The 72089-nt window shown below is 47.9% G+C and overlaps 1 protein-coding gene across 1 annotated transcript; it reads left to right on the top strand.

Annotated features, from left to right (window-relative positions):
- Positions 1–35356: 35356 nt before the first annotated feature.
- MMP9 (matrix metallopeptidase 9) lies at positions 35357–60352 on the top strand. Its single transcript, XM_075347524.1, has 13 exons — positions 35357–35605; positions 35811–36043; positions 37197–37345; positions 38511–38639; positions 45724–45897; positions 46638–46811; positions 46975–47148; positions 48417–48572; positions 49177–49396; positions 49506–49639; positions 50963–51113; positions 59169–59272; positions 59867–60352. The coding sequence occupies exons 1-13, from the start codon at positions 35471–35473 to the stop codon at positions 59974–59976; spliced, it is 2043 nt and encodes a 680-aa protein (XP_075203639.1). The 5' UTR covers positions 35357–35470; the 3' UTR covers positions 59977–60352.
- The last annotated feature ends 11737 nt before the right edge of the window (positions 60353–72089 follow it).

Raw genomic sequence — 72089 nt, 5'->3', positions numbered from 1 at the left:
GCCAATGGCCGCCGATATTACATCTTCGGCCATGGCTGGATTGTTGATTTGTGAAATATTACAAATGCTATGTTTGAAGGTGAAAGTGCGACGCACTTTTAACAAATCAGAATGATCTTTGCTGCAGAAATGAGATCGCGCCATGACGCAAATGCTGTGTCAAGGGGTCGTGGTATCACACACTGCGAGCGCACATACAATTATAAAAAATCAAAAAAGAGATGTCGTTTGAAGGTTTCGGGGACGCACAAACGTCCCCGTTTAAAAACCCCAGATGAAAATATATAAGGCTTCATATTCATAATTTGTGTGTTTTTTTTTTTTATTGCATTGGTACATGGAAATCAAAATTGTACAAGAGCCCTAAATGATGTATTCATCATACAGCTGGACGCCAAATTGAGGAAGTAAATAAACCTTTGCAGGGTTTTACCTAAAGAAAAGCAATGTTGAAGTTAAAAGTGAACATTTTACTTTTAAACCCAAAAACAAATTTTAGTCATACCATTGAGCATTTCTACTATGGTATCAAGATAAAATTCAACATAAAATATATTGTGCAATTTCTTCTTAGTGCACCCATATGTAATATGTGGTGGAAATCAACTGGTTTGGCACATATTTTGGCACGCTGTTGTTCGCTACGCTCACTCTCAATGTGCGATCCGGAGCAGGAGGCCCAATGATAGCGGTGATGACACCCGGTGCCGGGCCGGACTAGTCTGGGGGTCGTAAGTGGTTGCCGGAGTCATGGCTTCAGTGGGGGTGATTGTAGTTTATATTCGTGACGCCACCTTAATCCGCCGCTGCTGTATGGGGCCTCCGGGGGTGATGTAACGGCAGCAATGGTGGTACTGCTCCCCACAGTAGCCCTTAATAGTGAATGAATGACAAACAAATCTTGTGGAAAGTTAAAACAACTGTTTATTAAAGTAATCATTTTGCAAAAATGACATTTTAGTATAAATGTGATGAACATAACAATACAAGTAACCATATATTTTAAAATTAGTATAAATGTGATGAACATAATACAAGTAACCATATATTTTAAAATTAAGAAGGGAAGTTTCTAAAACAAATCAATACAAGAAAATAAAACTCAGCATAATAAATGTGCTCAATACAAGTTTATCTAATGCTGCCACGTAATTGCACCAGGACCATTAAAATATTGGCAGTACTTTTCTCGACAGGCCTTCGCATCATCGGTATTTCTGCCGGGCGCCAATGGTTGAAGTCCTGCGATTGCGGGATCTTCAGAATGCCATTCGCCAAGCACCACTTCGCCATTTAAGTCATCAGAGTCTACAAAGCCTGTTGGACAGTACGTAATAGCATCTCGCCGTCGAAGAAAGTTGTGAAGGGCGCAACAGGCCAAAACAACTGCGTCTATTGATGGTAGACTCAGGTTAATTGGTGTGTGGAAAACGCGGAAGCGATTTGCCATTATCCCAAAGGCATTTTCCACAACCCTGCGTGCCCTTGATAATCTGTAATTGAACCTTTGTCTTTCCGCCGTTAGACTTTTCTGTGGGAATGGTTTCATGAGATTGGGATGAAGTGGGAAGGCTTCATCGCCCACAAATACAAAGTTAAGGTTTGCGGTAGTGTCAGAGTTGGGGGGCAAATGCAGTTCACCATTTTGCAAACGTTCACCAAAGCCTGTGTGTTCTAAAACCCCACCGTCAGAAACCCGGCCATTCATGCCAACATCAACAGCAATAAATTCGTAATTGGCATTCACAAGGGCCATTAGGATGATGCTGAAATAGCCCTTATAGTTATAAAAATAGGAGCCGCTGTTCAGTGGTTGAGTGATCCGCACATGTTTCCCGTCCAAAGCACCACCACAGTTTGGGAACTGCCAAAGGTGTTCAAAATCGGTGGCAATCTTCTGCCATTCCTCCACAGTTTTGGGGAACTCAATGTAGTTACGCAGACTGTGGAAAATTGCTCTACATGTCTCCGGAATAAGAACGCTGAGCAGGGACCTTGAAATTGCAGAAGAAAAATGTAAGTCTTGCAGGGAGCGTCCGGTGGCCAGGAAACGCAGCGTGACTGCCAATCTTTCATCTGCCGGGATGGCAGCACGCATCGCTGTATTCTTGCGCTGAATAATTGGCGTAACTCTTTCGAGTAAAAGGCTAAATGATTCTTCTGACATCCGCAGAAAATTGCGGAAATCCTGAGGATTATTTTCCTGCAGCTCTCTTAGCAGTTGCATGTGGGAGTATTTGTACCTCTTCTGCAGCCACTCTCTGGTCCACATGCGGCGCTTTCGTTTGGAACGCCTCTGTTCCACTTCACGTAGCCGACCGGCCTCAAACATCAATGCAGCACCCAGCACAACACGCTGCATGTCGTTCATGTTGTCCACACTGCAAAAAAACATGTAAAGATGAGAAAAGTTGCTATAAACCAATCACATTTTTTGGGGGGGTGTAAAAGAGACACTAAAATGGCCGCCCCCATAGAAGTGCACCACTTCTAACTGTGTCAGAGAAACAAATGGCGGCTGTAACTGTGTCAGAGAAACAAAATGGCGGCTGTAACTGTGTCAGAGAAACAAAATGGCGGCTGTAACTGTGTCAGAGAAACAAAATGGCGGCTGTAACTGTGTCAGAGAAACAAAATGGCGGCTGTAACTGTGTCAGAGAAACAAAATGGCGGCTGTAACTGTGTCAGAGAAACAAAATGGCGGATGTAACTGTGTCAGAGAAACAAAATGGCGGCTGTAACTGTGTCAGAGAAACAAAATGGCGGCTGTAACTGTGTCAGAGAAACAAAATGGCGGCTGTAACTGTGTCAGAGAAACAAAATGGCGGCTGTAGCAGAGAGACAAAATAACCAGCAATACTAGATAAGGACACATAAAAGGACGATGGACGCACAAAAGGCAATATGTATACAGATAACAACCAACCACTTTCATGATCCGCAAAAATAATTACTATCTATAAACACAAATACTTTCCATACTATAACAAAAACATGGAACAAGTAACATAGACTTTACGAAAATGACTTACCACGTCCAGAAAATGCAGCCGTCTATGCTATCTATTAATAATCGCAGTTTCGATCCTCACAGCGACACGCTCGGGAACGAATGAGGGATATACAAGTGCAGATGCGGCTTTGATCCGAAAACCAAGCAAGCGGGAACAAAGCACGAATGAATCTGTAATACAGCGACACGCTCGGGAACGAATGAGGGAAGATGCAGCTTTGATCCGAAAACCAAGCAAGCGGGAACAAAGCACGAATGAATCTGGGTGTAGTCACAGGTTTGCTCCTAGAAGACTCAAAAGGGAACAAAGCATGAAGCGATACCCAATCAGAGCGCAATAGTGTTCTCATTGCTAACCAATCGTTGCAGAGAGGGGGCGCGGAAATGGCGACGTAACTACACACTATTGTTCTCAGCGCCAACCAATGGGCGCAGAAGGGGCGTGGAAACGGGGACGCAACAACACGCCTTCGTGCATCTCATCTAGGTCGTCAACGAAATCGTAAATAGGGTGTCAAACATACAGATTCATGCAGCCCAGCAGGACTCCAACGAGCCAAAAATGGCCCAAGCTGTTCGGCATCGATCAGCGATTTCGCAGCAGGGGGTGAATCGTTGGTACGTGTCAAACATGACGAGATCGCAATTGAAGTCGTTCTTGCATCACAGAAACTGTGACGTAGTAACGATCTCGTTGTACGATCTCGTTATGTGTGAAGTGGCCTTTAATATTTTTGGAAGTTGGAGTGTTTTTTTTTTAGATTTGGCTATCTTAGGAGGATATCTGTTTGTGCAGGTAACTATTACTGTGCAGAATTATTAGGCAACTTAATTAAAAACAAATATATTCCCATCTCACTTGTTTATTTTCACCAGGTAAACCAATATAACTGCACAAAATTTAGAAATAAACATTTCTGACATGCAAAAACAAAACAAAAAAATTAATGACCAATATAGCCACCTTTCTTTATGGTGACACTCAACAGATTACCATCCATAGATTCTGTCAGTTGCTTGATCTGTTTACGATCAACATTGCGTGCAGCAGCCACTACAGTCTCCCAGACACTATTCCAAGAGATGTACTGTTTTCCCTCCCTGTAGATCTTACATTTTATGAGGGACCATAGGTTCTCTATGGGGTTCAGATCAGGTGAACAAGGGGGCCATGTCATTATTTTTTCATCTTTTAGGCCTTTACTGGCCAGCCACGCTGTGGAGTAGTTGGATGCATGTGATGGAGCATCGTCCTGCATGAAAATCATGTTTTTCTAGAACAATACCGACTTCTTCCTGTACCACTGGTTGAAGAAGTTGTCTTCCATAAACTGGTAGTAGGTCTGGGAGGTGAGCTTCACTCCATCCTCAACCTGAAAAGGTCCCACAAGTTCATCTTTGATGATACCAGCCCATACCAGTACCCCACCTCCACCTTGCTGACGTTTGAGTCGGAGTGGAGCTCTCTGCCCTTTACTGATCCAGCCTCTGGAAAATCCATCTGTGCCATCAAGAGTACGTTTTCAATTTATGGATATGGATTAAATAGTGCTCAGTGAGATATTCAGAGCTTGAGCTTTTTTTTTATAACCTAATCTTGATTTACTCTTCTTCACAACTTTTTCCCTGACCTGTCTGGTGTGGGCCTTGGTTTTCATGGTGTTGTTTGATCTCTAATGTTTCAAATAAACCTCTGAGACCTTCATGGTACAGCTGTAGTTATGTAGTTATGCTGAGAATAATTACACCCAGGTTGACTCAATTTACTAATTAGGTGACTACTGGAGGCAATTGGTCACTTAGGATTTTATTTAGGGGTACTGTAATGTCTTAATAGAAATACACGTCACAATTTTTAGATTTATATTTTTAAAATATTTACAAAATCAGGAATCATTTCCTCTACACTTTACAAACACTTGCTACTTTGTGTTAGTATATCACATAAAATACATTTTAGTTTGTGGGTTTAACGTTGAAAAAAATGTGAAAAGGTTCATGGGGTATGAATACTTCTTCAAGGCAGTGTGTATACATATATATGGGATTTCTTATTGTAAAGGTTATTTAATGACAGTCATTCATTATTCATTATTTGTCTTATTTCTGTTTTGTTATATATGTTTTTCTGTAAAGGAAAGTAGTCAAAGCAACCAGACAGTTTTCACCGCATAGCTATGTGAAAAGTTTCACGCCCGATGGCGTTTTTTCATTTCTGTAAAAGTTACAGTAGATATGTTTGATTGATTAGATTGTCAGTGTGAGGGTTGGAAAGGTTTTCCCTTTCCTGCTTTATTTTGTTGTTATGTAACTTGTTATAACTTGTGCTTGTGCTTATAGTTTTTAACTATGTCTAGTAGCATGGTTAGAGGAGGATATTTTAAAGGAATTTGTCATTGGAAAATGAACAGTTGTTTAAATCAGGTCTTTGTGCTAAATGTATTATTATTATTTTTGGCAATGTTTTTCCCCCACATCACAATATTTATCTAATATATAAAGCTGAGTGTATGTGTGTATGTGTGTGTGTATGTCCGTTAAAGGAATCTGCACCGTCGCATTTACAATCACGGAATTTTGCATAGCCGCCTCATTTGACTCAGGGAATGTCATAGACTATGTTTTGAGGGGAAAATTTAACCCCGTGCTTTACAGTTATTCACCAAAAATCCTGCTTAAATTAAAGTCAATGAGCTGGGCTCTATAGGTCAGAAATAGGAGCTCTGATTGATTGCTATAGGCAACTAAGGACAGTCTTAGTATAAGACAGCTAATATGATCTTGGTGGAGAGACGGATAGAGAGAGGGAAAGAGAGACAGAGAGAGACAGAGACAGACAGACAAACAGAGAGACAGACAGAGAAAAAGAGACAAACAGACAGAGAGATAGAGACAGACAGAGAGAGGCAGACAGGGAGAGAGACAGACAGAGAAAGACAGAGATGGATAGAGAGAGACAGAGAGAGAAATATAGAGACAGACAGAGATAGAGAGACAGACGGAGAGAGAGAAACAGACAGAGATCTAGAGAGAGAGGCAGACAGGGAGACAGACAGAGACAGAGAGAAAGACAGAGAGACAGAGACAGAGAGACGGATAGAGAGAGACAGAGAGAGAAACAGAGAGAGACAGAGAGAGAGAGGCAGACAGGGAGAGAGACAGATAGAGACAGACAGAGAGGGAGACAGACAGAGAGGGAGACAGACAGAGAGGAAGAGTGACAGAGTGGGAGAGAGGGAGAATGGGAGACAAACACAGAGGCACTTAGTTACAATCCCGGGCAACGCCGGGTACTACAGCTAGTTAAAAATAAAATTAGAAATCTTGCCATTTTCACATTCGCAACTGGGGTTTTTTAGACTCTAACTTCCTGTTGTTTCTGGAAATGAACTTTGGTTCAATAAATAAACTCAAACACTATCTTTTTGTTGGAAAACACCTAATGGGAATGTTCAGACGTTATTGTGAATGGAGGGGGAGCAGGGTCAGGTATGACAGCTCCTATTGTGAGTGGTAGATCCAGTGTTATCAGAAGGCTCTGTTATTATGTGTGTATGTGGTACGTGTTATTACCTGTGACCCCTGGGGTCCAGAGCGTCATATACCCCCTTGGTTTAATGCAGACCGTCCGTGGGCTGCCCGACCAACTCCGTTTTATTCTTCTTTTTATTTTAACTGTAAAACGGGAAAACGGGAAAACACTTACAATTATAATAACATTTGTACAAACTATGGTTACTGAAGGTCTTCCCTTAACGGGAGACATTTTACTTTAACGTTTCAAACTTTATTAAACGGGACACCTTCCCACCCAAATAACCTAGCCTTGATGCTGCCCCTAAGAAATGGGTAGCACCCCTTTTCCCCAGGAACATGGCAGATCACCCAGGTGGGAAAGGGTACGGTGCGGCGCACCCGATAGTTGTCAAGGGCTTCCCAGAGGATGGTCACCGGTCCCAGTGGTGACCGGACCCCAGCCTGCTCTGCTGCGGGTCCTACCTCCAATCTGCCTCTCCGGAAGCTAACGGAATGGGATGGCATGTTAAAGGGGGCAGATAGGGCAATATTTACAAGCCCAAAAGTTTTTGGGTGGCCGGGAAGTCCACGGCCTTGTCCATGAGCAGTCACTCACGCAACAGGGTAAAACGGGGGTTGCACACAAGTCCCAACGGGGACGGGTCCTTTTAATAACAACGGGAGGTCCGATGCCTACTTCTCTTCATGGGTCGGTGGTGTGGAGGCTCGGACGTGCAGCGGAGCACCCGCACGGGATTCACGGGTCTCACCGCAGCCGGGCCCGGCACCCTGCCTGGCCGGTGGGTCGGGGGAGGCTGGATCCTGCCGGGGCGCATTCTTCGAGGCGGGCCTTTCGTTCGCCCGCACCATGGCTGCCATCTCCTGTATCCCCTGCTTTCAACTCATAGCCTGCTGCATTGATTCGACCCGCACCTGGATGCAGAACTGTGCCAACCTGTAATCCAGCCACGCCGCCATCCCTGGCAGCCACGGGTCCTGGGACGTCTCTGCTTCCGTGTCTTGGGCGGGCGCCATTCCGGAGGCCCACGTGGGAACTGTAGCTTCCTCTTGTCTGCTGGTGGTCTTCTCCGTGGGTGGATCTCCTTGAGCCGGGACTGCGGCCTCCGTTGCCGGGGGAGGCGCCAGCGGGCCAGGTGGAGGGAGGCCAGCAGCCGCCGCGGGCAGCAGGGGAGACTGGATAGGGGCCGGGGGCAGACCGGGTCCCTCAGCCACAGTGGCCGGTCCCTCATGGACATAGGAGCGTGGGTCACCTACCCGCTCCTCAAGAATAGCCTCCACCTCGTACAACCGTGCGGCTGTAACCAGCTCCTCCACCTCGGCCGTCCACCGGGCCATCAGGCGACGTAGTTCCACCTGGCTGCGGCGACATGTCAGTGTCGCGGGCGGGGAGGAGGGTGTCAGCACACCGCGCTCACCCCTTCTGCTCGGGTCCGGCAGCTGCTCCTGGTGGCTCGAGCTGTGGGCCGGATCCCGGGGTTTCTCGAGCGACACTCCTCGCCCGTGAGTGAAAGGGGGTGTTTGTTGGGTGTGGGGATTGTTATAGTTCGTGACGCCACCCACGGTTGTGGTGATTGCACCACCGCTGCTCAGTGTGGGGGTCCCGGGGATGGTGATGCGGAGAAGCCAGGTGTTGTGTTGCCCCTCCGTGGGTAGGGGTTGGTGATCCCGGGGCCCGGTGATGAGATGTGAAGTGTAGGGCCTGGAGGGCGCAGGGACGCGGGGGCAGCGCTGTGCCTTGCGGCACTATGGTACTCACTCAGCCTGACACACGGACACAGTTTGTACGGTAAACCAACGGCTGGTAGGACGGTCCCACAGACGGCTGCACCTGCACTCCCGGTAGGTGACGGTGATGTCTCTCTTCCTTGCACCTGTGTTGACTGATGGTAGCGGTGGATTCCCTCCGGTTACCCGCTCCCCGGCTGCAATCTGGGCCGGAGGAGCTCTACACTTTGCCCGCAGGCGCTGGCCCTGAGAAACTGGTGCCGTGGCGGTGGCGGTGTCTCTCCAATACGGGTTGGGCTGTTGCCTTCAATCGGGACTTGGTTGTTGGGGGATCTGCGTCCCCGTCACTGACGGATTTGGCAAATCTGGCGACTCCTAGCCTTGCCGGGGTCCGAGAGGCCCCTGCCCTGGTGCTGACTGTCCTTCGGAACACTGCTCCAGACCACCGGGCACACAGCCAACGGGGTCCTTCCAGGAACTTCCAAACGGTCCCCCTCCAGACAGTCACCGCCGTTGCTGACCTTGCTGTTCTGGCCCTCACAAAGCTGGACCCTTCAGGCTGTCTTTCTCTTCTGTCACTTTACTTGCTTTTCCTCCTTTTCTACTTTCGCTTTCAGTTTCTAAACTCCTCCACTTTAGCTCCTCACACTTGCCCTGCCTGGGCTTTCTGCCTGGTTACTTCCTGCCTCCAGAGCTGTGAGCTCCTTGGTGGGCGGAGCCAACCGCCTGGCCCACCCCCTGGTGTGCATCATCAACCTCTGGAGGAAGGCAACAAGGATTTGTGGTTAGCTGTGATGTGCCTACCTGGAGTGTGGGGTGTGGTGGTGTTGTGACCTGTGTCCCCTGGCTTGCCCAGGGCGACACATTCCCCCTTAGCAAAATGCAGACCGTCCGTGGGCTGCCGTCCTACACCGGTTTTATTTTTCTGTAAAAAGGGGATAACAGGGTTAAGCAAAACATAAATAACATTTTTTATAACTCTTCCCAAGACGGGAGGCACATTTACTCAAACGTTGCAACGGTATACGGTCACGGTTTCCGCTCTCTCCCACCCAAGCAACCTGGCCCTGATGCTGCCCCTAAAACCCAGGCAGCACCCCTTGACCCACAGTCCAGCACAAGTCACCCGAGCGGGATCTGTCCTTCCCCTCCAGAGGGTGGCCACCGGTTCCTTTGGTGGCTGGGCCCTGGCCTGCTCTGCTCAGGGCCCTCCCTCCAACCTGCCTCTCCGGAGACGGTATTGCGGAAACGGTAACGGTACCCAACATATTTACAAGCCACTTAACGTTTGTGGTGCCCTGCAAGTTCACGGGCTTGTCCATGGATAGTTCCCATGCAAATAAACTTTAAACGGTCCCCACGGGGACAACGGTGCCGGCTCCAGCCGGTTGTAAATCAACAAACAAATCAGGTGACTTCTTCGGTAATTATTTCACTTATCATTTTTCAAACTTTTTAAACTTTTCAAACAAACAGCAACTTCAGTGATGGTCCCAACGGGGACGGTGCAACGGGCATCCGCTGCCCTACTCCGGTCCCTTTGCTGCTTCATCCGAGGGAGGGGATGCAGAGCTCACCTTGCTCTCCGGGCTGCCCTTCAGCTTTACATCCAGGGCAAACCACCCCCTCTCTCCGCAGTGCCGGGTGTAACGCACCATGTCCCCCGGTATAAGATTACGGCCAGGATGCTCCTCGGGCAGGTGGGCATTCACGTCCCGCCGGGCCACAAACACCTCGGCCTCCAGGCCCGGTTCGTATATGAATCCGTAGCCCCGGCGGATATCAAATCGCCTCACCTGTCCCTCGTAGAACGGGCCCTGGACACGGAAGGTCGCTTGCCGCAGGTTTTCTTTTTCCCGAATGGCTCGGGCCACCAGCTCGGCTTTCCTTCTCTCCCTCTCCGCGATCTCCAGGCCCAGCTTTGTCGGCTCCCTGTCCCAGTATGGTGCTGCTGCCAGCTCCTACGCACGGGTTGAGCCCCGCGGGACATCCAGCACGTTACCCACTGTCAGGAAGGTGGGTAGTGTATCCCGCGGTGTCATGGCCTTGGGCGCTGCCTTGCAGCAACAACCCGGCGCCACCTCAGCCGAGGTGTGGGGGATGGGCACAGGGGCTTTCCGCAGTTGGGCCTTCGGCTCGGAGCGGGTCATCGGCTCCGGCTCGGGAAGCTGCTCGGGGACTGTCTCTGGCACAATCTTCGGGGCCTTCCAAGGTAATGCCTCCGGTTTGTCACGGGCTCCGGCTACAGGTCGGTCCGCTGGGGCGGACGGGCTGGGTACTGCTACCGGTTGCGGTGGTAGCAGGCCTAGTGGCGGGGTCACGGCCTCCGGGACGGGTGGCGAGGGAGGCAACGGGGGGAGAGGGCTTGGACCGGGCCCCACAGCCGCGATGACCGGCCCTGCAAGGGCATCGGGACGTGGGTCACTCACCCTCCCTTTCTCCGCCTCCTCCTCGCGTCTCCGCACGGTGGCTACAACGTCTGCCATGTCGGCCTCCCACTCCTCCACGAGGAGCTGCATCTTCACCTGCAGCCGTTGGGAGAGCTGCGCGGTCCGGATCTCCACCCACGCCGCGGTTCCAGGCGCGGGGGGTACGGTGTCGCGGGACGGCATCCACATGGTGTCTTCACTGTTTGCTTCCAGGAACGGTATTCTCGCAAGGTCCTGGCGTCCCTGCTTTATAGCCGCAGCTACATGCGTCCAGCCGCCATCGCGTCCCCCTTAGCTCTTTCCGGCCCCTCCTCTCTCGGGGCGGAGTTTTGGCCTTCGCGCTTCTACTGCTCGAGAAGACGCTCGAGCGGGAACTTTTCGCGCCAAAGATGGCGGCTTCTGAAATTTTCCTGCCGGATGCCTCCAGCGGTAACAAGGCGCACCTCTACCTGACGGCAGAGCGGTAAGATCCTGTTCGTGACGCCAAGTTGTCGCGGGCGGGGAGGAGGGTGTCAGCACACCGCGCTCACCCCTTCTGCTCGGGTCCGGCAGCTGCTCCTGGTGGCTCGAGCTGTGGGCCGGATCCCGGGGTTTCTCGAGCGACACTCCTCGCCCGTGAGTGAAAGGGGGTGTTTGTTGGGTGTGGGGATTGTTATAGTTCGTGACGCCACCCACGATTGTGGTGATTGCACCACCGCTGCTCAGTGTGGGGGTCCCGGGGATGGTGATGCGGAGCAGCCAGGTGTTGTGTTGCCCCTCCGTGGGTAGGGGTTGGTGATCCCGGGGCCCGGTGATGAGATGTGAAGTGTAGGGCCTGGAGGGCGCAGGGACGCGGGGGCAGCGCTGTGCCTTGCGGCACTATGGTACTCACTCAGCCTGACACACGGACACAGTTTGTACGGTAAACCAACGGCTGGTAGGACGGTCCCACAGACGGCTGCACCTGCACTCCCGGTAGGTGACGGTGATGTCTCTCTTCCTTGCACCTGTGTTGACTGATGGTAGCGATGGATTCCCTCCGGTTACCCGCTCCCCGGCTGCAATCTGGGCCGGAGGAGCTCTACACTTTGCCCGCAGGCGCTGGCCCTGAGAAACTGGTGCCGTGGCGGTGTCGGTGTCTCTCCAATACGGGTTGGGCTGTTGCCTTCAATCGGGACTTGGTTGTTGGGGGATCTGCGTCCCCGTCACTGACGGATTTGGCAAATCTGGCGACTCCTAGCCTTGCCGGGGTCCGAGAGGCCCCTGCCCTGGTGCTGACTGTCCTTCGGAACACTGCTCCAGACCACCGGGCACACAGCCAACGGGGTCCTTCCAGGAACTTCCAAACGGTCCCCCTCCAGACAGTCACCGCCGTTGCTGACCTTGCTGTTCTGGCCCTCACAAAGCTGGACCCTTCAGGCTGTCTTTCTCTTCTGTCACTTTACTTGCTTTTCCTCCTTTTCTACTTTCGCTTTCAGTTTCTAAACTCCTCCACTTTAGCTCCTCACACTTGCCCTGCCTGGGCTTTCTGCCTGGTTACTTCCTGCCTCCAGAGCTGTGAGCTCCTTGGTGGGCGGAGCCAACCACCTGGCCCACCCCCTGGTGTGCATCATCAACCTCTGGAGGAAGGCAACAAGGATTTGTGGTTAGCTGTGATGTGCCTACCTGGAGTGTGGGGTGTGGTGGTGTTGTGACCTGTGTCCCCTGGCTTGCCCAGGGCGACACATCAGCATCGCCTGGGCTTCCAGCCACACCGATGTTCCGGGCGCGGGTTCCAAACCCTTGGGCTGCGCGGATGGGGCGGACATGTTGTTTCTGCACCAGTGGGGTCCAGGAACGGTACGGATACAGGGTCCTGGAGTCCCTGCCTTTTTATCTTCTCGGTTACATCAGGCAGCCTTCTCGCCCGCCTCCCCCTTGGTTTTCTCTTAGCACTCCTCCTTCAGGGGCGTGGCTTCACTTTCGCGCCTTCACTGCTCCAGGAAGATGACTCGAGAGGTAAACTTTCGCGCTAAGATGGCGGGACTTCAACTTTTTCGGCAGGACGCCGCTGACTGAACCTTCTAAGGCGCACTTTTCACATGTAAGTGGACTGTCCAAATCCTGTTCGTGACGCCAGAAGAGTCGATGTGTACCGCCCTGAGAGGGGCCCGGCCGCTTCTTCCGCTTGCTCGGGCCGAGCCGCTCAAGGTCCGGGCTCGGGTTGTCGGTGGCACGAGCGCCTCCGGACCAGGGGCCACGTCGCTCTGTTAGAGGGGAGAGGTAGTGAGGTGGTGGTGGTGGGACGGGGTGCGCAGCCGGTGAGGGACGCGCTGTCGTCTCACGGGTCGTGACGCCACCCACGGGATGCACCACCGCTGCGGCTGAGGCGATGGCGGGCTCGTCCAGGATCAGTGTTGCGGCCGCAGCCGAGATGGTAGCCCCCTCCGTGGGTAGGGGTGGTGTGTCCCGAGGCTTGGGGGACTGCAAGCACAGATGTTGTTGTCGGGGTGCAGGGTGCCGTGCCGCAGTCTAGTGTCGTGCCCGGATGGCACTGGTGTACTCACAATTAATTCACACTCAGAGTCACTGGTAAACCAAAGTTTGGATGTGGTCGGTTCCCGCGGCCGGCTGCTGATGTCCCCTGTGGGGTTGATAGTGGCCCTTTTCCCGTGCACCTCTGGTAGTTGTGTTTCGACTCCCCTGCCTGGGCAGTGGTAGCCCACTCCCCGGCGTTGAGCTGCCGGAGGAGCCCTCGGTGCCCGTAGGCGCTGGCCTGTCGGGTGTTTGGCCCTTGGCGGTGGCACTCACCCGGTCTCGGTGGGCTTTTGCCTTCTTTCGGGACTTTGGATGTGGATGAACCCGTGAGGTCCAGCCAGCAATCAGTCAATTTGCCTATACTTAGTTGCTTCTAAGCTAGGACGGGGTCTGAATACCCGGTTTCTGGTGCTCCGGTACACGGTTGACTCCCCGGTTCAGGACCGGCGGGCTCCAACCCAGGCCCGGTCCGTACTGTTCCGCCGGTTGCTGTACCAGTACTCCTGCAGGCGGTCACCACCGTCTGCCTGCCTGACGTTTCAAGGGGGACCAGGCTCCCACCCGGGTCCCTGATAGCTGCTCCACTACCACTCACTGTCACTCTCTAAACCATGGGTTCCCAATTCCAGTCCTCAAGGGCCGCCAACAGTGCATGTTTTCAGGATTTCCTTAGTATTGCACATGTGATAATTTAATCACCTGCACAGTTGATGATTCCAACACCCATGCAATGCTAAGGAAATTCTGAAAACATGCACTGTTGGCGGCCCTCGAGGACTGGAGTTGGGGAACCCTGCTCTAAACTGTTCTCCACTGCTCTGTTTGTGTTTCCTGCCTCAGGCCAGTAGTCTCCTCGGTGGGCGTGCCTTTCCGCCTGACTCCGCCCACCTGGTGTGCCCTACAGGCCCTGAGGGAGGCATCAGGTCTCCCTTTCGGGTGACGTGTGTGTGACTTCACAGGGGGTGGGGGCATGTGTGTATGTGGTAGGTATTATTACCTGTGACCCCTGGGGTCCAGGGCGTCACAATTACAATGCTGCCTCTCATAATAAGGAGTGCTGAAAAATCTTCCTAAAACAACAGGAAGTATAAGGGTATGTGCGCACGCTGCATTCTTGATTTAACAAAAAAATGCATCCTCTGGCAGATTTTGACAACTGTAAATACTGAATTTGACAAAACAAATGCATCCAAAACGCATGCGTTTTGAATGTATTTTGCATGTGTTTTGAATGTGTTTTGGATGCATTTTTGACAGTGCTGTCCCACGGCGATGCAGCTTTGCTACATCCCTGTTCTGTCACAGCAGCACCATGACTGGCCTCTGACAGCAGACAGAGACAGAGTCATGTGATGAAAATGAATTCTGGTGAACCTCTGACGTAAGTGCTGTGACACAGGTGTGGCGCCCCTGAGGCTTCTGTCGCCACAGGGTACTGAATCTCACTTAAGGTGCATTACTCATACGGGTAAGGAAGAGGTTAATCACTGGTGTTTCTCGCATTCACAAACCACACACAGTTAGGTGCTTTCCCACTGGAATTGGCCTAGGGTAGATGGGGGGTGGCTATCACGAGGCATGGGACTTTCCCGGTCACTAGGACAACCACCTGGAGGGTGGGCACCACTTGGGGAAAAGGGAAGCAGCATCTACACATTTAGTCAGTTAGCCCCGGGCACAGCTTGGGGTCAGGAGCACAGTCGGGACTTCGGTACATTCTTTTACCTCACACTTCTGGGAGCACCATAGCTTGGAGCAGGTAGCTCAGTCCGGGTTCTCTACAGCTATACGGGATTCCAGGGTCTCCGGAGAGAGAAACACCTGCAGCCCGTTCCATATTCCACACACTATTATTGGAGGGACCCCGACCAGAAAGGGCACATAGTGGGAACACCGGTGGTGACCTCTGAATTTTCTGGGATCGGCTGGGGCCCATCATGGCAGAGACTGGCACTCCAAGGGTGAAAAATGGACTGTGAGTAAAGAAACCTTAAACCGCAAGGACTGTGTCAGCCTGTCCTTGCCGGCACCTTCGCCCCGCGCTTCGGCGACATAGACTACAACCCCCACCATCACCCTCCCTGGGGCCCGCTCTACCTGTGGGGAGCAGAACTATCCCGGCTGCGATACCATCCACCCGAGAGGACAGCACTGGCAGCGGTGGCTAATCTCTGGCCACACTCCACAGGTAGCGTCAAGAGACAAATACAACCCCCATTATCCACCATCATCCCACCATTCCCATCCTCCATCCATCCCTTTTTGTGGACACCTCGGGATCACGAAACCGGGCAGGGCCACCCATGACATCTCCTGACCCTTCACCGGCCAGACGACAAGTATCCTCCCAGGCCCCATGGGGTGCTTTGCAGGCAGTAGTGCGGAGCCCACAGCTGTGAGGTCAGAAGTTCACCTGAGTTCATTTTCTATGCAAGGCTCTGTCTTTGTGTCACGGTCCTGAATTGCAGTCACCGGTGAAGAACTCACGTGCGACTGCAAATCACCTGAGTGAGGACACCGTTGATTGCGTGGCTCACTTCAGTCACTTGGGTGATTTGCTGTCACAGGTGGAGGACTCCAGCTGTGGCCGCGGGTAACGTGGGTGACGTCACCGCTGATTGTATGGTTCACTTCAATTCCTGCTTGGAGCTCACAGCAAGCAGTTATGCTCTATGGCCGCTCGCTGTAAGTGTCAGATATAGTAGTGCTGGAAGCATCGTGGCACCTCATGTGGATTACGTCGGACCTGGAGAGTTGTGTTGGAGTTAATAAAGTGGTGAAAGAGGATTTTTTTGGTCTTTAATTTCAAATAAAGGATTTTACCGTGTTTGTGTTTATTTACTTTTACTTACAGTAGTGATGGGGGTGTCTCATTGACGTCTGCCATCACTAAGCTAGGACTTAGTGGCAGCTATGGGCTGCCATTAACTCCTTATTACCCTGATTGCCACTGCACCAGGGCATTCGGGATGAGCCGGGTAAAGTCCCAGGACTTTCGCATCTAATTAATGCAATTCCGGGTGGCTGGTGGCTGATATTTTTAGACTAGGTGGATCCCAATAATGTGGGTCTCCCCAGTCTGAGAATACCAGCCCTCAGCTGTGTGGCATTATCTTGGCTCAAAATTGGGGGGGACCGCATGCCGTTTTTTTAAAATTATTTATTTATTTATTGTACTGCATGATATAGACCCACCCACCGGCGGCTGTGATTGGTTGCAGTGAGACAGCTGTGGGGAAAGCAGTGAATATGAGATGAGCCTATTGAGCGGCTGGCACTTTCAGAAGTAGGACAGGCCGCGTGTAACAACCGCGCCAGTGATTGGTGAGTATGAAGAAGAGAGGGAGAGAGGGGGACAGGGAGAGAGAGACCGACAGAGAGAGAGAGACCAAGACCGACACAGAGAGAGAGACCGAGACCGACAGAGAGAGAGAGAGAGAGAGAGAGACCTGCGTTTTTGTTGACAAGAACAGATCTAAAATGTAACCAAAATGCAGTGTAAGCGCACATCTAAGCATTTAGGTTGCATTTTGACACATCTCATTCCCTTCAGTGGGTGGAAAATGTTCACAAACGCAATAAAGAAGTGACATGCTGCTTTTTCTAGGCATTGATTTTAACAATTATTTGTCAAACAAAACACTGCCTAAAAAAGCATCTTGGGAATGGAAATTCTGACTTCTCATAGACTTTGCTGGGGAAGCATAATGCATGCATTTTGTCATTGACACAGTGCAGTTTAAAACGCAAACAAAATGCAGGAAAAATCGCAACGTGCGGACATGGCCTAAGGCTGTGTTCCCAAGTATTTGGTGACTTTTTGATGTTGCAGATCTTCTGCGGGATTTTTGCACCTATTATGTAAATTAGATTACTTGCATTTTTTTCAATTGCCTTTTTTACATGTATTTTTATAGCATTTTTTTACCCTGCTTTTTTGTCTTAATTTTTGGTATGTCATGTTTTAATTAAAGTTGCTTTCTTCTTTATACTTTCTGTGGATATTTATGTATTTAGTGCATTTCTGCAGTAGAATTGCATTTTATTTTTTTACCTGAGCAATTCTATAGTGAAAATACACATATAAAACTCAGCATACTAGCGAGAGAAATTAACATATTGCAGATTTCAAACCGGCACCACAGGTTAGTTTAGGATGCATAGAAAAAAAGCATACTGGACAGAAGATTTATATAAATCTCATAATCTTTGCTGGAACTATAAGATGCTACTTTTTTTCGCAAAGCAAATATACACGGCATTGCAAACCCTCCAAAAATTAATTGTGGGAATATAAGCTAAAGGCTACTTTACATGCTGCAACATCGCTAGCGATCTCATTAGCGATGTGAAATTGTAGAGCGCAGATCTTTCGAGGTCACACATGCGTAAAATAACCTATGTGCGATCTCAAAAGATCGCATTTGCGATCTACAATTTCACATCACTAATGAGATCGCTAGCGATGTCGCAGCATGTAAAGTAGCCTTAAGTCTAAAAAATGATCGTAATATTAAAAAAAAAAATATTGCCTATTATTTTGGACAACTAATTGTAATTATCCTCCTAGTTAAAAATCTGATAGTAGTGATGTGTCCTGCTATCAGTTGTTGTTAGCTACACAGCTAATATGAGACTAAGCAGGCATCAATTACTGTGCATAGTAAGGGCACGCTTACACAAGCTTGAAAAACGGACGAGTGCAATGCAAGAAAATCTGGCATTACACTCTGACCAATGTTAGGCAATGAGGGAGAGCAGTTAGTCAGCTTTTCTCGCATCCAGATTCTGGATGCGAGAAAAGTCGCAACATGCTGTGATTTTCTGCTAGAGCCGTATCCCTCGCACCCATTTAAGTGAATGGGTGCGAGAGAAACATCGGACTGCACTCGGATGTTATTGTAGCACCCCACGGGGCAGGCGGTTAACCTACTCGTCGCAGGGCCATCGACTATCGTTGTCACGGGCAGCCTAGCCCAGCTCCGTTGCTCCGAGACGTACAGAAGATGGCTGGGGAAGGATGATGGGGGTAGTAGTGAGGTGAATGTCATGACGTCACCTGTGGTATGCGGCCAGGGAATGGGCTGCCGCTGCTGTCGCTGTCCTCCGGGGCAGATGGTAATAGTAGCTGTGGATGGTATCGCTCCCCACAGGTGGAGCAGGCCCTGGGGAGGATGATGAGAGAGGGAGCAGTAATGGCTGACGCTGAAGTGCAGGGCGGCGATGCCAGGAATCAAGAGTCAGAGTCTATGGCTGCAGTACCAGGTTGTTTACTCACTTTTAGTGCCGTGCCGCTCACCCAGGTAATACCAGTCACTTGCTATGATGGGCTCCGTCGAACCCGAACCCGTTAGAGATCAGTCCGGTGAGGTGTTCGGTGGGTTCCCTCCTTTGTAACGCCTGTGCTGTGGATCCCCTGGCTTGAAGCTACTAGGGGACTCTGTGTTTCACGAGATGTACTCTTGTCCCTATATGCAGGTGCCGCGGTTCCGATGTGGGGTCTGGCTTGATGCGAGGCCCCGGATCCTATATGGCACTGTGCTGTCGGGCGCTTTGTGGTCAGGGATGCTTGAAACCGTCCCGATCCATGCAGATTCTGGAAAACCAATGTGAAGTATGATCTTTCCTAGGGTCCTGCTGCCCTGTGTGGCGTCAATTCCGTGGGGAGCAGAGATCCTTCTCCCCACGGCAATCGTGTGAACTTCTCCTCTTTTCCACCGGAGCACCTGTAATTGTCACTGCTCCCTTGCTCTCCTGCTGGAGAACTCTCTAGCTGTTGTGGTGGCTCCTGACTCCCCCTGCTGGCTGCACCTCCCCCTCCCAAGTCTTAAGCTAGTGGGACTGGGGCCCCTTTTGAGGGCATCCTATAAATGCCTCTCTGTTGGCAACCCCTTTATTACCCTACCCTATCCCAGTCACCAGTGGGAACAGGGCAACCTGGTGTGTATTTGAGTGTGTAATGTGGTGCAACCGGGACTGATCCCCTCAGGATCCAGGTTTAGCATTACACCCAAATTTGGGTGCAATACTCTGTGGCGACTGAAGCCTTAGGGGCGCCACATTATCCCAGTGCAGTGTGATATACGCACAGGCTGACAATGGAGGAGATGGGGGGATTAACCCTCCCTCTCCTCCTCAGCGCCTGTCCTCAACTTTGCAGCTGTGACCCGATCGCAAGATTGGGTCACAGTCGTATGACACGTATGATGCTCGCAGCAGAGCCTGAGCCGAGGGTCATTAGCATATCGCATCCATTGCTCTCTCATCGGATAACATATGCTAATGTGACTCCAGGCTAATAGTGAATGCTGCTGGGCCTCAGTAACAAAGATTTACTTGTGTTGTGGCTTAACGCCCCGTACACATTTTATTATTATTATTATTATTATTTATTATTATAGCGCCATTTATTCCATGGCGCTTTACAAGTGAAATAGGGTATACGTACAACAATCATTAACAGTACAAAACAGACTGGTATAGGACCCTGCCCGCGAGGGCTCACAGTCTACAGGGAATGGGTGATGGTACAATAGGTGAGGACAGAGCTGGTTGCGCAGTGGTGTACTGGACTGAGGGCTATTTTAGGTTGTAGGCTTGTTGGAAGAGGTGGGTCTTGAGGTTCCTCTTGAAGCTTTCCACGGTAGGGGAGAGTCTGATATGCTGAGGTAGAGCGTTCCAGAGTATGGGGGATGCACGGGAGAAATCTTGTACGCGATTGTGGGAAGAGGAGATAAGAGAGGAGAAGAGAAGGAGATCTTTTGAGGATCTGAGGTTGCGTGCAGGTAGGTACCAGGAGATTAGGTCACAGATGTAAGGAGGAGACAGGTTGTGGATGGCTTTGTATGTCATGGTTAATGTTTTGAACTGGAGTCGGGCGATGGGAAGCCAGTGAAGGGATTGGCAGAGTGGTGAGGCTGGGGAATAGTGGGGGGAGAGGTGGATTAAGCGGGCCACAGAGTTTAGGATAGATTGGAGGGGTGCAAGGGAGGCCAGAGAGCAGGAGGTTGCAGTAGTTGAGGCGGGAGATGATGAGGGCATGCACTAATGTTTTTGCTGATTCTTGGTTAAGGAAAGCACGGATCCGGGAGATAGTTTTGAGTTGTAGTCTTCATGAGGTGAAGAGGGCTTGGATGTGTGGCTTGAAGGATAGAGCAGAGTCGAGGGTTACTCCAAGGCAACAAGCTTGTGAGACTGGGGAGAGTGAGCAACCATCAAGTTTGATGGAAAGGCTTGTTGGAGGAGATGAGTGAGGAGGAAAATGTAACGCCTGCCTGGATCAACAGACTCAGGGGGGGTGTAATGGACAGACTAGAGGGAAGCCACTCACCAAGCAGGACCCCCAGAACTCTGAAACGCTTTAACCCCTATACAGGGATTTGGAATTACACAGGGCCCTGGAGATCACTACCTGTGGAAGGCTGCAGTCCGATGAGAGTAGTCGTCAGGCAGGGTCAAACCAGGAATAGCAGAACAGGGACAGAATCGGCAGACAAGGATGTAATCAGAAAACAGAGCAGAGGTCAAATCCGGATCGGGCAGCAAGGTACAAAAAAAGCAGGCAGAAGGGTAGTCAGAAAACACGCAGAAGTCAGCACACAGAAATCATAAAACAGAATAGGGCGGACCAGGAGCCAGGAAATCAGAACTATCTCTGGCAGTGATCATGTGACAGGAGGGGGAATAAGAAGGGTGTGGTGTCTTCCCATTGGCTGTAGTTGAACGCTGGCAACTTCAGCTGGAAGACACACGCCACCCACAGTCAGCCAGCGGTACTGCAGATCCCAAGATAACCCAGCCCAGTGGATGATCGGAGCCTGCGCCCACCAGTGCCGCTGGCATCGACTCCTCTCCCATCACCAGCACCATCCACGGCAGGAACATGGCGTCGCCTGGCGATCGGAGCAGAAGTCTCTGGAGCAGACTCCGGCAGTGACGTAACAGAAAGACAATGAACTCTGTTTTGTCCATGTTAAGCTTTAGGAATCGCGCAGAAAAGAAGGATGAAATAGCAGACAGACATTGTGGAATTTTGGTTAGTAGAGAGGTAATGTCAGGTCCAGAGAGGTAGATCTGTGTGTCATCGGCATAGAGATGATACTGAAAGCCGTGGGACTCTATGAGCTGGCCCAGGTCAAAGGTGTAGATGGAGAACAGCAGGGGTCCAAAAACTGAGCCTTGGGGGACACCGACAGATAGGGGGCGAGATGAGGAAGTGGTGTGAGAATGGGAGACGCTGAAAGTTTGGTCGGTTAGGTATGAGGATATCCAAGATAGGGCCAAGTCTGTGATGCACAGAGATGAGAGAATCTGTAGTAGGAGGGAATGGTCTACTGTGTCGAAGGCAGAGGACAGGTCCAGGAGGAGGAGGATAGAGTAGTGTCGCTTGGCTTTGGCGGTTAGTAGATCATTGGTGACTTTGGTTAGGGCAGTTTCAGTAGAGTGATGTGGTCGGAAGTCAGATTGTAGCCGGTCAAAGAGGGAGCAGAAGGAGAGGTATGAGGACAATTCAAGATGGACATGCTGTTCCAGTAGTTTTGAGGCATAGGGGAGAAGTGATATGGGGTGATAGTTTGAGACAGAGGATGGGTCAAGGGAGGGCTTTTAGAGGATGGGTGTAATGGAGGCATGTTTAAAGCATGAGGGGAATACACCACTTGTTAGTGATAGGTTGAAGAGATGGGTTAGGGCTGGGATGAGGACTGCGGTGATGTTGGGGATGAGAAGCGATGGGAGTGGGTCAAGTGCACAGGTGGTTATATGTGATCTTGAGAGTAGAGTGGAAAGATTGTTTTCTGTCATGGTGGAGAAGCTGGATTTGGAGGAAGAGGGCTGAGTAGCTATGATGAGGGGCTGTGGTGATTGTGGGCCAAAGCTTGCTCTGATGTTGTCAATCTTCTGCTTGAAGAAAGAGGCAAAGTCTTCAGCTGAGATGAGAGGAGAGGGAGGTGGTGCTGGGGGGGGGAGGAGAAAATTGAAAGTGTTGAATAGCTGTTTAGGGTTGTGAGAGAGAGAAGATATGAGGGATGAGAAGTAGGTTTGTTTTGCAGCAGTGAGTGTGGACTTGAAGGTGGTGAGGGACTCTTTATATTCAATGAAGTGCTCAGTGGAATGAGACTTCTTCCATCTGCGCTCAGCAATTCTGGAAACCTGTCTCAGTTGTTTAGTTCTTTTAACTAAAACTTGTTTAGTCTGACTCATGTGCCAGGCTTGCCTGTTGATTGTGCGGGTTTTGGTGTGTGTGAGGGGGGCAGCTGATTCGAGAGCTGCAGAGATTGTAGTGTTGTATAAAGTTGCAGCAGCATCTGCATCGTGTAAAAATGCAATGTCTGTGAGAGGGAGAAGGGACTGAGAAAGTGCGTGTAAATCAAGGTGTTTGATATTTCTGCGAGGGTGGGAAAGTTTGTGGAGGGGGGGTTGCCTACTTGGAGAAGAGAGGGAGGAGAATGTGAGTAGGTTGTGGTCAGACAGGGGGAGAGGCGAGTTAGAGAGGTTAGATAGGGAACAGAGGCGAGTGAAGATGAGGTCCAGCTTGTAGCCATCTTTGTGAGTAGCTGCAGAGGACCATTGGGTGAGACCGAAGGAGGAAGTAAGTGTTAGAAGTTTGGAGACAGATGAGTGGGAAGTGTCAATGGGGATGTTGAAATCACCCATGATGATGGTGGGGATGTCGGTGGAAAGGAAGTGTAGTAGCCAGGTGGTGAAATGATCAAAAAAGGCAGAGGCTGGCCCTGGAGGGCGGTAAATGACAGCCAGTTGAAGGTTGGAGGGGGCGTAGATGCGTACGGAGTGCACCTCAAAAGAGGGAAGAGTAACAGAGGGCGGTAGTGGAATTGGTGTAAAGGAGCATTGGTCGGACAGGAGCAAACCAACTCCTCCACCATGCTTGTTACTGGGGCGGGGGGTGTGAGAGAGTTTGAGACCGCAATAAGAAAGTGCAGCAGGAGAGGCTGTGTCAGAGGGGGTGAGCCAGGTTTCTGTGATGGCAAGAATGGAAAGTTTATTAGTGATGAAAAGATCATGAATGTAGGAAAGTTTGCTGCAGACAGAGCGAGCGTTCCATAGTGCTCCTGTTAGTGGGACCGGGGGAGCGGGGGCTGGGTGGATGGGTATGAGGTTAGAGAGGTTGCAGAAATTTGTGATAGGTTGTGGATGAGGGTTTGAAGTCATATTAGGGATGTGGTGAGGAGGACCATGATTAGGAGAGATATCTCCAGCAGTGAGAAGCAGAGAGAGTGTTAGTAGGTGGGAGCAGGAGAGGCCATGAGATGGTCGTGTGTGTCTGGAGACACTGGGTGAAATGTGGAGGAAAATATGTGAGGGGAAGGTGAGATGGGTGGGGAGGATGGAGGGAGAGATGAATAGTTCATTACTGGGTTTAGGGATCAGAGGGGGCAGTAGAAAGTGAAGTAATATAGGGGTGAAAGAGAAGAAAAACACAAACATTGTTTACAGTGACTATGTTTGCAGTTACCTTCCGGTCACTTCCAGCCCAATTCTGGTCTAATTCAATGCATCATACTTATGTAAGGGGTGGACGGACCTCTTACACAGAGGCGCAGTTTCCCCTGAAGATGCCCCCGCCGGGGTAGCTAAAGTTGTTAATGTTTTATGCTTTATATTATTACTGGGTTTTCCCTAGATGTCAGAGGGGGGCGGCTGTCCCCATAGGAACGGTACAGGAGAGAGGAGGAGCTGGACAGTCTAGGGGGAGGAGGAGAGAGTGCTGTAGGAGAGAAAGTTTGAGGCAGTTGATCCCGGGACGGGGGAGAAGGAGCAACGGGGGCAGAGTGTGGGAGCTATGGTGGCAGATAGCAAAAGAAAGGAAAAAGAAAGTGTCCTAATCGGTGAAACAGAGTTGTGTGGGTCAAGTCTGCAGTAGCCGGAGCGGGAGCCTAGGTGAAGAAAACTAGAGTAGCCGGGTAAGGCCCCCTGAGAAGAGAAGACAGGAACAGTTTCCCCCAGCAGGAGTTGTGTTTTGACGCTATAAGATTTGTGTCTCTGTTGTGAAGATACGTGCAATAAAATGCCTTTTGATTCAACTGATGCCTGCCTGCGGAGTTTTCCTGAGTCTGTCAACGTGCTCCCTTCATCCACACTCTGTCCCACCAAACAATCCCCTGTCCCAAAAGTGACGGCTGCGCCGGGGGTTAGCCTGATACAGGAAGGGGCCACGACTACAACCCCCGAGGCACCCCCGGCACCCCGTTACACTTATATGGTGCAGACTTGTATTGGTGCAGACGAAAAGTCTTGTGCAGACTTTTTAGTTGCCCCAATATATACATATACAAGTGCATTTGATTAAAGTCACTGATTTTGGTGGGCTTGGCCAATTCTGATATACAGTGAGATGTCGTGACTCTTCCCCAACAGAAGATATTGAGTTTGGTAAGGATCAGGCAGGTGAAATTGCAGAATCTAATCCTTTTGTCTTCAGTGATTGATTCTCTTTAAAAATAATCAGTCAGGTGATTGAAGCATCCCAGCTTCCCAATAGTGTATTTAGTACCTGTGACAACAAGTAGCAAAATTACATTTTAATGCTGTACTTTATTACCAGTGTCTTTGATTAGTCCAGGTGGAGTGTTTCTTCACTGAGAGCACCCAAATCCACTGTATCCTCACCTATCCCCTGTAGACTGTGAGCCCTCGCGGGCAGGGACCTCCGTCCTCCTGTACCTGTCTGTGCCATGTATTATTTATGATTATTGTACTTGTCCCTATTATGTATACCCCTTTCACATGTAAAGCGCCATGGAATTGATGGCGCTATAATAATAAATAATAATAATAATAATAATACATGCTTTAAAGGGAAACTGTCACCATATGTGGCGACAATAAGCTGCGGCCACCATCATTGGGCTCTTATATACAGCATTCTAACATGCTGTATATAAGAGCCAAGACCGCTATGTAGAACGTAAAAATCAGTTTATAATACTCACCTGAGGGGCGAAGCGGTGCAGACTGGTTGGATGGGCATCTCCGTTCTCCGGTACCAGCGAACGTCATCCACACAAGCCGACACTGGGGTCCTGCGCAGGCGCACTTTGATCTGCCTTGAGCAGGGCAGATGCGAGTATTGTACATACCAAACTACACATGTTTGGTATCTACATACTCGTATTGACCTGGAGAATCATAATTCCAGGTATGATTAGCCATATAGTGAACAAGTTAAATAAAAACCCCCAAAAAACATTGTGGAAGTGCACTTTTTTGCAATTTCACCACACTTGGAATTTTTTCCCCATTTTCCAGTACACTATATGGTAAAATGAATGGTGTCATATAAAAGTACAACTCGTCCTGCAAAAAACAAGCCCTCATATGGCTATATTGACTGAAAAATAAAAACATTATGGCTCTTGGAAGAAGGGGAGGAAAAATGAAATCGCAAGGTGGTGTAGGGCTTAACATTAAAACGCTAATCAATTACCTCAAAAACGCAAATATAGTATTTTAAATGTTATCAGTTCAAGGCAAGTTCTTTAAGGCTTTATTTTACTTAGAACCTTTAAATCCAAATATCAAGTTCCTTCTCCTATTTCAAACTCATAAAAGCACAGGAAGCAGAGGTAATGGGAAATAATGCAGGGTTCTCACATTGGAGAGCTGGTGGATGTTTTTTCTTCTAGTTAAAAAAACTACATGGTTGATGTGATCAATGATCTCCAATAATAACAGCCTCTTTGTCAATCCCTTTTTCAACAGAGCTCCTAGAAGTATGACCTTCAGGAAGTGGGATTCTAAGGATTACTGTACTCACACCGGAGTTTCCAGTATTAGGAAGTTCAAACACTGCAGATTTGGTTTAGTTATTCCACTTATTATTTTTTTTCTTAGCAAAACCAGGATTGTATCCATGAAATGAAAATACTAATTTATAAAGGTCAGTTAAAGTTTACTGATCAGAGGTTGCATCATGCTACTTCTTGGCCCATGTACAGTAAGACCCTTAAGCGGGCTTTACACGCTGCGGTCTTGCTAGCGAGATCGCAAGCGATCGTACCCGCCCCCGTCGGTTGTGCGACACGGGCAAATCGCTGCCCGTGCCACACAACCTCCTTAACCCCGTCACACGCACTTACCTGCCCTGTGACGTCGCTCTGGCCGGCGAACCGCCTCCTTTCTAAGGGTGCGGTTTGTGCGGCGTCACAGCGACGTCACACGGCAGGCGTCCAATAGAAGCGGAGGGGCGGAAATGAGTGGGACGTAAACATCTCACCCACCTCCTTCCTTCCGCATTGCAGGCGGCCGCAGGTAAGTACATCGTTCCCGGGGTGTCACACGGAGCGATGTGTGCTGCCTTGGGAATGATGAACAACCGGCGCACAGAAGGACGTTCAATTTTTAGAAAATGAGCGACATGTCAATGAGCAACTATAAGGTGATTATTTTTGCTCGTTCACAGTCGCTCATTTGTGTTACACACTACGATATGTCAAACGAGGCCGGATGTGCGTCACTAACGACGTGACCCCGACGACATATCGTTAGATATATCGTAGTGTGTAAAGCAGCCTTAAGTCTCTTTCTATGTCTTGGTTACCTGAACCTCAAGAGTTTCACACTTTCTTGTCAAAGTATGGTGCCTAGCCTCCATCTCCCTTACTCTCAAGGGTTAAGTATTAAAGGGCATTATCTCTCAAAGATTTCTACCTCAATCCTACCTTACCGACACTCCAGCCACATTACAGATCTCTCTGTGATACACAAACTAAGCAGTCGTTCACTAAACTAACTAGGACACTGCTTCCATTGTCTACACTCAATAAAACAAAATATTCACAGACTATGCTCGCAGGCCACATTTCAGGCATACAGGGCAACCAGTCTTCATTTGTAGTCCATATTGGCACAAAGGGATTCTCTCTACATTTTACCGGATTAGACTCCCCTGGTTTAAATGTCACTATTCTCACCTACCCTGATTCTTCACCAGATGACTATTCCCGCATCCCCAGGCTGCCCACCTGTACTGCACACTTCTATCAGTCTGTAGGGTGGTACAAGGCTCTGCCACCCCTGCAGGGGTGGCCAGCTATATATTGTAATGTGTCCATGTTTAACAATGTTCATTGATGTGTAAGGAGTGGCCACCATGTGGCAGCGTGGCCCGTATGACCGCTTTCCCTGGTATCCTCTGGGTAGGGAACAGGTTAATTTCAGGGAGGAGAATAGGAAATAAAAGGGTCAGATAAGGGGGAAGAGGTGCAGTAGGAGAGTTCCCAGGAAGGAGCCAGAGAACAAGAGCCTAAATAAATACTAATTTGTGCTGACCCGCAGGGTCAATCCCATAACATAAGATTGTGGGAGCGGCAGTGTGACCCCGAAAGAAATTCCCAATGATTACATTGCTGCAAGTGATTATCAGTGTGTCCCTATAATAGGGTGGGAGCCAACGTGCGGACAGAGAGCGATCCTGCCACGGATGGTAAAGTCAGGGGCCTAGAGGATGAGCTTATAGCGTCCCGGGTGCCAGGGAAGCAGTCAGCCAGGAAATTACTTGAAGTAAAAGAATCTGAAGGGAACCCCACTGGGGTCAAAAGCGGTGCCCTCAGGGTGCGAGTTAAGAATGTCAACGAGATAAAAGAGTTGCTAAGTAGAGTTAAAGTTGGAAAAGAACTCACTTGTCTTTGAGTTTTTGGCTCAGAGAATGAGTTTGTGAGCGGACTGTATTACATGATAGTGACGACCGGTGCTCGAGGGGTTAACATCCGGCTGCGCTGTGGCCAGGTAACCCCTGTGAAGACAACTGAGGCAGCCACCACTAGTCACTATTACACGCCCAAGACCTCTTTATTCAGTTACTAGCTTACAACCCTTTCTGTGAGTCATTTATCAAGCATCAATTGGCAAGACTGACTGCCAACATGTCTTTCATTCTAAGGTCAGTGCTCAGTCAGAGAGGCAATCTCCTCCTGCAGCTTCTCACAGGCCAATTGGTCATCACACAAATTCTGCCACCTTACAGTTACTCTTCACCTATAATGTAGGTGTTCTGCACACATGGTTTCTCGCAAGGGAAGACAGGGCCTTTCTCTAAACTACTGCACTGGGTCCAACTGGTTCCTGTACAGACTGAAGTATCTAGCTGCACAGACCCTAGCGACACTTGAGCGATCTGGAATAACATTGACTGCAAATCTAGGAAGTAACAACTTAGATTTGGCTGCTTAAAAGGCCATCAAGTGTTCCACATACATGCAAAGGAACCAGAGGGAGATGTAGAGCACTAAAACCCAGGATAGCAAAGGTGTGCAGAGAAAGAAGAGACCCAAAGGAGAAGAAACATAAAACACAAATACAAAAGGGCAAAAGAGAAGTACTTACTGCAAGAAAGAATAGCTTTCTACTGCCTAACTATTGGCAGGAGAAAGGAGTAGCAACTTTCTTCGATGTTACTTTGATGGGGACAGTTTTTGAGGACAACCATACAAATTCTCCCACTCTAAAGGTTCCTAGTTTTCTTTGCCAAGCCACAAGTTACCAATAGACCTTTTTCAACCTCCCACCAGACCCTAATCAATGGGGAAGAAAATTTCTCCTCCTTTGCTACTGAGGACTGCAAATTAAAAAAATTCTCAAATATTGGATGAAAACCTCGACAGCAAAAAGGTGAAGTCCCGCTAGTCATAGAGGTATGGTTATTGAGAGTGAACTCCGCATGAGGCAGAAATTCCACCCAGTAGTCCAGAGAAGAAAAAAACATTACAAATACTGTTCATCCTCTTTGTCTGTCCATTAGTCTCGTGATGATAACCTCAGGAGAGTGAGCTTAATACCTAATCTGGTTCAAAAGCTACGCCAAAGGCTAGTTAAAACTGAACTCATCTATCTGATGTAACATTTTTGGCAACACCATGTAATCTAACAATGTGAGGGATGAACATTGTAGCTAAACGCAGCCATGGGTAATTTTTGAAGTGGAACCAAATGAACTATGTTGCTGAAATGGGCCACCACCACCTACACCACAGTATTTACACCAGAATTAGGAAGATCAGTGATGAAGTCCATGGACAAATGGGTCCAGGGCTGAGACAGGACCTCGTTATATAATCAACTAGATGGTGGCCCGATTCTAACGCATCGGGTATTCTAGAATTTATTGTGTAGTTAATGTATGATTTTTGTTATATATATAGATATTATTGTGTGTAGTTGCCAATTGTTTGTGTAGGGTGCTGTAAATGTTCTGGGTGTTGTCTGGGTGTGGGGGTGTGTGAGAGCGGTGTTGTTTGTGTTTTGCGTTGTTTGTTGAGCGCTGTGTGTCTGCAGTGTTGTGTGTGTGGTGCTGTGTGTGTTGCTCGGTTTGTGTGGGTGTGTGTGTGTGTCGGGTGCGTGTTTGTGTTTTGGGGGGAGTTATGTATTGTGCAGTGCGTGTGTGTTGCACGGTGTGTGCGTATATTTGTGTGTGCCGCGGTGTTTGTGTGTTGGGTGCTGTGTGTGAGCGGCGTTGTCTGTGTGTGTGGGTGTCTGTGTAGGGCGGTGTTTGTGGTTCCCAGTGTATGTGTGGTGTGTTGTGCGGTGCGTGTGTGGCGGTGTGTGTGTTTTGGGGGGAGGTGTGCACCCCCATTGTGCTCCATCCCCTATGCTTCACACCCCCTATCGTGCTCCATCCCCCATGCTGCGCACCACCAATGTCATCCATCCCCCATGCTGCGCACCCCCATTGTGCTCCATCCTGCACACCCCCATCATGCTCCATCCCCCATGCTGCACACCCCTATCGTGCTTCATCCCCCCATGCTGCGCACCCCCCATTGTGCTCCATCCCCCATGCTGCGCACCCCTCAGAGAGGAGTATAATAGGAGGAGTATAATAGGAGGAGTAGTCCTGGGGAGAGAGGAGTATAATAGGAGGAGTAGTCCTGGGGGGAGAGGAGTATAATAGGAGGAGTAGTCCTGGGGGGAGAGGAGTATAATAGGAGGAGTAGTCCTGGAGGTGAGGAGTATAATAGGAGGAGTAGTCCTGGTGGTGAGGAGTATAATAGGAGGAGTAGTCCTGGAGGTGAGGAGTATAATAGGAGGAGTAGTCCTGGGGGAGTGAGGAGTATAATAGGAGGAGTAGTCCTGGGGGGAGAGGAGTATAATAGGAGGAGTAGTCCTGGGGGGGAGAGGAGTATAATAGGAGGAGTAGTCCTGGGGGGAGAGGAGTATAATAGGAGGAGTAGTCCTGGAGGTGAGGAGTATAATAGGAGGAGTAGTCCTGGTGGTGAGGAGTATAATAAGAGGAGCAGTCCTGGAGGTGAGGAGTATAATAGGAGGAGTAGTCCTGGGGGAGTGAGGAGTATAATGGGAGGAGTAGTCCTGGGGGGAGAGGAGTATAATAGGAGGAGTAGTCCTGGGGGGGAGAGGAGTATAATGGGAGGAGTAGTACTGGGGGGAGAGGAGTATAATAGGAGGAGTAGTCCTGGGGGGGAAAGGAGCATAATAGAAGGAGTAGTCCTGGTGGTGAGGAGTATAATAGGAGGAGTAGTCCTGGAGGTGAGGAGTATAATAGGAGGAGTAGTCCTGGGGGAGTGAGGAGTATAATAGGAGGAGTAGTCCTGGGGGGAGAGGAGTATAATAGGAGGAGTAGTCCTGGGGGGGAGAGGAGTATAATAGGAGGAGTAGTCCTGGGGGGAGAGGAGTATAATAGGAGGAGTAGTCCTGGGGGGGAAAGGAGTATAATAGAAGGAGTAGTCCTGGGGGGTGAGGAGTCTAATAGGAGGAGTAGTCATGGGTTGGAGGTGTCTAATAGGTGGAGTAGTCCTGGGGGAGGTGTCTAATAGGTGGAGTAGTCCTGGGGGGAGAGGAATATAATAGGAGGAGGAGTCCTGGGAGGAGAGGAGTCTAATAGTAGGAGTAGTCCTGGGGGGAGAGGAGGATAATTGGAGGAGTAGTCCTGGGGGGAGAGGAGTATAATAGGAGGAGTAGTCCTGGGGGGAGAGTAGTATAATAGGAGGAGTAGTTCTGGGGGGAGAGGAGTATAATAGGAGGAGTAGTCCTGGGGGGAGAGGAGTATAATAGGAGGAGTAGTCCTGGGGGGAGAGGAGTATAATAGGAGGAGTAGTCCTGGGGGGAGAGGAGTATAATAGGAGGAGTAGTCCTGGGGGGGTGAGGAGTATAATAGGAGGAGTAGTCCTGGTGGGTGAGGAGTATAATAGGAGTAGTCCTGGAGGGAGAGTAGTATAATAGGAGGAGTAGTTCTGGGGGGAGAGGAGTATAATAGGAGGAGTAGTCCTGGGGGGAGAGGAGTATAATAGGAGGAGTAGTCCTGGGGGGAGAGGAGTATAATAGGAGTAGTCCTGGGGGGAGAGGAGTATAATAGGAGGAGTAGTCCTGGGGGGAGAGGAGTCTAATAGGAGGAGTAGTCCTGTGGGGAGAGGAGTCTAATAGGTGGAGTAGTCCTGGGGGGAGGTGTCTAATAGGTGAAGTAGTCCTGGGGGGGAGGTTTATAAGTGCCCAATGTGTGCGGGGGGCGGGGCCGAGTGGGAAACGTGTGCGGGGGCGGGGCCGAGCGGCCAACATGTGCGGGGGCGGGGCCGAACGGCCAACATGTGCGGGAGACGGGGCCAAGCAGCCAACATGTGCAGGAGGCGGGGCCGATCAGGCAACGTGTGCGGGGGGCGGGGTCGAACGGCCAATGTGTGCGGAGGCGGGGCCGAGTGGCCAACGTGTGCGGGGGGCAGGGCCGGGGCGGGGCCGGGCCAAGCGGCCAATGCGACGGTTGTCACTGTAATGATGCCATTTTGGAGCAAGATAGACAGACATACAGACAGAAAGACAGACAGAATAAGGCAATTATATATATAGATATGGGCTTAAAGGGGATCTGTAACTTGGTTTTTACTTCCCCATCTGAGAGCAGCATGATGTATAAACAGAGACCTTGATTCAAGTTATGTGTTACTTACTGAGCTGTTTGCTATCATTTTGATAAAATCACTGATTTCTCTGCTGCAGATATACAGAGCTGATGAATATGCTGGACTACCTGGTAGCACACCAAGTAGTCATCTAATGATAATATACTGCTGATTAATTAGTGATTTTATCAAACTATACTACACAACCCAGTAAGTGACACATCGCTGGAATTAGGATCTCTGCCCCTATGTTATGGCTCTCTCAGATTAGGTGGCAAAAACCTGGTGACAGATTTCCTTTAAAGTGCAAATTCCCAATTTAATTTGTGGGTAACATCCTAACTGGAGTAAGGGTTCAAAAATACAGCTCTTTAATATGTAGCTGCCTCTTTTTCAAAAGACCAAATGTATATGGACAATTATCTCACAGGCTCTTTAATGAGTTGAATGGACTATTCCTTGATTAATTCATCATCAATTAAGCAGGTACAGTGTCTGGAGCTGATTCCATGTATGATAATGCAAGTAGTAATACTGTGGAAGAAAGAAAGCGCAATAGGGTCTTATCCGGGTGAGAAATCAAATCCCACAGAGGGTAGATTGCACTCACCTATTCAGGTTGTGAGAGTCACAACCCCTTTAAGCACATGTGATGATGGTATCAGCAGTAGCCCCGAAGTAGAACGTATAATGAAAAGAAGAAATCGGGTCTATACTGCGCTAATACACCGTGAGAATATTCAGTAAAATATTCCTTTATTGTTAGTACAGGTCTACGCGTTTCAGAGACATCCATCTCCTTCATCAAGACATAAAAAATATAGATACTGTTCCTTTTTATGTCCTGATGAAGGAGATGGATGTCTCTGAAACACATAGACTTGTACAACAATAAAGGAATATTTTACTGAATATTCTCATGGTTTATTAGTACGGTATAGACCCGATTTCTTCCTCCTTTCATTATCCATGTATGATAAGGAAGAAGCAGCATGGGGCAACCTCTTTTGGGTGCCCCTTCCTCACAGTTTTTATAGCAGCTATCCTGTCTGTCCTTCTAATACATATGTCCATCACTCATATTGTGCCACCCTCCCATCCCAGGCATTGTGTGGCAAAAGTTGTCATCTAGCCAACTCCTAGATGAGTTAAAATAAATACTATTCAGACAAAAATATTTGTCAAACAAGAACATAGACATAGACGTACTGTTATACCCCCACATAATATATCTTAATACGGGATGACATATACATATACAGATTGGCACATCTGTAGACAAACATTGACAGGCACAGGATGAAGCCATTCGAGACACGTACGCTGACAATTATACGTGAACAGAGGGATGTGCTCTTCCCTCTCAAGTAGACAAGCTGATTTTTACATTGTGTGTTTGTGCTGCAGTGCCCAGAAGTGTGGTTGTATACTGCTGAGACAAGGTGTGTGGCTACATATCGCTGAGCAAGGGTGGGCATGGATGTGCGGTGCTGAGTAAGGGTCTATGTGGTTGTATGTTGCTGATTTAAGTCTTGTTACATTCTTTCTAATCTCACAATAAATTGTGGCTTTTCTTTTTTTTTTTTTATTAAAGTTTGACCTGAGCAAAAGAGACTTGACCTCAGTACATTGGGTCATTTGGAATAAACACAGAACTATATCCTTCATCCTCAACAGCTCTTTAAAGGGGTAGTGTAGATTAGAAATGTAAAGAGAGAGCACTAGAGCAATTTAATTCATTATACTGTATGGAGAGCCATGTGGGGGTCATCATATTCTGTATAGTGTTGTGTTAGGGGGTCACTGTGGGGGTAACATACTGTGTTGAGGTCACTATATTGTAAGATCATTAAACTGGACATTTGGGGTGTACTATGGAGGAATTCACTGTGGGGGCATCATACTGTGTTGAGGTCACTAATGTAAGGTCAGTAAACTGCACATTTGGGGGGTACTATTCAGGAATTCATTGTGGGGTATCATACTGTGTTGAGGTCACTATACTATAAGGTCATTAAACTGGACATTTGGAGGGTACTATAGAGGAATTCACTGTGGTGGTATCATACTGTGTTGAGGTCACTAATGTAAGGTCATTGAACTGCGCATTTAATGGGTACTATTCAGGAATTCATTGTGGGGGCATCATACTGTGTTGAGGTCACTATACTGTTAGGTCATTGAACTGCGTGGTGTTTGGAGGGTACTATCGAGGAATTCATTGTGGGGGTATCATACTGTGTTGAGGTCACTATACTGTAAGGTCATTGAACTGTATGTTTGGAGGGTACTATGGTGGAATTCATTGTGGGGGCATCATACTGTGTTGAGGTCACTATAATATAAGGTCATTAACCTGCGCATTTGGAGGGTACTATGGAGGAATTCATTGAGGGGGTATCATACTGTGTTGAGGTCACTATACTGTAAGGTCATTTTACTGCACATTTGGGGGGTACTATGGAGAAATTCACTATGGGGGCATCATACTGTGTTGAGGTCACTATATAGTAATGTCATTAAACTGCATGTTTGTAGGGTACTATGGAGGAATTCACTGTGGGGTCATTATACTGAGTTGAGGTCACTATACTGTAAGGTGATTAAACTACACGTTTGGAGGCTACTATGGAGGAATTAACTGAGGGGGTATCATACTGTGTTTGGGGGGTCACCTAGAACTTTTACTATGGGGCCACATGAGAATAATTAAAGATGGGTTTTCAGATCCTTTGGACACAAAGCTTGTATTCTGATGGCAGAGCGCTAATGTCGTCCTAGGCACAGCGGCTTCAGGAGAAAGTTGGCAATTTTTCCATTAAACAACATCACCGGCAGTTTTGCCATGGTTGGCATGTTTTCCCTATAATGAGCGGACGGCTTCCAAATGAAGCCACTCGAAAAATGAATATTTTACTTTTAATCGCTTTACTGTTTTCGAGCCCTGAATCGGTTAGGACAAAAGGGACATCTATGTGGTTTTTACATTGTTATGCACTATGTTCGACGCTTCTTCAGGTGTATGTCTGGATGAATCCTAACAAAGACGTAATACACACATCCCTTAATACTCCAAATCTACCTGTGAGCAGAATTTCTGTCCGGTGTGTACATTGTTTTCGTTGCATATTACGGCAGGATGTGACTCTATGCCTTTGACACAACAATGATGAAATGTCTGTAGTTTTTATTTTTAATCTGTGTGACACACTTACACCCCCTCCCCTTCTTTCTTGCTGGTGTACAAGTGTGACACACAGCTCCCCCTCCCCTTACATACCATGTGTTACAATCTTGTGGTCTGAGGTTTTCGTGATTCAGCCGTTAAGGTGTATATATAGTTGAGATAAACAGGAGAATGCAGACAGGAGACAAGGAAAGAGAAGGAGCTGCTTGTCACCCCGAGAATGCTAACACTGCTGGTCCTACTTGGCACCTTGTGTGCCTGGAGTCATTCTGCTCCAACATCCCAGCAGAAACCCGTATCTGTAATATTCCCATCAGACATACGGAGCAACTTAAGTGACCTGGAGGCAGCAGAGGTAAGATATTCTTAGTGTTTTTTCTGCACTTTCCATTGCCTTTTTTTACTTTATTGCCCTGATGTTTACCATCATTGATGTCATCAATAATATATGTCCACCTACTTAATTAATGGCTCCACTTTATTAATCATCCTTGATATACGATGTATCTGTACCTATAATCATCTTGCTTACATAGCCATATATGCCATTTTCTTCTCAGAAATACCTAGTGCGTTATGGTTACTTGCCCCTGGAACATGGAAGAGAAACCCAAGTGTCCCTGAAGAGGTCACTCACCAGAATGCAGGAGAAACTGGGACTTAAGGAAACTGGGGAGCTTAATGCGGAAACGTTAAAGGCCATAAATAGCCCCCGTTGTGGTGTACCAGATGTGGGCAAGTTTCAGACATTCGAAGGAGATTTAAAGTGGGACCATAATGATATCACATATAAGTAAGTAACCCCTATTATTCTTAGTGACGTATTGGTGATTCTGACACCTAAAGGCCCCGTCACACACAGAGACAAATCTTTGGCAGATCTGTGGTTGCAGTGAAATCATGGACATATTGTTCCATTTGTACACAGCCACAAACCTGGCACTGATTGTCCACAATTTCACTGCAACCACAGATCTGCCAAAGATTTATCTCTGTGTGTGACAGGGCCTTAAGCGGGCTTTACACGCTATGACATCGCTAATGCGGAGTCGTTGGGGTCACGGAATTCGTGACGCACATCCGGCCGCATTAGCGATGCCGTTGCGTGTGACATCGATTAGCGATTTTGCATCGTTGCAAAACAGTGAAAAATCGCTAATCGGCGACACGGGGGTCCATTCCCAATTATCGTTACTTCAGCAGTAACGAGGTTGTTCCTCGTTCCTGCGGCATCACACATCGCTGCGTGTGACGCCGCAGGAGCGAGGAACGTCTCCCTACCTGCCTCCCGGCCGCTATGCGGAAGGAAGGAGGTGGGCGGGATGTTACGTCCCGCTCATCTCCGCCCCTCCGCTGCGATTGGGCGGCGGTTCAGTGACGTCGCTGTGACGCCGCACGGACCGCCCCCTTAGAAAGGAGGCGGTTCGCCGGTCACAGCGACGTCGCCGGACAGGTAAGTATGTGTGACGGCTCTGGGCGATGTTGTGCGCCACGGGCAGCGATATGCCCGTGTCGCGCAACAGATGGGGGCGGGTACGCACACTAGCGATATCGGGACCGATATCGCAGTGTGTAAAGTAGCCTTTAAGGTCATTCACAGAGCAGTCAACTTATTTGAGACCACCTTACTTATCGTGTCTTAAAGCATTATTATACTTCAGAGCTGCATTTATAATTCTGCTGGTTGCAACTAGGAACACTCCATAACTCTATAGACAAACATACCCTTATAAAATTAGCTGCTACTAGTAAAAATAATTCCATACATTATTTAAACTGTAACATTTTATATCATTGTCTGCATGGCCTTGGGTTATACCGACAATGGATATTTTCCGTTTTTCTTCCATACATTACTACACCAAGGATATTCTGTTGAAATGTATGTATATAACATGACTAAAACACTTGATGTTCCGGATTCTAATGCCATGTTTTCATTGTAGGATACTGAACTACTCTCCCGACCTTGACCCTGAAGTGACCGATGATGCCTTTGCTCGAGCCTTCAAAGTCTGGAGCGATGTAACACCACTAACATTTACCCGAATCTACAATGGTGAACCTGACATTAACATCTTGTTTGGCTCTGACAGTAAGTGATTAAAGTGAATTATGTCCTATACAACAAGCCATATTCTAATAATCAAATACAGGAATCTGTCACCAGGTTTTTGCTCCCCCGTCTGAGAGCGGCATGATGTAGGGGTAGAGATCATGATTCCAATAGTTTATCACTTACTGGGCTGCTTGCTACAGTTTTCATGAATCCACTGTTTTAGTGGCTGCAGTTCTACCAGTTCTCTAAATACTAAGCTTTGTATAACCCCGCCCCCACTTCTGATTGGAAGCTACCAATAAGTGGTGGGGTGTGGTTATACAGAGCTCATGAATATGGCGGACTTAAAAGTAGCTGGTTTACTAGTTCTCTAGTGATAATCTCCTGTTGATAAAACAAATTGTCTCTCCAGGAAAGGAGACACACTCCAGCGCCACCTATTGGAAGTAGCAATCCTAAAAGTCACTGATGATAAAACAGTCATTTTATCAAAACTACAGCAAGCACCCCAATAGTTGACACATTGCTGCAATCAGTCTTCTTATGATGCTTTCAGCTTAGGTGGAAAAATCTGGTGGCAAATTCCCTTTAATAACAGGGACAGTAACACACATAATTCGAATGTAACATTGGGCATAACTGGGGGGCGACATGCAGTCGACAGTCCTCAGGTGATGAATGACAAAGATGTGTCAATAGGCAGCTCTGCCCTGGTCATAGTATTTAAATGCAGAGATACGTCAGTAAACTAAATCTTTGAATGCGTAAAGGGAAAGTAACCCCAACTATAGATCAATGCAAGATTATTATGGTGTCTCTAGACCTAGCAATGCATCATGGCGCCTACAGATCCATAGAGCAGTATGCAATTTGATGTTGTTCAGCAATCTGTACAGACTAAAACTTACCTAATTTGGTTTAATTTATACTTTATTCTTCCTTTATTTGAAGAGACAAGGGTATGTTAAATTGTCTATGTTTATGGAGACTTTCCGATTTTATAAAATAGATGTATATCTGATATTGAGGTCATCAGTTTTATAGAAATGTAGATCCCCTTTAAGATGTCTATGCTAAATGACAGAGAGACAACCAAGAACAAGAATACTAGTGTTCTAAGCTGGTAGAGCAAAGCGTTTATTATAAACCGATTATCCTAAATTTTGACACCATAGATAATGAATGATTATCTGTTTTAAAGATCATGGAGATCCATATCCTTTTGATGGGAAGGATGGTCTCTTGGCCCATGCATACCCCCCTGGAGAAGGTGTGCAAGGTGATGCTCACTTTGATGATGATGAGAACTGGACTCTCGGAACTGGCGTGGGTAAGCACTATGAAAAATAGGGTTATGTAATGACAGTTATGTTAGGACACAAAATCAGTAAAATTAACCTTTTATACGTACTAGCTGTGAATTATTACATTAAAATTAATTATATCCAGTGATGCCGTGATTCGATAACTGTGTTTGCCGTTTTCTTAGATGCTTAACTAGAAACAGAAGAAGGATGCTGGAAACAGCTACTTTGACTTAAGGCATTTTTCAATTAACACAGTTCGTTAGCACGAATAATTACTTTCCTTATATAATGGATATCAGCTATTTACTTTTTGAAACTTTTCACTGAAAAATAATTGACAAAGCCGGAGTGCGATCACTAACACAGTGCAAATGAGGATTTCTCTTTGTAGACCATGTTGGAGTTTCTGCACATTTAGTCCATGTTAGGTTTCCTTCACTTTCACGTTTCAGTGAATTAACCTACAGACTGTGCAAGAGTTCCTCAACTTATTAGATAACTAATCTTTATAGGCTAAGTTAAACTTCCTTTTAACCCCTTCACCACCTGGATATTTAACGTTTTTCATTTTTGTTTGTTCCTCTCCTTCTTCTTAGAGCCATCATTTTTTTTAACTTTTCAATATAGACATATGAGGTCTTGTTTTTTGCGGGACAAGTTGTACTTTTGAATGATGCTATTCATTCTGCCACATATTGTACTACAAAACAATAATTCCAAATGTGGTAAAATTGCCAAAAAAGTGCAATTCCACAATTGTTTTTTTATTTTTATTTACCATGATTACTATATGGTAAAACTGACCTGACAATATGAGTCTCCAGATCAGTATGAGCTTGTAGATACCAAACATGTATAGATATTTTATTTAATTGGTGAAAAAAAACCTAGAAATTTGTAAAAATAAGTAACTTTTGTAGCCATTTTCAGAGAACCATAATGTTCTAATTTTTCAGGATCTGGAGCTCAGTAGTGATGGCTTATTTTTTTTTGCATCCTGAGTTGACGTTTTCTGCAAATACCATTTTTGGGTATTTGTGATGTTTTGATTGCCTCCTATTGTATTTTATTGCAATGTTGTGGCAGGTAAAATAACATATTTCTGGTGTTTTGAATTTTTTTTTCCATTACTCTATTTTCCAATCAGAATAATTTATTTTACATCTTGATAGATTGGGCATTCCTGAACTCGGCTATGCCAAATATGTGTGTTTTTTTATTGTTTTATTTTCAATGGAGCAAAAGGGGGGATGATTTGAACTTATTTATTTTTTGAAACTTGTTATTTTAACTTTGTATTGATTTACTAGTCCCCTTAGGGCACTTGAAAGTGATATAGTCTGATCATTCATTTGTGCTGTACAAAGTGATGCTTCAGCACCGCTCTGTATAGCAGAAATGCTGATCTCCGGTGCTCTGCCATGCTCTGTCATTATAACCCATCGGCACCCTGTGATCACATCACGGGACTGAGGATGGAAGCAGTGCCGCCGGCACTCATCAAATTCCTCTGTCAGAGATTGACTGCGGACTTAACTAGTTAACAGCGGTGGGCGGCTCCAGGGCCGGATTATAGGCGGGGCAGACGGGGCTTCAGCCCAGGGGCCCCCACCACAAAAGCCTCTAAGGGGGCCCCCACCACCATCTGTGTGTCCGCCATTTTATTAATGTCGCAGTGGTTCAAGACCGCACTGTACCTTTAAGGTATTTCAATCCCGGCCATTACTGTACTGCAGACACGCCCACTGCACGCTGTGTGGGCTGCGTGTGCCAGGATGACGTCACCGCGCTGCTGTTTCTTCCTGCCGTAGAGGAGCTTGTGGGAGGACCGGAGGTCTCAGTTTATCCCGGTAAGTATGAGGTCATTAATCATGGTGCCGGCCGGGCAGGAGACTGCAGTGAGGAGGGAGCAGGACGCCGCTGATAACTCCAGACCGGTTCCATAGTGTCAGCGGCCACTCTGCTATCAGTGTGACTTATTGCAGGAGTGTGAGCTGCTGCAGATCAGGTCGGGCTGTCAGTGCCGGGTCATCGGCCTCATCCCTCCCCTGCAATAACTCACACTGATCTCCAGCACAGACATCACTACACACAGATCCTGCACTGATCACATCTGAGCCTGCAGCACACATTACACTATATGGCCCATAATACATATAGAATATGTGAGGTCCTGTAGGTCCAGGTGTGATCAGTGCAGGGGATTGTATATCTGTGCACATGGTATACCACATCCAGCGTACAGAGAGAGTAGTGTGATACACTGTGTACACACATCAGATGGTATATAATAATGTGTATATTGTATAACATCTGGTGTCTGTATCACAGTATATTGTGTAACAGTCATGTATTCTCCTGTACACTGTACAGGGGCGTACCTTTGGGGGGCATGCGGCATATGTTCCCCTGCACGGCAATCAGGGGGGCACCATTAAAAAGTGTGAGGCAGCAGTATGGTGGGAGAAAATTGTAAGTGGAGAGTATTGGTGGAGAAAAGTGTGAGGGGCATAGTATAGAGCCTGGTTAGTGGGGAACATAAGCAGTATAGAGAAGGGGCAGCATGGTGGCCAGTGTGAGGACACAGTATGGAGGGCACAGTATGCTGAGGAGGGGGAATGTGAGACTGAGGTGCGGTATAGTGACTGTATAGTGAAGGAGGTAGGCAGTATAGAGAAGGGGCGGCATGGTGGCCAGTGTGAGGACACAGTATGGAGGGCACAGTATGCTGAGGAGGGGGAATGTGAGACTGAGGTGCGGTATAGTGACTGTATAGTGAAGCAGGTAGGCAGTATAGAGAAGGGGCGGCATGGTGGGCAGTGTGAGGGCACAGTATGGAGGGCACAGTATGCTGAAGAGGGGGAATGTGAGACTGAGGTGCACTATAGTGATTTTGGTACTGAGGGTGAGGGCAGTATAGACAGGGGATAGCATGGGTGACATTGTGAGGGCACAGCTCAGGAGGAGGAGTGTGAGGAGGGGGCACAGTATAGACATTTGGAAGTACAGTATAGTGGGTACACAATGTAGAGGACGGTGTGAAGAGGGGGCCCAGTACTGAAAGAAGAGGCCATGTACCATAAGAATGACATTGTGTGGGTCATTTTGTGCAGGGAGCACAGTGAGGGGCAATTATTTATTCAGGCGCACAGCGTAGGTCATATATTTATATTTAGGAGCATTATAATCATTCTGCTATTTATTTTAAGGGCATAATGTCGAGATGTGCTGCGGAAAACCCGGGAGGTCTGCAGAGAGGAGCTGCAGAAGGCCCGGGAGGTCTGCAGAGAGGAGCTGTGGAAGTGAAAAGTCATCATGACGTCTGGACAAGATGGAGAAGAAAGAATAAGATGACTCCGATCAGGGAAGATGTCACCTACAAGGTACCTGGATGTAACTGTATGTGTGTGATACTCAAAGCTTCTCATCAGGACTGTGGTTCCTGTATGGTTCAAAGTCTGATAAATACTGATAACAACTCCCAGCATTTTCTCACAATTGTTAAGGACATACTGGGAGTTGTTAATTCATGTGATACAAATGTATATGGGGATGTGACATTACAATATATTGTTGTAGTAAATTTGGTACTGTATTCATGTATTGGTGGTTCTGGTGATATATTCGTTTACTGATGAGGGTGCTAGTGATGTATTTTGGTATTGCTTTTGGTTCTGGTGCTGTACACCGTGTGCAGAATTATTAGGCATTTTGTATTTTAGAGGATTTTTTTTATTATTGATCAACAACTATGTTCTCAATTAGCCCAAAAGACTCATAAATATCAAATCTTAATATTTTTGGAAGTTGGAGTGGGTTTTTTTTAGATTTGGCTATCTTAGGAGGATATCTGTCTGTGCAGGTAACTATTACTGTGCAGAATTATTAGGCAACTTAATAAAAAGCAAATATATTCCCATCTCACTTGTTTATTTTCACCAGGTAAACCAATATAACTGCACAAAATTTAGAAATAAACATTTCTGACATGCAAAAACAAAACCCCAAAAAATGAGTGCCCAATATCGCCCCCTTTCTTTCTGATGACACTCAGCAGCCACCATCCATAGATTCTGTCAGTGCTTGATCTGTTTACGATCCACATTGTGTGCAGCAGCCACCGCAGCCTCCAGACACTGCTCCCAGAGGTGGACTGTTTTCCCTTCCTGTAGATCTCACATTTTATGCGGGACCACAGGTTCTCTATGGGGTTCAGATCAGGTGAACAAGGGGGCCATGTCATTATTTTTTCATCTTTTAGACCTTTACTGGCCAGCCACGCTGTGGAGTAGTTGGATTAATGTGATGGAGCATTGTCCTGCATGAAAATCATGTTTTTCTTGAACGATACCGACTTCTTCCTGTACCACTGCTTGAAGAAGTTGTCTTCCAGAAACTGGCAGTAGGTCTGGGAGTTGAGCTTCACTCCATCCTCAACCAGAAAAGGTCCCACAAGTTGATCTTTGCTGATCCCAGCCCATACCAGTGCCCACCTCCACCTTGCTGGCGTCTGAGTCGGAGTGGAGCTCTCTGCCCTTTACTGATCCAGCCTCAGCCCATCCATCTGCCCATCAAGAGTCACTCTCATTTCATCAGTCCATAAAACCTTTGAAAAATCAGTCTTCAGATATTTCTTGGCCCAGTCTTGAGGTTTTATCTTATGTTTCTTGGTCAGAGGTGGTGGTTTTCCGCCTTCCTTACCTTGGCCATGTCCCTGAGTATGGCACACCTTGTGCTTTTTGATACTCTAGTAATGTTGCAGCTCTGAAATATGTCCAAACTGGTGGCAAATGACATCTTGGCAGCTTCATGCTTGATTTTTCTCAGTTTATGGGCAGTTATTTTGCGCCTTTTTTGCCCAACACACTTCTTGCGACCCTGTTGGCTATTTGCCATGAAACGCTTGATTGTTCGGTGATCATGCTTCAAAAGTTTGGCAATTTCAAGACTGCTGCATCCCTCTGCAAGACATTGCACAATTTTGGACTTTTCAGAGCCCGTCACATCTCTCTTTTGACCCATTCTGCCAAAGGAAAAAGAAGTTGCCTAATAATTAAGCACCCCTTATATAGGGTGTTGATGTCATTACACTGCACCCCTCCTCATTACAGAGATGCACCTCACCTGATTTACTTAATTGGTAGTTGACTCTCAGAATATACAGCTTGGAGTAGGACAACATGTATAAAAGTATCATGTGAGCAAAATACTCATTTGTCTAATAATTCTGCACACAGTGTATTTATGTACATTTTACTGATTCTGATCCTGTACACATGTAGCAAGCCATGATTTGTAAAATTACATGACCGCAAGGGTTTCTACATTATGTTAGTAGCATTAAAGGGGTTGTCCAGGTTTGTGATGAAAGTTTCTATGTGACTGCAGACTTTTGAATCCTCAGTGTGCACACTGCACACTGCACACTGTCAGGACTCTCCGATGCCAGCAGTGAGAGCTTGAGGGCATGTAACTATTGAGTGAGGCTGCAGACGTCTAATTTGAATGTGGCCGGAAGTAAGCAAATCGCATACTTGCAGTCCCATGACTACTTGCTCATGGCACGGGAAAATCATGACAGTGTGCAGTCCGCAAGCTGTGAGAATTCAGAAGTCTGCAGTCATATAACTACAAATTTTCCTTGTTGAGCTGGACAACCCCTTTAATAATAAAAGTAAGCCCCGTAGCATGCCCAATCCAACAATCTGTAATATACTCAATGTAAGGATTCAGCTCTGCTTGCTAATTTTAGAAGTGATCACATGACCACTTGCAGGTCATTTTAGTACTTTGAGTCACAATTAGCTTCTCTTCCTGCTTCTCTTTATGGGCTGTAGTATTTCACTGAACATTGAGAGAATTAGGAAGAGCAGCTCATCGGCACGTGTGAAAATGGCGTATGAGTGGTCACATGACAACTACTCAAACCGCATAAGCCGTGTATAGAAGGGAGCGCCAAACTGAACTCCTACTCCATGGACAGGAAAACCTAGATCCACCTCTGATGCTGTGTATGGCATACCGTGTACAGACATCAGCTGCTATGTACTACTCCGGAGACAATACAATAGAGAGCACATTGTGATTTTCAGCAACCATTGCTGCCAGTGAGAAGTTTCCCTTTCTGTATTTTTACTATTACTTGGCTGTCTTAACATTGGGATCAATAAAAAAATGTGAGTAACTTTATTTTCTGTGTATAAGTGTAAATCTGAATGTGGCAGAACAGGATACGATCCATGCTCAGTGGATTTATATCTAAATGCTACAGTTCGTGCTCTACTGTTATGGCTAAAAATGTTAACGTTATGGGGCCCCCACCAGATTTTCTGCCCAGGGGCCCCCACCAACCTTAATCTGGCCCTGGGCGGCTCTATGATCTGCCCGCTGCTGTTAGAGGCACACATTGGCTAATCAGATCAGTGACATATGCCAGGAAAGGTGCTGGCTAAGTGTGTGAGCCTGCATCAAAGGCAGCGACACACGCTATGATGTACCGGTAGGTATAGGTCATGAAGAATTTACATAAGCTCACTTCCAAAATCTGTGGTTCCGATGCATTATTTAATTCTCGGTTATTTTTGTCTAGTTTATGATGTTTTACAGTTTTTTGTTTATTTACTCCTAATATTTTTATTTCATCCCTTTTTAAAGTCTATGTTATATGTTTTTGCCTGTTTTTTTCTTATGATTACCATTTCGCCATAGTGGGCAAAGATTTGGTTTTCCAGATGTTTTTGTTTGATTCTTCAATTGCAGGTTTTTTGTCTCAAAATTTGGTGCATTTTCCCTGTTTTCCCCTTTATAATTTTAGATATGACAGCTATTTTGACATAATTTTGGGTCCATTTAGCAAAACCTGCAACTTTTTGCCCTAAACAGTAATCAAAGACAAAAGTATAGGCAATTTTTCACTTTGTGCGAACTTCAGAAGCTATTTTGAAGAATTTGTTGCAAAGAACAGAGATGAATAGAACAAGACAAAAAGAGAAAAGTGACTTACAAAATGCAAATGCCGAATTGGAGACTATGTTTCAATAAAGTCATTTACTAGAAAATGTAAAGTTTTCTCTATTTTTCATTTGTGTCTTATTTGTTCACTTCCAGTGGTGAAGACTCGATTTGGTAACGCTGATGGAGCTCTGTGTCATTTCCCTTTCGTCTTTGACGGTCAGACATACACCTCTTGCACAGGCGCTGGGCGATCTGATGGACATATCTGGTGTAGCACAACCCCCAACTTTGATGAAGACAAAAAGTTTGGTTTCTGCCCTAGCGAGTGTGAGTATAACAACTCTATAGGCAAAGATACAACATGACAAAGTGTCTTATAAATAACTGCTCTCAATGATGTAGTCTACTAAACTCAGACTCAGTTGTATAACCATAGTAAATAAAACATCATAAATTGCACAGTCTCCAAGGAAGTGGGAACTATCACATACAATGCTGCGAGATGCTGTTAAATAATTAATCAAGTTGGTTTCAAGTTTAATAGCCTTTTATGATTTGGTTATACATAGCACATAACCTGATATATATTTTATTTAACACTAGCATACACTTAAGGTCCTTCTTCCAATTCAAGGTCTAAAATTAGCCATATCTGTCATGATTTTTCATCCAATACTATAGTGTATCTGTGATAGAGGGGTTTTCCAAGACTTAAATATGAATGGCTTATCTTAGCGTCTACTTATTTCGTTTGTTTCCTCCGGGTTCTCCGGTTTACTCTCACACTCCAAAGACATACTGATAGGGAACATAGATTGTGAGTCCCAATGGGGACAGTGATGGTGACCTCTGTATTCTGTGGAACTAATGGTGCTATATAAGAGAGTAAAAAAAATAAAATAAATAATTCCACTTATAAAGAGAAAAGATGTCCCAGGGACCCCTTACCTTTCTTAAAGACCCCCCCCGATTAACACACCTAGATCATCAGGATAAAAAAAAAACATACTCCATTGGGCATCAATACCAGAAAATGTATAATGTGTCTCTTTTTGCTTTCCCTGCAGTGCTGTTCACTTATGGTGGGAATGGTGGTGATGAGCCCTGTGTATTCCCTTTTATTTTTGATGGCGAGTCTTATTCTTCCTGTACAAAGGAAGGACGTTCAGATGGATATCGCTGGTGTAGTACCACAGCCAACTATGATACTGATGGCAAATTTGGATTCTGTCCTAACAGAGGTAAGTTCTTCTGTGGGTGTCTTGTAGTATATAAGGCTTCACCGGAGGCTTACTAAACTTATAAAATCAATGTGGATATTTTTGGGATATATGTTGGTATGACATAGTAGAACATATAAGTCTTCAATGGAGAACACTTCTGATTAGAACAACTTTCCTACAGACACTTCGGTAATTGGTGGAAATGCTCAAGGTGACCCCTGCGTGTTCCCATTTACATTCCTGGGCAAGACATATCGGCAATGTACAAGTGAAGGGCGCGAAGATAAGAAGTTATGGTGTGCAACAACCTCCAGCTATGACCAGGACAGGAAATGGGGATTCTGCCCAGACCAAGGTATAGTACATATATGACATTCTTTCACTCTCTTTTTGGTGGTTATAGTTAAGGTCTCCCAGCCAATAATATTCCTCAGCTATACAAGAGAAGACAAGGGCCCCAATTCATCAAGCCTGGCATTTTTCTCATCAGTCTTGCTTAGGGGACTTCATGTAGTCATACACTCCTAATTCGTGAAGAGGAGGCGCCCGCCATACGTCAGATGCTCCTAATTCACTAAGTGGAATGTGCTTTCGTGTACCATGCTAGAAATCTTACTTCAGTTCGGGACTGGAGTAAGTATGCCACAGCTTGTCATTAATTAGGTCACCTGTAGCATCACACCCCTGCCCTGCCGTTCTACCCCAGTTCTGTACATTTTGGCGGCGCTGGGAAAAATAGTCCTGAACAGTTTTCAGTCACAAACTTTTTGTGCAGCTCTGAGTTCTCCAAACATTTTGCAACTTTTCAAAGCTATTTACAACATAATTCTGGTGGCAAAATTGATTTGATGAATCGGGGCCATAATGTTGAAGAAACACTATTTCCTTCATAACAAGAATATTTGAAACTTCGTCTTGCCAAACGTGTCCATACCACTTTCCGATGTTGCTCCGTAACAGATAGCGAAGGAAAGCCTAGATTAGTCTCTCTACTTCATGGACCATATGACCCTATGCTAGACTCCTCCAGTAATAGGTCTCATCACTGTAGAAGGGATGTGAGAACTAAACCAAGGATTTAGGACTTGGGAAGGCAATGCCACAAATGATGATTGCATGAGCAGGCTATCCATTGTGTCAACATTGGACCAAAGAGAAAACAGCAGCGTGGATCAAGTATGCATTGGAATGGGGTGAGGGTGAGTATTATTTTGAAAACAAATATTTTTTTGGCTGGGAAACCCCTTCTTTTCTGATTTAGGACCACAGATCACATCAAAAATTGAATGTGCAAGGAAACAAAGTTCCTGTAGAAGCCAAACGGGGAAGAATTTTGAATGAAATCAAACATCAAAAATAATTTTTAGGCCCAAATGCATGAATTTAAGTTAGAAAAAACCCCTTTCCCTAGACATGGACAACCCCTTTAATTTTTGAGCTCCAAATCCTATGTAAGCTTGTGCTTCCTTCCTGTGTACATATGCTTTGTAGACTAACACATGGATGACAGGTTTAGTTCCAGCATGATGGATCTGTTGCATCCTAAAATGTGAACTGATTTCAGATGACTTGTCTGTGTTCAGTCGTGCACATTTCCATCACACATTTGTTGTTTCTCCACAGGATACAGTCTGTTTTTGGTGGCAGCTCATGAGTTTGGTCATGCATTAGGACTGGAGCACAGCAGTGTCCAAGATGCACTCATGTACCCTATGTACAAATATGTGAAAGACTTCGAGCTCCATTCTGATGACATTAATGGGATACAGTATCTGTATGGTACGTACATCAATGTTATAAAATTAATATTTATTTGGTATTTGCCATAGTTCAGGTCACAGCCAATTGGCATGCTACTCATGATAATTAAAAACAACCAGATCTGCTTCTCTCCTCATACGTAAATCATCTTCGCTGGCAACTGTGCTGTTGCCGGGCAACCTGTAAATGTGGATTGATTATAACGGGAACAGCAATGACTGGCACTTTGTAGCAATGGTGAGAGATGGAGGAATTAGGGTTATTACTTGGAAACTCTTGATTACATATGTACAAACAGAGCAGTTCTATATAAAGCACACATATCTCTTCTACATAATGTTAGTGATGAATAAAATATTAAGGAAGCAGGATACGGAAATATTTTTCTTGGAGTTTCCTATGAAACATTGGTCGTTTCATTTGTTAATGGTCCTTTAAAGTAACGTAGTAATTAAAAATAAGGACAAAAGAAGAAAAAAACAATGTGTTCTTTACTGTCACCATGTATACTTCAATGATATATTGCAACCCAGCAGAACAAGTCATAGTGATTAATTACCAGGCATATTGCGGATAGTATGACAGCCGGCACTGCTTGATTAATTCTTGTCTACTTTTTTAGGAGCTGGATCTGGTCCACAGCCCACTCCACCTAAACCCACCAAAAAACCAAAACCAACGACTACTCCTTCAAGTCCTGTCACCACCACCACCACTATCACCACTTCCACCACCACTGTGGATCCCGACATCCCTGTTGAGCCTACACAAAACCCATGTAAAGTGAAAGTTTTTGATGCCATTGCAGAAATACAAGGAGTCCTTCATTTCTTTAAGGATGGGTAAGAGGAACACAGTAACAGTTGCACTTTAGAAGGAGGAGAAGATTCCGAGACAATATGTAGTCATATTTCTTGCTTTGTTGACGAGATCCTTCAACGTTTGTTTCAGAGTGTACTGGAAATTACCTGCAAGTGGTCCTCCTACGTCTTCTACACCAATATCAGAAACTTGGCCTGCTCTGCCCTCCAATATTGACACTGTATTCCAGGATCCCCAAAGCAAAAAGATCTTCTTTTTCTCAGGTGAGGGATAAGTGATCACTTAAATAAATAATTTGATGGTCTTTGTGTGAAACGTTCAGTCAGACTATAGAACATACTTATTGTAGATGCTATAACCTTCAAGCTTCAACATGTTAAAACTTTACAATGTAAGAAAAGAATTATTTTTGGATAAGATATAAAGAACAGAATATCAAGAACCCAAATGTGTTGGAATAATATGAGCTTTGATCCTAGTAGGAAAGTTCAAACTCACCAGTCAGTGTCATACAAGATGCAACATATCAGAAGACAATAGCTGGCCAGGTCAAACATTTGGTCCTAGCCATAACACATCATTGCTTTCGTACTTAAATTTGCATTCCCAGAGGCATAACTTGAAGTTCCATCCCTATCCAATAAGTGTTATTTAAACATGTCCTGTCTAGTAATATGCGAGCACTACCATGCTCAGGTGTTCGGTACTTGTTAAGAGCAATTGGATGCTCGGATGGGCACCCGAGTTGCGCCCATCCATGCATACAACTGTATGCACCGTGCACCGGAGCATGGTAGTGATCGTTTATCACTAGTCCTGTCACCATTTCTTACCCATCTGATTAAAGAAACACTCTCATTAAGTTTTTTATTCATTAAATGTGCTTGTAATGTAGTGTGTGTATTAATATACTCACCTACTGTCACTCTCTGCGGTGTCCAGTGCCATTTTCTTTTTTTGAATGACGTCATGACTCTTCAGAGACTCAAAGCACAGCGTGACCTGGCAGTGACTTTTACAAAGTAAGCCTATGAAGCGTCAGAATAAATCTCTATAGATTTATATTGTTAAAGAGACTTTCGGGTCACACATAGAGCATAGAGTGAGCCGGCTAGTCTCACTTGCGGTGACGTCACTCAGAGAAGAACAGCACTGGACACCTTTAAGAATAAAAATTTTTTTCTAGAAATGTTGAATAAATTGACACCTGGGCATTGCTATTCCTCTTGTCAAAGGGGTGTGTCCCTAAAAAACCTAATACTTTCAGCATTTATTCGTCAACATCAGAGTGTATAGGGACACACCGTCAAAGCATAACACCCAGTTTTCAATTTGTCATATTTCTAGGAGTTATAACAGGAGAGTAACACAAAGTTATAACAAAAAAAGAATTGTTATATCATGGGGGGATCCAAACACATAAGGAGACTTGACATGTTCTTATTAAATACAGGATGTAAGCCATTGGTCCTTCTTACGCATCAATGCTGAAAAAACAAATTCTTGTGTTCTATTGATACAGATATACGGTACTTGGTCTAGCACTGCGAATGATAACATGACACATAAAATCAATCTTTTTTCAGGCCGAAAATTCTGGCAGTATACCGGAAGCACTGTTCTGGGACCACGAAGCATTGACAAACTGGGATTTGACAAGAATTTGGATAAAATCTTAGGTGCTATTACAAGGGATAATGGAAAGGTCTTATTATTCAATGGTGAAAAATACTGGAGGTATGTTTTCATGAAAAATGTTAATATAAATTGTCACAAACCACCGGGGGGGGGGTCACTCAGAAATCCCCCGCGCTGGCTACCAGTACGTCACAATCGGGGGGTAACAAGTGGGGGTCACCCCTCCTTTATACCTCCCGACCGACAGACAGAGCACGTGACGCGCTCTCTAGCGCCCCTCTTATAGTCAGGCCAATTATGGAATTGCCCGACAATAAGCAAGGAGGCCGCTATACTACTTATGCTGATTATTGAAGGGTCCCCAGTGAGAGTAGGGTATATATTCCCCCGACCTCCGCGGGCGGAATATATAAAACCTCCCCGAATCTCACTGGCCTCCCCACAATAATCCTTGGCACAACTCGCTGCCACCAACCGCTTCACGGTAACTATTAGCCGAACACACAGACGTGGGATTCAAGATCGAGATAACAGAACAGCCCAAGATTAATTATATAATTTAATCGGCCTAAAGCACACTAGAAACTACAATATATACAATAGGGAATCTACAGAATATACATAGGTCAGAGTACAGTTACAGATAAAGCATGGTTTACAAACAGGTATGCAATTCAATCAGTTACCTTGTGCGTCTGGCCACAGGGGGGCGCTGTAGACCAGGTTTCTAGGAACTCCCACAGATGTTTCCTGCACGTGACCCCCAGCGAAAGAACGCTGGAAAATGGCCGAAGTAGGGTTATCAACCTGGGCAAATCCAGGTCCCCTCCTACCTTAGTGACCTCAGAGGGAGCACTGCTCCACCCCTGGCTGGAGTTATGGACAAAATCCACAACATGGAATATGGGCCATAACTTTGCCTGGGAGCGTCGTAGGCGGACGCCGACGCTCTCATTGTGACAGCTATGAATTTAGCTACAGAACGAGAGGTTTCATGACTTGTCTACTAGTTCCCCATTGGCTGATATCACGCCTGGGGTATTTCCCAAGCTCCCGCTCCCATAAAAAGGGTGTGCCAGCATCGTCCGCATGCGGAGACACCATTTTTATGGTTGCCATATTTATCGGAAATATGGCTTGCGAGATATGAACCATTTTTTACTGGAGTCGTTCTGTCTGGATACTTCCAAGCTTGCTAATTAGATAGCAGCTCCTACCACAGGGTCACGGCAGGGAGTCATCCTGTGTCCATTGTTCCCACATCACCTAATTTCCATATCATAGGAGATGGCCATGGGATGTGACACCTTCACAGGTGCTGGACATTGAGGACAAGAAGGGAGGGGGGCACTGCCAGGGAGTGATGAGCGATTATGACTGGAAGTCATAATTCATCTTCATATCCCGGGATTTGCCTCACACCTCCCCCCTTTTGAGGGCGCTAGGGGGCAGCACACTCCGGTGTTCCCCCGTGCGCCCGTCCGCGACCTCTCCTTGTCGGGACAGCCCGTCTGCGTTACCGTGGTCACGGCCCCTTTTGTGGCGAATGGTGAAGTTGTATTGCTGGAGCGCAAGGCTCCATCGCAACAATCGCCCATTCGTCCCAGAGACGGTGTGCAACCAGCTGAGGGGATTGTGGTCCGTCTCCACGATGAAGTGGCGCCCGTATAGATAGGGTTGCAGACGCTGCAGGGCCCACACTATGGCAGGCACTCCTTCTCCATCGTGGAATAGGCCACTTCCCTTGGTAACAGCTTCCTGCTCAGGTACAAGACTGGGTGCTCTTGGCTCGCAGAGTCCACCTGGCTGAGCACCGCACCGAGGCCGAAGTCACTGGCGTCGGTCTGTACTACAAACGGCCGCGTGAAGTCGGCTGCCTGTAGCACGGGCGGGCTGGACAGGGCGTCCTTTAGGGCCTGGAAGGCTGTCTCGCAGTCCATTGTCCAATCGACTGCAGAGGGCAGCTTCTTCTTGGTGAGGTCCGTCAAGGGCTTTGCCAGGCTACTATAGCGTGGAACAAACCTCCTATAGTACCCGGCGGTCCCTAAGAAGGACATCACCTGCTTCTTGGTCCTGGGGGTGGGCCAGGATGCGATGGCCTCCACTTTCTCAGGCTCGGGCTTCAGTGTTCTCCCGCCTACCCGGTGACCGAGGTACTGGACCTCGCTCATGGCCAGCTGACACTTTCCCGGCTTGATGGTCAAACCTGCCCGGTGGATCCGCCTGAGCACCTGTGCTAGATGCTCTAGGTGGTCCTCCCAGGTGGGACTGAAGACGGCAATGTCATCCAGGTACGCGGCCGCGTACCCTTCAAGTCCCTTGAGCAGGGTGTTGACCATCCGCTGGAAAGTGGCAGGGGCATTCCTCATCCCGAATGGCATCACCGTGGACTCGTATAGTCCAAATGGGGTAATAAAGGCAGAGCGTTCCCTGGCCTTGCGAGTCAGGGGGATCTGCCAATATCCCCGGCTCAGGTCCATGATGGTCAGGTACTGAGCCCCGGCCAACTGATCGAGCAGGTCATCGATGCGTGGCATTGGGTACGCATCGGCGACCGTGACAGCATTGAGCCCCCTGTAGTCCACGCAGAACCGAGTGGTTCGGTCCTTCTTAGGGACGAGGACTACAGGCGAGGCCCAAGCGCTGTTGGATGCCTGGATCACCCCCAGCTTCAGCATCTCGTCAATCTCCTGGCGCATGTGTTGCTGCACCTCCAGGGAGACCCGATATGCTGAACGCCGGATCGGGGGATGATCCCCAGTGTCCACGTGATGGACAGCCAAGTCAGTCCTTCCGGGCTGGTTGGTAAACAACCCCCGGAAGGGGAGGAGGGTGGCCCACAGCTGGGACCGTTGGTCCTCCAAGAGCTGGTGGCCAACCTCCACATCCTCCATGGATCCGCCTGCCCTAACCTGGGCTAGCATATCCAAGAGGGTTTCCGCTTCTCCCTCCTCGGGCAGGTTGCACACGGGGAGCGCACATGCCTCCCGCTCATGATGTGCCTTCATCATGTTCACATGGAAGGGCTTCCGCCTTCCACAGGCAGGGTCCAGGGTGACCAGGTACGTCACAGGGTTGAGCGGCTGGTACACGAGGTATGGGCCTTCCCAGGCTGCCTGAAGCTTGTCCTGTGGTACGGGGACCAGTACCCACACCTTTTGACCCACTTGGTAGGTCCTCTCACAAGCGTTCTGGTCGTACCAACGCTTCTGATCGGCCTGGGCTTGAGCCATATTGTCGTGTACCAGTTGCGTCAAGGCCTGCATTTTGTCCCGGAAGCGCATGACATACTCGATAACCGACACTCCAGGGGTGGCCAAATCCCCTTCCCAAGCCTCTTTCACCAGAGCCAGGGGGCCCCGCACACGTCGCCCGTACAGGAGCTCAAACGGTGAGAATCCTGTTGAGGCCTGTGGAACCTCCCGGTAAGCAAATAACAGGTGTGGGAGATACCGCTCCCAGTCACGCCCGTGGGAGTCGACCAACATCTTAAGCATCTGCTTTAAGGTGCCATTGAACCGCTCGCACAGGCCATTAGTCTGTGGATGGTACGGGCTGGCCACCAGATGTCGCACCTGGACTTGCTTACAGAGGGCCTCCATCAGCTGGGACATGAATTGGGTCCCCCGGTCAGTGAGCATTTCCTGGGGAAAACCCACTCGGGAGAAAATCTCCAGCAATGCGGTGGCCACCTTGTCAGCCCGAATGGACGACAAGGCCACTGCTTCCGGGTACCGGGTGGCATAGTCCACTACCGTCAGTATGAAGCGTTTCCCGGAGCTGCTGGGGATGGCAAGCGGGCCGACCAGATCCACAGCCACCCTCCTGAAAGGCTCATCGATGATTGGCAGAGATACCAGTGGGGCTTTGGGGTGTGGCCCCGCCTTCCCCACTCTCTGACAGGTTTCACACGAACGGCAGTAGGCAGCCACATCGGCCCCCATTTTTGGCCAGTAGAAATGCTGGTTTAACCTGGCCTTGGTCTTAGCGATCCCTAGGTGTCCGGCCATCGGAATCTCATGTGCGATCCGCAACAACTCCGTCCGGAACGGATAGGGTACCACCAACTGTCGGTCCCTGGGCCACGCCTCCGGTGAACCCTGCTGGACCGTGGCCCGGTACAGCCGTCCTTGGTCCCAGACCACTCGCTCCGGGTCCGAGTCCGAGGGAGGCTGTGCCGCCTGCTCCTTAAGAGCTTTCAGGCTGTCGTCAGCTTCTAACGCTGCCTGAAACCCCTGACTAGATGTGGCCAGAATCGACGAGACTGTCACATCTTCGGTCAGTACCCCGGGACCTGTGTCCTGGCCTCCACCTGACTCGGCTGCCACTGGGTCAGAAGGGGAAGAGCTATCGGACCTCTGGGAGGCCCCTTGGCTTCCAGCACTCCCACTGCGGGTGACAGCGGCCACAGCCGCTGCGACCGTGGGTCGTGCCTGCTCCTCCTCCGTTCCTGACCAAGTCGCCGGTTCAGGCAGACCTACCTGGCTTCCTGACACCCCGGTTGTGGGGGAACCATGCACCGAGATCTTACCTGGGAGCACTTCCGCTCCTGGACCGGCCCCAATCTCACCTGCCTGTTCCCCTCCTGCAGCAACAGAACCCCGCTGTGAAATCTCTGGGGACCCCACATTTGCTGTGGTAGCCCCCACCCCACACACTGGTCCTCCCCCTGCAGCACCCTGCTCTCTGCTTATCCCTGCAGAGGGCAACGGATCCCAGCTCACAGGCTGATTACTTGTAGAGGCATTGTCACACCTTTCTCTGACCCCCTCCCCTGTCACAGCTGCAGCTGTGTGTGTGTCTATGGTGTCTATGCAAGCAGAAATATCAGAGTTCACTCCCTCCTCCCTTACATCATTCATAGATAACACATTAACATTGTCCGGAGGCATGTCAGTACTGGCTGAAGGTTCAGCCCTTGGTTGGGGCCCAAACTGGGAGGTTATCTGCCCCAAATCTGTCCCAAGTAGCACGTTTGCGGGGATCCGATCAGTTACCCCCACCTCCCTCACCCCTCGCCCTGCGCCCCAGTCCACATAAATGTCAGCAACAGGCAGCGCCGGGTCAATGCCTCCAATCCCGGAGACAGCGAGGGTTTTTCCAGGGATCAAGTCTTGGGGGGACACCATCTCAGGCCGCACCAGAGTCACCTCCGAGGCGCTGTCTCGCAGTCCCATGGTCACAGACCGGCCGACGGTGACAGGTTGGAAGCTGTCCAGGGACCTACCACCACCCCCACCCACACAATACACCTTGGGCGGCCCTTGGGACGGGGACGGAGCCGGGGCCTTGGGACGCTGAGGGCACATGGCCTTGAAGTGTCCAGGTAAGTTGCACTGGTGGCACCGTCTTGGTTCTGCCACGGGCCTGGAGAGGGGAGTTGAGGGGGACACCCCCTGCAGTCTAGGGGCAGGTGGGGCAGTCGCAGAGTTCATCTTACCCCCTCTCCAGGTGCTGCTGGTGGCTGCTCTCCTGGCCTCAGGAGCCCGATTGTTGGTGTAGTCATCGGCCAGGGCAGCTGTAGCCGTGGACCCCTTTGGCTTCTGGTCTCGGATGAACTGGCGGAGATCCTCAGGGCAGTTCCACAAGAGTTGCTCCGTGATGAACAAGTCCAGGATCTCCGGTCCGGTGGAAAGCTGCAGGCCTTGGGTCCAGTGGTCGGCAGCTCGGGCAAGTGCCCGCCTGTGGTCAGCCCAGGAGTCCTTTGGTCCCTTCTGTAGGCTCCGGAACTTCTTGCGGTAGGACTCTGGAGTGAGGTTGTACTGTTGGATCAGGGCCCGCTTGATGGTGTCGTAGCCCTGATCTGCCTCAGCAGGCAAGTCCCCAAGGATTTCCAGGGCCTTACCCCTTAAACGGGGGGTCAGGTATTTGGCCCACTGGTCCTTGTCCAGATGGTGCTGCAAGCAAGTCCGTTCAAAAGCAGTCAAGAAAGAGTCCAAGTCTCCATCCTTCTCCAGCACTGGGAAGTCCTCAACACGGACCTTTGGAAGTTTGGTGTCTTGAAGGTCACGTGTGGCTGATGAGGGCCGGAGCTGAGCTAGCTGCAGCTGGTAGTCACGGTCTGCCTGTCGCTCTCGCTCTTCACGCGCTGCCTGCCGCTCCGCAGCCTCACGCGCTGCTTGCCGTTCCGCAGCCTCAGCGTCACGCGCTGCTTGCCGCTCCGCAGCCTCAGCGTCACGCGCTGCCTGTCGCCCACGCTCGGCCATGAGTATCTCGTAGGTATCCCGGTCTCCAGCCATAAGCCTGGCCAAGGCAGCTTGAAGGAGGGCCTCTGCACCTCTCAGGCCGGAGGGATTGGCAAGTGGTGATCTGCGGCACGCTGCAGAGCCAGGTGATTCACTGTCCATTGCAGAGCGGAGGGCTGGCATCTGGCTCGTTGAGGACCCTTGGGTGAGCTGCTCCTCCTCTTGTCCAGCAGTGCCAGGTTGTGCAATGTCCTCTGCAGAGCTGTTTTCTGGCGTCGAGCTCCTGGAGGACTCGTGGGCAACCTCCTCATTACTGTCCACAGCACCGTCCTCCCTCTCTTCGGCTCCTGCTTTAGCATTGGCCAGTTGCATAGCTCTGCTCCTGGTGCCATCAGCCATTCTTGCAGACTTTTGGTCACTGACACAGAACTGACACCTGATGCCTCCACACACCTTACAGTATCTGCACTCTGACACTCTAGTGTTGAGCTAGTCTGAAGACCCCAGCAGCCACAGCTGCTGCAGGCAGTCTTTAGTGTCTGGGAGTATGGGTCTCACACTCACACACACTATTATCTCGATCCCACCGCTATGCCACCAATATGTCACAAACCACCGGGGGGGGTCACTCAGAAATCCCCCGCGCTGGCTACCAGTACGTCACAATCGGGGGGTAACAAGTGGGGGTCACCCCTCCTTTATACCTCCCGACCGACAGACAGAGCACGTGACGCGCTCTCTAGCGCCCCTCTTATAGTCAGGCCAATTATGGAATTGCCCGACAATAAGCAAGGAGGCCGCTATACTACTTATGCCGATTATTGAAGGGTCCCCAGTGAGAGTAGGGTATATATTCCCCCGACCTCCGCGGGCGGAATATATAAAACCTCCCCGAATCTCACTGGCCTCCCCACAATAATCCTTGGCACAACTCGCTGCCACCAACCGCTTCACGGTAACTATTAGCCGAACACACAGACGTGGGATTCAAGATCGAGATAACAGAACAGCCCAAGATTAATTATATAATTTAATCGGCCTAAAGCACACTAGAAACTACAATATATACAATAGGGAATCTACAGAATATACATAGGTCAGAGTACAGTTACAGATAAAGCATGGTTTACAAACAGGTATGCAATTCAATCAGTTACCTTGTGCGTCTGGCCACAGGGGGGCGCTGTAGACCAGGTTTCTAGGAACTCCCACAGATGTTTCCTGCACGTGACCCCCAGCGAAAGAACGCTGGAAAATGGCCGAAGTAGGGTTATCAACCTGGGCAAATCCAGGTCCCCTCCTACCTTAGTGACCTCAGAGGGAGCACTGCTCCACCCCTGGCTGGAGTTATGGACAAAATCCACAACATGGAATATGGGCCATAACTTTGCCTGGGAGCGTCGTAGGCGGACGCCGACGCTCTCATTGTGACAGCTATGAATTTAGCTACAGAACGAGAGGTTTCATGACTTGTCTACTAGTTCCCCATTGGCTGATATCACGCCTGGGGTATTTCCCAAGCTCCCGCTCCCATAAAAAGGGTGTGCCAGCATCGTCCGCATGCGGAGACACCATTTTTATGGTTGCCATATTTATCGGAAATATGGCTTGCGAGATATGAACCATTTTTTACTGGAGTCGTTCTGTCTGGATACTTCCAAGCTTGCTAATTAGATAGCAGCTCCTACCACAGGGTCACGGCAGGGAGTCATCCTGTGTCCATTGTTCCCACATCACCTAATTTCCATATCATAGGAGATGGCCATGGGATGTGACACCTTCACAGGTGCTGGACATTGAGGACAAGAAGGGAGGGGGGCACTGCCAGGGAGTGATGAGCGATTATGACTGGAAGTCATAATTCATCTTCATATCCCGGGATTTGCCTCACATAAATAATATAAATGAGGTTTTAATAACCATCAGTAATTAATACATATATAAATGGCAATTTCATTTTGTTTAATAGACTAGATGTTAAGTCACAAACTGTCGATAAGGGATATCCTCGAAATACGGATGAAGATTTTGCTGGGGTTCCTACTGATTCTCATGATGTCTTTGTGTACCAAGGTAATGTTCATAGCGATATCTCTTATCCCAGAATATATTTGTATACTTTAATGTCTATTTTGCTTGATGCTACGGTGCCGATAATGGGCTGGGTTGCAAAAAAGTGACACAACCTACTCTGTATCAGCTCTCCTGTCCTTAGAGGACTCCCTTCCCTTCCAGGCAAAAGAACTGATCAATTCAACTTTGCTAAATGGAACTGTGTTCCAGTCGTCACCTAATCTAGAGGTCAATTGGCTTTCTATGTAATTGACTCTAAAATAGGGAAAGTAGATTGTGAGAAGCTTTGGGGACGGGGACTAAAATAAGTGGTGACAATTATTGTACATCTCTGCGAAATATGTTGTTACTATATCGAGAACTAAATAATGAATATATAATTAACTGTCTAAATTCTGGATGAGATACTTAGCCACCCTAAAAGTGAACAACAGCGCAAAATTCTTACAATGTTACATCTGGGATAAAGACAGTAAAATTCAGGGACAATACACCAGCCCATCAATATAAGACCTATTGATGATGTAGTATGTTATTACTATTGTCACACTATTTTCTTAGGATACTCATATAAAGTTTAATACCTTCTTGCAGGTAAATACTACTTCTGCCAGGATTTCTTCTTTTGGCGTATGACGTGGCGCAAGCAAGTGGAAAAAGTTGGATACGTGAAATACGACTTACTGCACTGTCCAGAAAATTGAAGACGCAGTGAGGGTGCAGAATGGTTTACGAAGAGTTGGATGGGCAGTTAGGAAAGGGTTAAACAGCCGGTTGATCAGAAGACGTAGATGCGAACGGGAAACCTTTGTTTTTTATATGTGAACCTGAAAACCCGCCTATTCTTCACGGCAGATGTGCTCTTAAAAGAGAACTGTAAATGTTCAGGCACTGTAAACATGGTCTCCATGTTTAATCCCCCCTTGGGGTGTGTGTGTATGTGTGTGTGTCTATGCCTGCCTGGCGCAGGCTTTCCGAGAACTGTGTGACAGATGATGAGTTGTGGCAGTAGTGAAACGAGACAAGGTGACCTTTCAGAGATTTCTATAATATATTTTCTTTTCTAATAAATACTGTTCTTTCTTGACCTGTGCGTCCTTATTTCTTAGCATATGGAAGCTGTATTTTCTGGAGGCAGCAGGGAATGATCCTAATCTGCAAAAGAGCCGACACGTGAAACAGAAATCATCATAAAAGGATTGTCCTGTGTGGAAATCCCTGGTGGCCAGCTGACTTGTTCTTTTACCCACTCTCAACCCCACCCCCATGAAAAAATGAGCTTAGAAAGAAAGCAAAATGTCTATATTCTAATCACAATGGAGGTCATTATATTCAATGGAGTCTGTTTACATTTAGCACCTCTGAAGTCAGCTGGTACCATCAGCACCCCTTTACTAGTCAAACAAGTACTAAAAGAAAAGAGACAACTACATTAACCTGTTTGCAACTTTATCCCACCCAAACCATTAATATCACTGTGTAGCCAGGGGCTTATTGATCACAGTGGCAGAGGGTGCTTCTGCAATCGGGCCTGTGCAAGGGCCAGCGCCAACGCATATTTCAGCTGCTTATCTGAGAGCACACATTCAGCTGAAAAGTATCACAACACAGAGACCCGTCAGCTCCCTGCACTGCAATCGTAGTCCGGCAGCTGACATCAGCGAGCCTGTCACTGGCGGCGCATGGAAGTGAAGTCATGCTCTACCGAAGTCAGCTGTTGGCCATGAAAGAGGACACCACATGATTTCATGATTTAGAAGTGGGGGAAGAATTGTTTATTTTTTTTTAAAATTTGTTGAAATATTCAGAACTGGTAACATTATTGCTGGATGGGGCTCAGGATGGAGGACATTATTATAGAAAGGGGCCAGAATGCAGGACATTATTAAATTAAGAGGCCACGATGGAGGACATTATTATAGAAAGGGGCCCAGGAAAGGGACATTATGCTAGAAAGTGACCCAGGATGGAGAACATTATTGTAGAAAGTGTCCAGGACGGGGGACATCATTACAGGCAGTAGCCCATGATGTGAGGGATATTAAAGGAAGGGGCCAATGATGATGAACATGATTACAGGAGGGGGATAAGATGGAGGAAATATAACAGGAAGGCGCCAGGATGGGGGACATGATTACAGGAAGGGGCCAGGACACTATTACAGGATGGTACCATGATGGGGGAAATTATTACATGATGATACTAGGATGGGGAACATTATTACCAGAAAGAGTACAGCATTGAGGATATAATTACTGGAAGGGGCCAACATTAATACAGAAAGAGCCCATGATGGCAGGACATGATTACAGTAAGTGGCCAGTACAGAGGACATTATTACAGGAAGGGGCCAGGATGGTGACATTATTACAGGATGGGGCCAGGATGTAGGATAATATTACAGGAAGGGCTCAGGATGGAGGTCATTATTACAGGTACTGGCCAGGAGGATGGGGACATTATTATAAGAAAGGACCAGGATGGCTGACATTATTACACAAAGGGGCTAGGATAAGGGACATTATTAAAGGAAAGGACCAGGATGGAGGGGACACTATTACAGGAAGGGGCTAGGATGGGGACATTATTACAGGATGGTACCAGTATGGGGACAGTATTACAGGAAGGAGTACAGCATTGAGGACATTATTACTGGAAGGGGCCATCAAGGGGCATAGTTTATTATAGAAAGAGCTCATGATGGTGGTGGACATGATTACAGTAAGGGACCAGGATACAGGACATTATTACAGGAAGGGGCCAGAATGGAGACTATTATTATTGGAAGCGCCCAGGATGGAAGGCATTATTACAGGTACTGGCCAGGATGGAGGACATTATTACAGGAAAGGACCAGGATGAGGATGGGGGCCATTAATACAGGAAGGCCCCAGGATGGGTGACATTATTACTGGAAGGCCCCAGGATGGGTGACATTATTAAAGGAAGGGGCCAGGATGGAGGGAACACTATTAAAGGAAGGGGCTATGACGGGGGACAATATTACAGGAAATATTACAGGAAAGGCTTAGAATGGGGACATTATTACAGGAAGGGGCCGGGATGGGGGTCATTATTACATGGGGGAGGTGAAAACATATGTCTTTATAGGATGTAAATGAAAAAAACAAGAGAAATAGGAGGTTTTTTGTGGCTAGTATACAAAAAAAACTTTTATTCTTTACAAGTAAAAAAAATTTATGGAATATGTACAGACAAACTCCAAAATTTCTGATGACCAAGAAAGAGCATAGTTAAGGTACATGCAATTTAATACAAATAATTCTAGTGGGAACATGAACCATAATAAGATGCATGCAGTTTAATCAGTAGTAAGAAAAGTTCAGGTGTGAATATACACAGATGAGGAATATTCAACCCCTTAATGACGGAGCCCATTGTGACTTTAAATGGACATAGGGTGCTCCATGTTATATAAATATTTTCTGCTGCAAAAAGTACATTTATGTAAAAAGGACACAATGGTCACAAAAGAAAGGAACATAAGATCTCACAAGATTTTACATGTAAAACACAAAAAAAATGTCATTATTATCCTTAAGAACATGTAAACATGCACCAATTGGGTACGATTTAAATGGGCATAGAATGATCAATGCATATATATGAGTATTTGCAACTATGGTAGGTATGCAAGGTAGAAGGGAGGAAACATATGTCTATGCATAAAGTTAACACAATGAATACAGGCAGCAATCAAAAAAGGTATTAAATCTTCCAAATACCTTCACAAGGCAAATATACATTCTTACAAGTGATGAGCGAGCATTACCATCCTCGGGTGCTCGGTATGCATAACGAGAAGTTGGATGCTTGTGTACGTGCGAATCAAGTACCTGAGTCAAATGGAAGTCAATGAGGAATTTGAGCATTTTTCCGTAACATTTCCCGGTACATGACAGCTGACATCCACAGGCATTGGCCACATTGGAACTGATTGGGGCCAATTACGGTAACCCCTTAAATATCGCTGTCAATCGGTACAGCGGTATGTAGGTGGCTAAATGGGGGTTAAAAGACCCCCTATGGCAAGATCGGACCATCGTGATGATAATCGCAGGTGCTGATCGTTGCCATGGTACAGTGGGGTATTCTGATGACTCCAGGCTATGAGCTGGGTCTCACAGTCGGTGAAACAATGACAGACCTCATGTGCTGCTGTACATGAGAAAAATAGGCTGTAAAATGGCCATAGTAAGCGTAAGGGGGCTACAAATGGAACTTAAATGGTAGTAAGAGCAGTATACTTATACATACCATGTTTACCAGAGGACCACACTGCAATCAGACTCTTTTCCAGACCCGGTTATTAAGGGTCATCAATATGCACTGTTTCCCCCGCCCAAGCTCTGTGCCAGTGTCTGTAATTGGTTGTAGACTGCTATACATGCCCCCCACCCTGTGTCTGCATCTGTGATTGGTCGCAGTCAGTTTGATGAGTGGTAGTGTAAAAAATAAATAAATAAATAAATAATAATAAAAAAAATGATGTAGGCTCCCGCCCTATTTTGATATGTGCCCCATCTGTGAGCTCTACCGTAGCTGGATATCAAAATAGAGAGAATCCTAAGGCATTTTTTTTATAAATTATTTAAATAAATAAACAATAATAATAAAAAATATTATTATTATTAATAATAATAATAATAATAATAATAATAAAAAAAAGGCATAGGGTCCCTCAATTTTTGATAACCAGCCAAGGTAAAGCAGGCAGGTGAGGGCTCGTATTATCAGGATGGGAAGAGCCATGGATATTGGCACCCCCCAGCCTCAAAACACCATCCTGCAGCTGCCCAGAATTGGCACCTCACATTAGATTTGTCAATCCTGGTGCTTTTCCTGGCTCATCCCGATTGCTCTGGTGTGATGGCAATCAGAGTAATATAAGGGGTTAATGACTGCTGGGATTTGTCAAAAAATGACAGCGGCCATCAAGCCCTGGATTAGTAATGGGAGGTGTCTAATAAACATCGCCATTATTAATCCTGTAAGTGAAAAAAAATAAAAACAATGAAAAAATCCTTTATTTGAAATAAAATACACACAGCTTCTTTCACCCCTTTATTAACCTCCAAAACACAATCATATGTAATCTATACAAAGTTCCACGATGATCCTCAGCTCCGCTACATTTAAAGGCTTCAGAACACGGACACAGAACACAGCCGTGACTCGCAGTTTAACAGTCCGGCAGTCAGGTCAATTGAGGTCACGCTGCCCTCATTGAAAGTTGAAGTCGCTGCCTTACTGTTGGATAGCAGGTGATTGCTGTGTCCTGCAGTCTGACAACCTGGGTGTGACCTTCGGGGAACTGAGTGGTGTCAGCTGCTCACATCGGGGTCACGCTTGGCTGTAAATGATTAACGAAGCCTGCAAATGTGGCGCCCCTGAGGATCTGGTCGCCACAGGGTACTGCACCTCAATTAAGGTTCGGTATTCATCTCAGGTAAGGGAGAGTTAATCACCGGTGTTCCACATTCACACTCTACATATGTACCACCTCGCGCTCGGCTACAGCCGAGCAGCTCGGGTCCGGGCTCGTTTGGTGGGTGGCTCGAGCGCCTCCGGACCCGGGGGTCACGTCGCTCTGCAAGGGGATGCTGGCGACCTCGATGGGGGTGGTTAGGTAGGTGTACGGCAGGAGCCGTGTTTGAGTTCGTGACGCCACCCATGGGATGTGGTGAAGTTGTAGACACCACTGCTGCAGTTACGGGGCACCCGGGGGAGATGGTAGTGCAGCAAGATGTTAACCCCTCTGTGGGCAGGGATGGTGGCCCCGGGACCCGCTTGGGGAGAGTGGTAATTGGGCGATGCAGGGCGGTGCGCGGCCGGATGGCACTGTTGTACTCACGATTACTGACACACTCAAGTCTCTGATGAACAAAGTTGATGGTGGTCGGTGACCGCAGCCGGCTGCGTCTTGTCCCCCACCCGGGTTGGTGGTCCTGGCCTTCTTCCTGCACCTTGCTATGTTTGTGTAGACTGCCTGTGCCTTAGCAGCGGGAGTCCACTCCCCGGCTGTGTATGTACCAGTGGCGTTCGTTTGCTAGCAGGCGCTGGCCCGTGGGATCTCTCTGCCTGTGCGGTGGCTTTCTATCCCCCTCGGTGGGCTGTTGCCTTCTTTTGGGTCTTGGGATGGGAAAGGACCTAAGGTCCAGACCTCAATCAGTGAATTCAACGTGGTCCAGTGGCTTCTGGGCCTTGTTCTGGGTCTGAGTACCCCCCTTGTGCTCTGGTTTCCAGTCGGTTCCCCGGTTCGGTACCGGCGGGCCACTACCCTGTCCCGCTCCCTTATGGTTCCACCTGGCCGTCTTCCCGGCTCCTGCAGGCCAGGCCACCGCTTGCCTCCTAGCCAAGGTACCAGGGCTACGACTCTGGCACCTGTCAGTTTCCCGCTGCAGACCTGTCACCACAGATGCACACTGGGGCCTCGGTCCACTCTCTTCTACCTCACACTTCTGGGAGTACCATAAGGCCCATGGCATCCAGCTCAGCCCGGGTTCTCTTCAGCTACACAGGATTCCAGGGTCTGTGGTGAGTGCAGGAAACAACCGCGACCCATTCCATATTCCACTTCCACCTCAGTGCCCGCCATTACTACTCCCTTCATCATCCTCCCCGGGACCTGCTCCACCTCTGGGGAGCAGAAACACCTCGGCTGCTACTACCATCCACCCTAGAGGACAGCGACAGCAGCGGCGGCTAATTTCCTGGCCGCATACCACAGGTGGTGTCACGAAATCAACCTCCACCATCATCCTTATCTCTCCTCTCCCTCCGTGTACACCTTGGGGTCACGAAAACGGGCAGGGCCACCCGTGACATCCCCTGATCCTCACCGGCCAGGTGACAAGTATTTTTTCCTGACCCCCTGGGGTGCTACATTTGGCGTCACAAACAGGATAGCGTGCCCAGGCTTAAAACGGGTACTGTGCACCCTAAAGAACTGTGTTGGACTGTATCTCTGAAAAAGGACAGTCGCCATTACTCAAGCAGAGTGGGAAACGAGGGGGCATGCCTTCGTGGGAGGAGTCCAGAAAGCGCGTGAAGAGAGAGCCCCGCTGCCGAAAACCAGCAGTACACCCTGTGCCTGCAAGGACATGTCCACTGAGGAGAATCGCATACCTGAGTGACTTCAAAGATAGACTGTACAACTTGTTTCGACTGCGGCTCCAGGTCCTGGAACTGATTCAAGGCATGGCTGCTCTGACCAATGCAGTGCAATCCAAGCAAGGTACTCAGCAACCTGCAACCATTGAACTGGCTTCCAGTGCTGAGGACCTCGCCTGGTGGTGACGCAGGAGGAACCCGCTGCCCCAGGTTCCTGATCATTATGATGCTGATGGGAAGCCGATCTGTTGGCGCTGTGACAAGGTTAGACACTTTGCCCACGGATGTCCTTTGAGTGCTCAGAGCCAGGGGGCTGGGACCAGCCCTTTGGCACCACCACCACCACCAGCCAAGCAAGAATAATTGTTTTCATATGCAAATATTGATGTTTTATTGCATTAATGATATTGCTGTCCGGTAACTGTTTGAACGTTTGATGCTGCCTCCCATAAAAGGAAATTGTTAACCTGTTATTACATACAAAAATTGCAGTGTTACTAACTTTGTTTGTTTGCAGCCTGGGAGTGCTGCAATGTGCTGTGGGGGAATGTGGTGCCCCTGAGGCTTTAGTTGCCACAGAGTACTGCATCTCTTTTAAGAAGTAGTACTCATCCCGTGTAAGGAGAGGTTAATCGCTGTGATTCTCACATTCACAACCAAACACCATCAGGTGCCTTCCCACTTGGGGGATGGCCTGGGGAAGATAGGGGGTTGCCATCACAAAGCATGGAACTTTCCCGGTCACCAGGACAGCCACCTGGGGGGGCGGGCGCCACTAGGGGAAAAGGGAAGGAGCATCTTCACACATAGTTAGTTAGCCCCGGGCACAGCTTTGGGTGAGATGCACACTGGGACCACGGTCAACTCTCTTCTACCTCACAATTCTGGGAGCGCCATAGGGACCGTGGGAACACCGGCGGTGACCTCGAATTGCTCGGGGTTAGCTAGGGCCCATCACAGCGGTGGTCAGTGCTTTGGAGGTGGCAACCGGGTTACTTAAGGAACTGTGAGTAAAACACCTGGAACCCGCAGAGACTGTGTCCTCCTGTCATTCCCGGCGCCGCTGCCCCGCGCATCGGCGCCCACCATTACTACTCCCTTTATCATCCTCCCCGGGGCCGGCTCCACCTGTGGAGAGCAGAAACATCTCGGCTGCTACTACCATCCTCCCTGGAGGACAGCGACAGCATCAGCGGCTTATTCCCTGGCCACATACCGCAAGTGGCATCACAAAATCAACCTCCACCATGATCCTTATATCCCCTCTCACTCCGTGTATACTTCAGGGTCACGAAACCGGTCTGGGCCACACGTGACATCCCCTGATCCTCGCTGGCACGGTGACGAGTATTTTCCCCTGACCTCCTGGGTTGCTACAGTACCAGACCAGTGGAAACTGCACCGATCGGAAGATTGGGGCACCTTTATCCCAGACAGGACACTTCTATCCCCATTATATAATGCAGCGGCAGGTGGAGTGTGTGACTGAAGCTCCATTCATCTTCTTTAGGGCAGTCAGATAAAAACAAGTGCAGCGCTCACAGTCACTGAGGGACTGAATGGGTCAGGGGTCGAGTCGGACACGAGCTCCAGTGTAATGGGGATAAAAGTTGCACATTTAGCCGATCAGTGCAGGTCCTAGCAAACAGACCCACACTGATCAATAAGTTATCAATTATCCTTAGGCCTTGTTCACATGTTCAATTTTTGGTGAGCATGATACCTTAGTAATTGTAGCCAAAACAGGAGTGGGTAAAATATGCATAAGTGGTGCTCGTATTTTTATTATACTTTTCCTCTGATTTTACCGCTCCTGCTTTTGGCTTCAAATACTGAGGTAAAAAAACTTGCCAAATACTCAACGTGTGCACGTGGCCATAGAAAAGATGATTACTTGTTTTCACCGGACAACCTCTGTAAGTGCATATTTGCTACAGTGCAATAGTCACAGGACAGGGAGGGGTTAAACATTTAAATATTTAAACTATTGGAAAGATAGAATTTTCTCCATATTGATATTAGAGAGAAAATGTGACCTCCAAACACAATCCACTATAACAAAACCAATAATACCATATGCAAAGCAGAAATACCGCCACACCGTGTCCAGACAACATATTACCACCACATAGTGACCGAATACAAGTACATACAAAGCAGAAATACCGCCACAACGTGACCAGATAACATTTTACCAACACATAGTGATCAAACATAACCACATACCGCCACACCATAATTAGACCGCATAGTAACCAAATATTACTACCGGTATATACAAGGGAGAAATACCACGACACTATGAACAGACTACATAATGACCAAATAATACTACATACAAGAGACAAATACCACCAAACCATGACAAGACCACATATTACTACTACACAGTGACGAATACTACAATAAATGATCATGAATAAAAACTACAATACTATTAACACTAATATTACCATCAGTGCCATTATACACAGGAGCTCTGTATATATTGTCAATGTACAGCTTATACAGTGATCACTGATGATTTTATAAACAGGAGATCTGTATATAGGTAATACAGTGATCACCAGTGACATTATACACAGGAGCTCTGTATATAGTGTATAGTGTGTATACATGTAATACAGTGACTTACCAGTCACGTCTCTAGTTGAAGTTATTCATCTCCACTTTTCCTCTTCATCCAGCGCGGACCATCACTTCTTTCTGCCATGACTCTGCAGAAAATAACACACAGTCACCTATAGCTGATCACTTCCAGAGCACATTCCATACTTTTTCCCCAATTTCTACACTACATCAGACTTTTGTTCCCCCATGGAAGACAGTATCTCGAAATTAACCTATATTTCATCAGTACTAATATTATCTCCTAATTTGCCCCTACAGTAATGCCCCACTTACCACCATAAACCAATAATGTATGTCCTTCATCCTGGCCCCTTTAATTTAATAATATCTTGGAGAACAAGTGGAATCAGAAGGGGCTGTTCATTGCTTGCTGCACAAAATATCCCCCCACACACTGTTCTTGTCCAAAATAGGGCAACAAAGTACCCCTTTCCATAATGTCCCCCCAAAACTTGCCCTGTTTATAATATCTCTCTGCATACATTTCCCTCCGCTCCTCATTATACTATGCTGCCTGTTACAATTCCCTTCCTAATTGCCTCATAATGATCCTCATTTCCCTATAAAGTCCCCCACTGCCCCAAAAAGTCAATTGGAAAGTAATACCACTCCTCCCCCACCAAGGCCCCCTCATCTCAAATTACCATATATACTCGAGTATAAGTTGAGGCCCCTAATTTAACCACAAAAAACTGAAAACGTATTGGCTCGAGTATAAGCCTAGAGTGGGAAAAGCTGCAGCTACTAGTAAATTTCAAAAATAAAAATAAACCCCAATAAAATGTAATTCCCCCATCTCTGTGCTTTGTAGCAATGGGCTCCCCCATCGCTGTGCCGTGTAGTGTGGCGCCCTGGACAAGCCAGGACATCACAGGTACTGCAACAACACACCCCACACCCCGGTTAGGCACACCAGCCACACACATACAAATCCTTATTGCCTCCCTCCAGGGGCTGATGTCCACACCAGGTGGGGCAGAGCCAGGCAGTTGGCTCCTCCCACTGAGGAGTTCACAGTCCTGGAGGCGGGAAAGAAGGGCAGTTGAGTTGAGTAGGAGAGTTTGAAGCTGAAGGAGGTAGTAGTGGAGGAGCAGACTGACCGTGTCCGGGTACGTGGCCCGGGCACATACAGCAAGGTTGGCAGATGGTGGTGACCGTCTGCAGGAGTGGCAGATTGACGCACAACCGTAAGGACCGGGGACGGGCGGTGGCCCGCCGGTACCGGACCGGGGAGCGAAGAGAAGCCAGCACCATCCGGCAGGGCCTACGGACCCAGACCAGGCTAGGAGTTGCCGTTAAACCGGTCAAATCCGTCAGCGACGGGAACCTCCAGGGTTTCACAGCAATAAAGACCCAACTGAAGGCAACCGTCCAAACCGTGAGGGAGATAAAGCTACTGCCAGAGCTAGAGCTCCCAGGGCCAGAGCCTGCGGGCAACAAAAGGGGCTCCCTTAGCCAACACACCGCTGGGGAGCGGGTTACCGGTGGGAAGCCATCGGGGCCGAGAACATAACACCGGTGCAGGGAGAGACCGTCACCGCCAACCGACCGGGAGTGACCGCCGCAGCCGTCTATGGGACTCGTCCATCCAGCCATTTGTTTTACAAGAGACTCCGTGTGCGTTACTGGCTGAGTAAGTACCACCGTGCCGTCTGGCACTGCGCTGCCCCGTGACCCTGACCTGGCCAGGCCCCGCAATCCACCAAACAGACAATAACTCCGGGCCCCGGGACTACCAAAATCCCCCTACCCACAGAGGGGAGAGCAACATCTCAGCTGCTCCCGGGATCCCCATACAGAGCAGCGGTGGTGCCCCAACCTCACCACACACCGTGGGTGGCGTCACGAACCGACATCCCAAACACCAACAAACCACCCCTTTCACTCACGGGCGAGGAGCGCCACTCGAGTCCCAGGATCCGGCCCACCGCTCGAGCCACCGAGCAGCAGCAGCGCCGGACCCGAGCGTGGTGAGCGCAGTGTCCCCTCCCCGCCCGTGACAGTAGCAACGGGCCCCCCATCCCTGTGCCGTGTAGCAATGGCCCCCCCATCCTGTGCCATGTAGCAACAGACCCCCATCCCTGTGTCGTGTAGCAACGGCCTCCCCATCCCTGTGCTGTGTAGCAATGGCCCCTCCATCCCTATGCTGTGTAGCAATGGGTCACCCCATCCCTGTTCCCACAGCAACGGGCCCCCCATCCTGTGTCGTGTAGCAACGGGCCCCCCATCTCCGTGCCATGTAGCAATGGGCCCCCATCCCTGTGCCGTGTAGCAACGGCCTCCCCATCCCTGTGCTGTGTAGCAACGGGTCACCCCAACCCTGTGCCGTGTAGCAACAGGCCCCCCCATCCCTGTGCCGTGTAGCAACGAGCCCCATTCTTTAGTAATGTCCTTATTCCAGTCCCCTTCTTGTCTCCTATTATTTACACACACACACACAAAACTTATTCTCACCTCTCCTCCGTTCTTGCGGTGTCCTTACCTTACCAGTCCGCAGGCTCATAGATCCCTCCATGATCTCGTTCGGTGCACTGCAGTAAAGCCCTGATGGCAGTGGTGACCGAGTACACCCCGCAATCATCAAGGGGTGTGTAGCGCCCATGAGGCTTCAGTCGCTACAGGGTATTGCATCTCTCTTAAGGTGCAGTACTCATCCCGGGTAAGGAAGAGGTTAACCACAGGTGTTTATCACTTACACAACACACACTTTAGGTGCTTTCCCACTGGAACTGGGCTAGAGGTGGTCCCCATAGCAAAAGTACTTCCCCAGCACTAGTGAGTCATTAGGAAGGTGGGTGCAGCATGAGGGAAGTTAGAGAACACACAGACTTTTACCTCACAATAGTCTGCCGTGCATAGGAGGCTGTGTGCGGGCCTCCTGTCGTGCGTAGGAGGCTGCGTGGGGGCCTCCTGCCGTGCATAGAAGGTTGTGTGGGAGCCTCCTGCTGTGCGTAGGAGGCTGTGTGAGGGCCTCCTGCTGTGCATAGGAGGCTATGTGGGGGCCTCTTGCTGTACATAGGATGCTGTGTGGCAGCCTCCTGCTGTGAGTAGG

This window comes from Anomaloglossus baeobatrachus, chromosome 5 (genome assembly GCF_048569485.1).
Source record: "Anomaloglossus baeobatrachus isolate aAnoBae1 chromosome 5, aAnoBae1.hap1, whole genome shotgun sequence".
NCBI lineage: Eukaryota > Metazoa > Chordata > Amphibia > Anura > Aromobatidae > Anomaloglossus > Anomaloglossus baeobatrachus.
The sequence above is the reverse complement of the archived record's forward strand: the minus strand, read 5'-3'. Positions and strand labels throughout refer to the sequence as shown.

Coding starts and splice junctions, on each gene's coding strand:
- MMP9 (XM_075347524.1), top strand. CDS start 35,471: ATGCTAACACTGCTGGTCCTACTTGGCACCTTGTGTGCCTGGAGTCAT. Junction 48,573..49,176: donor TGGGATACAGTATCTGTATG/GTACGTACATCA, acceptor CTACTTTTTTAG/GAGCTGGATCTGGTCCACAG. Junction 49,397..49,505: donor CTTCATTTCTTTAAGGATGG/GTAAGAGGAACA, acceptor CGTTTGTTTCAG/AGTGTACTGGAAATTACCTG.